Genomic DNA, 62345 nt, shown 5'->3' with positions numbered 1-62345 from the left:
AAAATCCTCCATTTTCTCCCGGCTTTGTAATTCTATCTTCTGTAATATGACTTAATCTTAAGTGCTAAAGACGTTTTGGACTCGAGTTGATTTTCATTATGGCATTACATTCATTTAGATTGCTTGCATTAGATTTATATTTATCATTATTATCCAAATAATAAAGCCCATCATGCATATAACTTGAGCGAACATATATAATTCCAAAATAAATATTATAAACATCATTTGTGGCGGAAATTCATAACCATTTCTAGTCAAACTAGATCTGAAATGATGTTCTTAAAAGCATCAAGTACATACAAAATGTTATCTAAATACAAAACATATCCACACATGTACAAAGATTTAGATCTTATGACTAAAGTTTCAGCGGTTGAGCCATTGCCAATCCGAGTCTAACATCTCGTGCACTAATTTGCTGCGGCTTGTTAGTTCACATATAAAAATAAATGTGAGAACTCACACAGCATCTAAAACCAAATTTGTAGATGAACTAAGAGCATTATCAAAATCTAAATAATAAAATATAGACATACCTTACGGTTTTTCTTTCTTGTCCTTGAGAGCGTAAGATACTCTAGCGGTTCCTTTTTGGTGCCCATCATACAGCGGTGGAAACACTTTCCTTTGCCTTTGTCGGCTTTGGTCTTGCCCATACATTTGGCTATTTTCTTGGAAGGTCAGGAACTTGAGGTTTCTTGTTCTTATTACCTTTCTTCTTCTTGGACTTTTCAACAGAAGAAGAAAGCGCAACCAAAGCTACCTCTTTTCCTTTATTACGACATATTCTTTTGGGCAATAACTAGCATGTTAAGCAAGCGGCCAGAGTGCATTAGTACATAGTCATATGGAAATTTGTCACAAAATTCCCAAAAGACTCTAGTAGGTGAAGGATCAAATCCGTCTGTAGTTGGAAATCCATGTGAAAATCAAGATGTTCAGTGCTCAATGAGCGGGATCATCTTGTGGACATGATCTCCTACATTGTCCTCTCGATATCCTCATTGGAATATTTGTCTAGATACCTCATACCTAGCATTCCTACTATGTTCACCATACAACTCTTGTAGGTGAAGAAGGATCTCATTGCACTCTGCATGTTTTCATCTTTGCTTTTATAACTCATTAGTCATAGAAGCAAGCATATAACATCGCTCTCATATCATACTCCTTCCACTTGTCCAAAGTTTTTAATTCCTCTGGAGGTGGCCCACGGAGGTAAGGGACTAGGAATTTTTAAATCTAGAAAATTTTCTATATGTTCTAGGTTCATGACAAGTTTAAGATTTCTAAGCCAATTAGAAAGATTAGGTCCTATCATTTATTATGATCAAGTATGCCCGCAAGAGATATTGGATGGTGGTGGTTGTTGTGTACTCATCATTATTAGAATATAAACTACAAAAAATAACAAGATCAATTAGTAAATATATCAAGTAATTAACCAAAATGATTATAGTCTTTTAATCAAATTGGTCCTCCCACTAACTTGGCGAATCCTACACTTCCATAGTATGGAAATCCTAGTTGGATGGATTTCTAGTAGGTGATTGAATTCTTATAGTCTTATTGATCATCCTCAGGCACATCCAGTATTGGAATCACAATAAATTATAAGTGAGTAACTCCTTTCCCTTCACATCTCATGTGTGGTTTAATCATTTATTTGGCCCATAATGCTCAAAACCTCATACACATCCACTATTGGTTTTTCTTGCATTAGTTAAGTTGATCCTATTGAGCTAGTAAGCATGCAAATAATTTTAATGACCTCAAGCACATCCATTATTGTACCAAGCATTCACATACTTACAACATCTTATGCTTAACAATTACTCTTAAGAAAATCTCTTAAACAAATGCATCATTCCCATGTATTCATAGCTAATAATGTAAGTGCTTAAAATTTCTTAAAATAATTGCCTCAATGGAGGCCATGATATAATTACCATAATTGTACCATTACCAACTTAATCGTTTGTTTGGAAGATTTTGTGATCGGCTTAATTACTATTATGGTCTCACTTTGCACATTATCTAATTGGCATGCATATATCACATATTTGCATACCTTCATACATATCTCATGCATACATGGATAAACAAACAATATGGCATGATCATGGACTTTCTAAGGGATTCAGTCGAGCCACCAAGAATTGAATTAAGGCATTCCTAGGTGTATTTCATTCATTGTATTACAAGAGATGCTGAAGGTATACATAACCAAAATCTTAATCTTGATCTCCTCCCACTGGTCCCACCAATGCTCTTGACCTCCTTTGTCCTTCTTGCAATTCAATTACATTGTAACCCTTAGCATACCAAGGTGAATTTACAAGAATTTAGACTTTAAAGGCCTTAAATAAATGAAAATATATCCTAAGTAACATAACACTAATGATACATACCACTAAAATAAAATTAATTATTATTACATCCCAAAGAAAAATAAAAGAAATAAATCCAATCACATTGATTTTTTCTTGTCTATGATCATCCATCATGCATATAAACATTTAACAATTAAATATAAATATACATGTTAAATAATATTAAATTTAGGAACCCTTTCCAAATTTAATTTTATGAAAACAATTTTCAAAATTTATTTGTGTGATTAGAAATCCTAATTAAACCATTTAATTAGATCTAGGTATGATTTTGGGTCACAAATTACACAACAATTACATTAAAACTCAAAATTTCAGCAAAAAAAAAGCCCCTCGCACATGATTACATGGCCCTGGCGCGTAATTACACTGGCCATGTAAAGCTTCACGACGTTGCCAAAAGAAAACATGCCCTTGGGCGAGTTTTACATGGAGTGCGTGTTTCATATCATTGTCAGTGAAACAAACAAGGGTCGTGGCGTGAAAAAGCATGGGCCGTGTATCACTGCGCTAAGGTGTGATCACCAACTTCGAACACGGCTCATGGCACAGGACACGCCTAGGCCGTGTTCTTTTAGCAACTAGGTTTTCTTAGGTTTTCCATCTGAATCTCATTCAAATGCACCCAAACCTCATCTAATCACACAATTGAGTCCCAAAATCAATCTTAATGGCAAATATAGTAGCTCTAATACTAGTTGCGAAGGAAGTTTGGATTTTAGGGACATTAAAACATTAGAATTCAAAATTTATCTAAGGTTTCATGCTTGCATATTTGTGCATTATGATCCTAAGCAACTTCTAATGCCCTATAGCATGTCAAAACATCCTTTTAACATGCATAAAGGATTCATTTGCCATTAAACCCTAATTAAAGAGGGATTGAAGTTCTCTAACCTCCAAGGCACTGAATCAATCCTTCTTATTCCCTTTGGTAGTCTCCAAGTGCTCCAAATGTAGTCCCTCTAGATTCTCCACCACAAGCACACCAAGGTTCACCAATGGTAGCCCCAAATCCTCTCTTTGAAGCTTACCAACCACTAATACTTTAGGAGTTTTTCATTGGTGAAGGTTATATGGATGTGTGACATTAGAAACCCTTTTTAGTAGTCTTGATTCAAGAAGAAATCAAGATTTCTCTCACTTATCAATGGAAGAAAATTGAAAGGAGAGAGAGAAAGAGAGATGTCGTCCAATGGGTTGAAGAAAGAAGAAGAATGCTTCTTCATCTTATCTTGTATTTATATATAAGAGATAAAGCAATTAATTGGTGCCACATGTCAAGCCATGATTTAATTTTACTTTATATTTGTCTCAATCTCATCAAGACAAGTGTCAAACCTTAATTAAATCATCAAAAGTTATCTTTCATCATGGGAAGACAAGTGACACACTTACATAGGTGCCACGTGTCACCATGCATGGTGCCACGTGTCACCATGTAAAATTGCCATTTGCCCTTGTATATAATTTTGAGTTCTCAACCCAAAATTGTAACTTCTCTCTCAAATTAATTTATATCACATATATAAATTAATTAATTAATTAATTAATGGTAATTAATTTTACCATTTAATTTATATTATACATCCAACGACCTAGATTTGGTTTCAAGTCATGCCAGGGACTTTGCAATCTTATTGCAAACCAAACCTATTTAATTAATTAATTAAACTCTTTAATTAATCAATTAAATCATAATTCACTTTGTGATTTACTTGTGTAGGTGTGACTTACTAGGCTCATCACTAATTGGCAATAAGAAATGATATTAACTCTTAATATCATTAGAACTCTTTCTTACCGTAAATGATTTTTTTAAATCATTTTAGGCATCTCATAGACCATGGTTGACACCTAGCAAAGCATGCCATGGCTACACAATCAGTAATAAGGAATACCTTAAATGAACCTTTAATCATATGTCACCATGCACTAAAATCTCTCCGTTATAAAATCCCAATTCTATTTGGAATCATGGTTAATGTCAAACTCAATTGCTATGAATATTATGTTCCCTTTTGATTCAGTTCTTGATTAATGATTTTCTCGTCGAAACTCTTTTACAGCTAAATCTATCTGTCCTGGCCAGAAACTTGAATCATCAAGGACAATTAAATGAATATAGGATTTCATCCCTATTTAGTTAGGGTAATGGATCCCATCTTGATCAACACCTATCTCCATACATAACTAGTAGGAGCCAATACATGCCCATATAACCATACACAGTACGAGTGTAACACCCCTCACTCGTCTACAGTGTAGCCAAGCAAGGTGTGCTACATTCGGTGCTAGAGCACCTTATCCTGTCTTATCATTTACAATATTAATTCAATATCCATTATATTTTATTATCTCACTTGTAGAATTTTTTTTTTTATCCCATTTCATTTTTATGGAGACCCAGACAGAGTCCCCTCTGTTCTATTGGTGCATGGTGGGTTTCATGTTACCTATTAAAATAATTTATATCCATTTCATCATATCACTTCTCATGCTCATATCAATTTTAAGAAAATAAATTACATTTCATTCATATAAAGTTTACATATACAATAATTTACAATTTATATACAATCCAAAATTATTTACATCATTTACTTATGTACAGTGATTCAAAATGTAAAATTTAAATACACATGAGCCCTATCCAAAATGAACTAGTGAGATGACACCGACCCTGTAGCAGATCTGATGCTCTCTATCTGTACTCTCCTGCTATTATTGCATTCTTTGGTGCTCTCCAGTACCTACACGTGGTAAGAACCAATGTGCTAAGTATAACGCTTAGTGGTGCATAAATAAGGAAAAATAACAAAAAAATTTAAAATAATTAATTCACGTATAACCTTATAAATAAATATCAATTTTCATGTATTTAAAATCTTTTACATGTTTTCTAGAACTTTGAAAGTAAATAAGCTAATAGGGATCTTTTCTGTGCATATACCTTATATTGATCTAGGGTGAGCAAATTTTGGTTCAAATAGAAAAATCGAATCGAACCGAGTCAATTCGGTTCAATCAGTTTAGTTTTAAAATTTAATCAGTCCAGTTTGGTTTTACATTATACAAATCTCGGTTATTTCGGTTCGATTCGGTTTTGAAGAGAAAAAAATCGATTAAACCAAACTGAACCGAATAGTCATTTATATGCTCAAATCGAACCAAATTGAACCGAATTGATTTTTGAATTGATTTATTTTTATGAGAAATTTATGAACTATATTTAATTATATATATATATATATATATATATATATATATATTAATTGTTTAATTTCATTGATTAATGGTTATTAGGTTCAAACCAAAGTCAAAATTAAACCAAATAACTAGAAAATTAAGTCTAAATTAAAAATCAATCAAAAATCAAAACCGATAGGTTTAAATCAAACCGAACCAAAATAGGCGGTTCGGTTGATTCGATTTTCACCTATTTCGATTCGGTTTGATTTATAAAATACATAATTTGGTTTTTAATTTAATTCGGTTCGGTTTGGTTGAACAGATACTCACCTACTTGATCTTATAAAATTCATATTAATGATTTTCTCATGTATTTATTTATATTTAAGGCATATTGCTTTTATCTATGTCCAAGTAACCTATGATAGACTATAAAGGCTGGATACACGAGTATACTAGTCGGACATGCGTATGTCTACAGTATACAATGGTCAAGTCGGGCACAAGGCGTGAGCGAGCATAAGCGATAATAATGAAAATTGGCACTATGGCCATGAGCAGGGCATAAAACGTTAGAACAATCATCTTAGACAAATGTTGTGCATCAATGATTATCAGTAAGCGATCTTGGAATATGTAGTCCCTAATTAGTATACCAATCGATCCAAGCTATATAAATGAGTATAGGTGTACTTTGGGCAAAATAATGTTATTTCATACCTATAGTTTCATTAGTTCATGTCATTTTTATGTAACAAAGTATTCTATTTTATTTCATATCATATGCTAAGTTATTTTATGAACCTTTCTCAAGGTCCAAAATTGGCAATTTCTAGATTCTTTCTTTGTCTAATTAATTGGTCATGTTATAGTCATTTTTAGGCCTAACCTTCTTCATAGAAGTTGTTACCCTATGTCTTATAGTCACTCAGAAAGTTTTATTACAATTTTTCAAGTTTTGTAGAATTAATTATGGCCAAATCACGGGCACTGGACTCATGTACTGTTCTACGAGAATTCATGTTAGTCGAAACTTTGACTCTCATTTTAGGGTTCTTATGTTCATAATTTGAGGACCAAGTCTAAAAGAAAGTTGGAGCCCTGTTTCTTAAGGTTCCAAATCAGTATGGCTTATCTAATTAGAGCTTCCTAGTGGGAGATATGACTTAAAGTACATTGCAGGGTCAAGTGTAGTTTGGTCAAACTCTAGGTTTTGATGTGCTAACTTTTTCTAACTATTTAACCTCGTTCCTTTGGGTTCTGGGTTTTGTCAAAGACCAATATTGTAGACCTATGTCTTATAAAAATTTTGCCACTGGTTTTATTGGATTTGGGTTTTTGTAGACCAAGTTATGGCCATTTTGCCAAAATTGGTCGGGTGAGCTTTAGTCCAAGATTTTCTGAACATAATAGTGCAGGTCAGTTTGGTATCCTAACTTGAGTCAACAATTTCATTTGATTAGAGATATTTTTGGGCTTGGTGTTCTCAATGAAAGTTGTAGTCAATGTCTAAACTTTCCAATGGTATAAAATTTAGGTCATTTGGACTGTCTAGAGAGAGTTATGGCCAAATGAACATGTAGTATTTGGATATCAGGATTGGGACAATAAATTGACCAAGATATTGTGAATTTGAGCAGGGTTTCTTCATGAAAAATGGGGTATTTTGAGTCTAGTTTCACCTCAATTGACCTCACACCAATTGGAGTCACAAAACATCATTTATAGGTCAAACAAAACACTGGACTCATAGGTCTGAATTTCCTGCATAAGAGAAGCACTCCCAATATTCCATCCTCCTTACTCCCTACTACAATTTATCATTCATAACACTTCAAATGTTCAACAAACAGTCTCAACAAGATAAATCTCAATCGATAACATCAAGGTAACAAATTAATTCAAACCCTCACTCAAGATCTCAATTTATGCACACCACATGTAAATCAACATGTTAATCACATTTACTTGTTAATCAACACTTGTAACCATTAGTATAACCTTCATGTCATCAAAATCCTATCAATTCTCATGGCTACTGAAAATTTAATTTCTCACGAAGTTGTCATTTTCTTTTTATTTCAAGTAATTTCAACTCTTCTTAAGTCTAAATCAAGCATTAAACAAAAGAGATAATGAGATTAGGCACTAACCTCCCTTGTGACTAATCCCAAGCTTCTCAAACTTCAATTTTTCCTCTCCTTTTTGCTCCCAAATGCTTTACCAAGGTGAATAATCAAGGTTTAATGTTGGGACTTAGGAATTTTGGGGTGAGAATTCAAGAGAGATTGAGCTAAAAGGAATTTGTTAATGGTGGAAAGGGATGAGGCAAGAGAATCGGCCAAGAAGAACAAAGGAGAAAGAATACCACTTTTGGTCTTTTAAATAAATTTGTCCCTATATATAATAGGTTGTCTAATTATTATTGGTCATAATTAACTTTTTTTTATTTGATCATCATGACATCATGTTTATATGACAATTAAACTTAATTTCTTATTTCTTCTATTTTTCTTCTTTCCATCACTTATTTCATTTTAAATTTTTAGCAATATTTATTCATATTTTTGGACATGGATCTCACTTACTTAAATGGAAAAGTTGGTAAAAAATCTTCTCAGGAGGTGAAATCACAAAAATGCCCTTCATTTTGATTCACAGAGTTAAAATTATGCATCTTGATTTAGAAAATTAACTAAGAAATTTATTGGCATTCTATTGCTATCTAAAGCTCAATAAATCTCCACTGGATTCACAAAAAATATTTACCTAGAGTTCCACGTGGAGTGCAGGGTCAGTAACTATCTTATGATCGCTTCCTCGTGAGGTCACCCATCGCTATGACTCCGGCTCGTTTAACTCATTTGCAATTCACTTCTTTTATTTTTTCTTAATTTTACTTGATCTTTATTCAGTCAATTTATGCCTCCTCACTCTAGTTGGAGTTTAGTTCCAGTTATTCTGGTTATCTGGATAAACATTAGTCGTCAGAACAGTAGAATGTACAGACTAGCTAAAGTGAGGGAGTTACAATTCTCCCCCTCTAATAAAAATTTCATCCTCGAAATTTACTCGGTATAAATAGTCGAGGCACTACTAGCTCTTTAATCTATTTTACTAGTTCTGGTTTTACATTCTTATTCTCAACTAATTCTGTACTTATCTTTTCTCATCTCATTTACAGGGTCTATTATTACATATACTAAAATATTATAATGAAAAATATACCTCTGACAGCATCTGCCGGCTCTGGCTCCTCCTGTGCCTTCATAGCATATACATGAGGTGCTACCCGAGCCTTGGGTCGCTCAATGGTCTCAGAAGCTGGTCTCTGTGATGTACTCGTCACCTCTAGCCTTGCAGGTCACCTACCCCTCTGAGCTGTGGGGGCAGATCTCTATGTCGGTAGTGGGGCAGTGGGAACACTCGTATGGGGATAATCCCATAGAAAATGGTCAGTAGCTCCTCAACGGAAGCATCCCCTGATCAACAATTGGCACTCTCCTCAGTGCCTCCTCTCACAGTTGGTGCATAATGGTATGGAGGTGAATCCCTTTACTGCTGTGCCTAGAGAACTCCCCACTGATACTCTGGACTGTCCTCCTTTCTGAGTAAACTCAGACCTCTGTCTCTAGCCTTGGCCCTAGGAAAACTTGGGCCTCTTTCCCTTAGAAACTGGTGTACTAGACTGACCTTGTCCAGAACTCCTCTTTCATTATCTATCTCTCCTAGACTGCTCCTCATTTTGTACTCTCTCTATATTAAGTGATGCAGCCACTAGCTGGAAGAAATCTGTATGCCCATGTGCCGTCACTATGATTCTGATATTATCATTCAGTCCATCCTCGAACCTACGGCATCTCTTTGCCTCTGTAGGCATTACCTCCCATGCATATCTACCCAGCCTCACAAACTCCCTCTCATACTCAGAAACCGTTAACTGTCTCTGCCTCAAGGTCAGAAACTCTCTCCTTCTAGCCTCTAAGTATATGTGACTAATATACTTATTCTTAAACTCAGTCAAGAAGAAGTCCCAAGTAAGCTCCGTTGGCTGTACTACTCTCAACACTGTATCCCACCAGCGATAGGCTTCCCTTTGTAATAACGACAGGCGCACTCTAGCTATTGCTTTGGCATGCAATGTAGCTGCTTCAGCACTCTCTCAATCCGCTCTAGCCAATGCTCAGTAGCGGATGGGTTGTCTTCCTTCTTACCCATAAAGTCAACGGCCCCATACTTTCTTAACTTCTCTAGTGGGGACCATTGTGCAGGCTATGAGGTGGCTCCCGTAAACTGACGGAGCATCTGAGTCATTTGCTCCAAAAATGCCTACTGTGTTCTACCCGCTGTACCCCGGATGACTCCTCTCTCCTGTCTCACCCCTGACTATGGATAGGTGCATGACTACCCATCTCCTCCTCCTCCTCCTCCACTGGTCTGAAAGACCCTTCTTCTGAAGGATCGGACTCCATCAATCCTATAAAACAAATAAAGAACAGATCTGCATTAGTGTCACCTCGACTCCTAAATAAGGGCTCATGCATGTTATGCACACTATATCTTTATGTCTACCTATACCTAGGAATGCCTAAACCTTTGTGCTGATACTAATAAATGTAACACCCTTCACTCATCTACAGTGTAGCCAAGCAAGGTCTGCTATATTCGATGCTGGAGTACCCTATCCTGTCTTATCGTTTACAATATTAATTTAATATTCATTTAATTTTATTATCTCACTTGTAGAAAATTTTTTTTATTCCATTTTATTTTTATGGAGACCCAGACAGAGTCTTCTCTGTTCTATTAATGCATGGTGGGTTTCATGTTACCTGTTAAAACAATTTATATCCATTTCATCATATCACTTCTCATTCTCATATAAATTTTAAGAAAATAAATTACATTTCATTCATATAAAATTTACATATACAATAATTTACAATTTATATATAATCCAAAATTATTTACATCATTTACTTATGTACAGCGATCCAAAATGCAAAATTTAAATACACATAAGCCCTACCCAAAATGAATTGGTGAGATGACACCAACCCTGTAGCAGATCTGATCCTCTCTATCTGTACTCTCCTACTACTGTTGCGGCTGCTGGTGCTCTCCAGTACCTACGCGTGGTAAGAACCAATGCACTAAGCATAACGCTTAGTGGTGCATAAATAAGAAAAAATAACTAAATAATTTAAAATAATTAATTCATGTATAACCTTATAAATAAAAATCAATTTTCATGTATTTAAAATTTTTTACATGTTTTCTAGAACTTTGGAAGTAAATAAGCTAATAGGGATCTTTTCTGTGTATATACCTTATATTCAGTCTTATAAAATTCATATTAATGATTTTCTCATTTACTTATTTATATTTAAGGTGTATTGCTTTTATACGTGTCCAAGTAACCTATGATGGACTATAAAGGCTGGATACAGGAGTATACTAGTTAGACATTCGTATGTCTACTCGATATCTAACGATCATGTCGAGCACAAGGCGGTAGCGGTATAAACCACTAAGAATGAAAATTGGCACTATGGCCATTGGGAAGGCATAAAGCCAGTAGAATAATCATCTTAGATATATGTTGTCTGTCAATGATTATCCCTAAGGGCAGTACTGGAATATGTAGTTTCTAATTGGTATACGAATCAATCCAAGCTATATAAATAAGTCTAGGTGTACTTTGAGCAAAATAATATTATTTCATACCTATAGTTTCATTAATTCATGTCATTTTTATGCTTAACAAAGTATTCTATTTTATTTTATATCATATGCTAAGTTATTTTATGAACCTTTTTCAAGGTCCAAAAATTGGCAATTTCTAGAGTCTTTCTTTGTCTAATTAATTGGTCATGTTATAGTCATTTTTAGGCCTAAGGTTCTTCATAGAAGTTGTTACTCTATGTCATATAGTCACTTAAAAATTTTTATTATAATTTTTCAAGTTTTGTAGAATTAATTATGGTCAAATCACTAGCCTAGACTCATGTACCCTGTTCTACCAGAATTCATGTTCAGGTCAGAAACTTTGACTCTCATTTTAGGGTTCTTATGTTCATAATTTGAGGACCAAGTCTAAAAAAAAGTTGGAGCCCTATTTCTTAGGGTTCCATATCAGTATGGCTTATCCAAATTACAGCTTCCTAGTGGGAGAGATGACTTAAAGTCTTTTCTGGGGTCAAGTGTAGTTTGGTCAAACTCTAGGTTTTGATGTGCTAAATCTTTCTAACCATTTGACCTAGTTCCTTTAGGTTCTGGGTTTTGGTCAAAAGACCAATATTGTAGACCTATGTCTTATAAAAATTTTACCACTGGTTTTATTGGATTTGGATTTTTTTAGACCAAGTTATGGCTATTTTGCCAAAGCGATCGGGTGAGCTTTAGTCCAAGATTTTCTAGGCAAAATAGTGTAGGTCGATTTGGTATCTAACTTGAGTCAACAATTTCATTTGGTTAGAGACATTTTTGGGCTTGGTGTTCTCAATGAAAGTTGTAATCCTATGTTGAATCTTTCCAATGGTATAAAATGCAGGTCATTTGGACCTGTCTAGAGAGAGTTATGGCCAAATGAACATATACTATTTATTTGGTCATTTTTGGGTTGATGTTTGGATGCCGGATTGGGATGATAAATTGACAAGATTTTGACAAAATTTGGGCAGGGTTTCTTCATAAAATATGGGGTATTTTGAGTTTAGTTTCACCTCCAATTAGCCTCACACCAATTGGAGTCACACAACATCATTTATAGGTCAAACAAAACCTTTGGACTCATAAGTCCGAATTTCCTGCATAAGAGAAGCACTCCCAATATTCCATCCTCCTTACTCCCTACTATAATTTATCATTCATAACACTTTAAATGTTCAACAAACAGTCTCAACAAGATCAATCTCAAGCCATAACACCAAGGTACCAAAATTAATTCAAACCCTAACTCAAGGTCTCAATTTATGCACACTACATGTAAATCAACATGTTAATCACATTTACTTGTTAATCAACACTTGTAACCATTAGTATAACCTTCATGTCATCAAAATCCTATCAATTCTCATGGCTGTCGAAAATTTAATTCCTCTCAAAGTTGTCATTTTCTTTTTATTTCAAGAAATTTCAACTCTTCTTAAGTCTAAATTAAGCATTAAACAAAAGAGATAATGAGATTAGGCACTAACCTCACTTGTGACTAATCCCATTCTTCTCAAACTTCAATTTTTCCTCTCCTTTTTGCTCCCAAATGCTTTACCAAGGTGAATAATCAAGGTTTAATGTTGGGACTTAGGAATTTTGGGGTGAGAATTCAAGAGAGATTGAGCTAAAAGGAAGTTGTTAATGGTGGAAAGGGATGAGGCAAGAGAATCGGCCAAGAAGAACAAAGGAGAAAGAATACCACTTTTGGTCTTTTAAATAAATTTGTCCCTATATATAATAGGTTGTCTAATTATTATTGTTCATAATTAATTTTTTTTTTATTTGATCATCATGACATCATGTTTATATGATAATTAAACTTAATTTCTTATTTCTTCTATTTTTCTTCTTTCCATCACTTATTTCATTTTAAATTTTTAGTAATATTTATTCATATTTTTGGACATGAAACTCACTTACTTAAATGGACAAGTTGGCAAAAATCATTTCTAGAGGTGAAATGACCCAAATGCCCTTCATTTTGATTCACAGAGTTAAAATTATGCTGCAGGATTTAGAAAATTCTCTAAGAAATTTCTTGGCATTCTATTGCTATCTAAGGCTCAATAACTCTCCACTGGAGTCTCAAAAATTATTTCCCTAGAGTTCCTCGCGGGTTTGGGGTAAGCAAGCTGTCTTGTGATCACTTTCAGTGAGGTCACTCATCGCTATGACTCCGACTCATTTAACTCATTTGCAATTCACTTATTTTATTTTTTTTTAATTTTACTTTGTCTTTATTCAGTCAATTTATGCCTCCTCACTCTAGTTGGAGTGTAGTTCCAATCATTACATTTGTCCAAACAGACATTAGTCGTCGGAATAGTAGAATGTACGGACTACCTAAAGTGAGGGCATTGCAACGAGTATGAAAGCAGTATCAAACTCAAACCATCTATATATAAGATAACTGTGTTATCTTAGGTCAAAAGTGTAACGCCCTCATTTTAGGTTGTCCGTACATTCTACTGTTCTGATGATTAACGTCAGTTCGGACAGTCAAGATGTCTGGAATTACACTTAAACTAGGATAAGGAGACATAAATTGACTAAACAAAGATCAAGTAAAATCAAGGAAAAATAAAAGAAGCAAAGTACAACTCGGTTAAAGGAGCCAGGGTCACAGAGATGGGTAACCCTAACGGGAAGCGACTATGAAGATAGTTGTCAACCCCAGACCCATAGGGAAACCCTGTAAGATAAATAATGGGACTAAATTGAAGGAGTTATGAAGTTTAAATGAAATTAATTTAATCTAATCACTTTTCTTCTTCTTCTTCTTCTTTTAGCTTGGCCAACTTCCATGGGAGAGAGAGAGCTCCCTCTATTATCAAGCTCTCAAGCTTGATTTCTCCTCCTTTTCCACCCCAAAACCCATACATCTCTTCATAAAAAATTATCCCCACACCTTGAGGAAGATAGTGGCAGTCAAGAAGTGAAGGAAACTTGAAGTTTTAGAAGATCACACTTGTCTCCAAAGAGGTTAGTGCACTATACACACCCTTACTCTTCTTTAATTAGTATAAGCATTCTAAATTAGGTTGAAATTTCATGAATTCAAGAGAAAATCATTAACAAGTAGGAACCCTAAAATTTGGCAGCAATGAACTGAGTTGAGGTTTGATGATTTTGATGAAACTAATTGAGTTTATTAGTGTTATTGATGAGTATATATGATGATTAAATTGATTGACATGTGTTTGCAAGAGATTGTGAATTTAAGTTAGGGTTTTTCAACTAACTTTGGGGAAATTTATGTATGACTTGAAATTGATGATGTTGAGACCAATTGTTGACTATTAGAAGTGCTATGAATGTGAATTGAAGTTTGGAAGTTGGGTGGATTTGAAATTGGGAGTGTTGATTTTCATGCAGGATTTTTAGACCCATGAGTCCAGTGTAGTTTTTAAGCTATAAGTAGAGTTGTGTTACTCTAATTGGTGTGAGGCCAATTGGAGGTGAAATTAGGGTCATAATGCCCCATTTTTCATGAGAGACCATGCCCAAAAACTATACCTAACCTGACCTACAAACTGCTTGAATCCAGACAACCCTAATCTAGACATAGGAAAATGACTAAATGAACAGTAAATGTTCAAATAACCATAACTTACTCTAAAAAGGTCATAATGACCTGATTTTTGAACCCATGAAAAGTTTAGACATAGTAGAATAACTTTAATGAAGAATAGAAACCCAAATTCTAATCACAACTAAGTCAAATTGCTAACCAAAATTAGCTTATCAAAGCTACGAACTAAAGCGCGGAATTTACGGACTGAACCTATCCGACCAGTTTTGGAAAAAATGCCCTAACTTAGTCCACAAAACTACAAATGTAGTGAAACTAAAGCCAAAATTTCTATAAGACCTAGAACTACAATTTTGGTATTTTGACCAAAACCCAAAACCTAATGGAACTTGGCCAATTAGCTAGGACATGTCAGCATACCAAAACTTGAAATGAACTAAATAACCACATGACTCTAGAATAGTTTTTATACCATAACTTTTAATAGAAAACTCCAAATGGGATGAGACCAATTGTTCTGGAAACCTAGGAGATAGAGCTCCAACTTTGATTTATGAACCTTCCTCAGATTTTGAGTGTAAGAACCCTAAAATGAGAGACAAAACCATTGACCTGAACTTGGAATCCTGAAGGCACAGGGTACCTGAGTCCAGGCCAGTTAGTTTACTATAATTAATTCTAAAAAACTTGAAAAATTATAAATCTTAAATTTGAGTGATCCTAAGACAAAGGGTAACAACTCTTATGAAGAAAATTAGGCCTAAAAGTGGCTATAACATATCCAAATAATTAGATAAAATTTGACTCCAGAATCTGCCTGGTTCTAGAACTAGAATGAGTTAATGAATCAGTTTTGATTATTTGATCATAACTTGAGTTCTAAAACTCCAAATGACATAATTCGAAAAGGAAAATAAAGAGAAAACGTAGAGGAACAACTTCCATGAAGGAAGTATGGCCAAACAGTAGCCACATCTTGAGCAGTTTGTTAGGTAAACTTAAGACATCAAATCTGGACCTTGAGAAAGGTTCATAAAATGACTTGTTATATGATATGAAGTTAATCAAAATAAATTGTTAAACATAAAAGTAACATATATATGCATGTGGGACTTATATTTCCCATCATATGTAACATGAAAATGTTATTAAATACAACTAGCAAATGATATAAAACTATAAATACTTAATAATATTAATTTGACCAAAGTATACCTAGACTTATATATATAGCATAGATCAATTGGCATACCAATTAGGGACTACAGGTTGCAGTACTGCCCATAGGAATAATCATTGATAGATAATATATGTCTAAGATGGTTATTCTACTAGCTTTTATGCCTGCCTGTTGGCCATTATGCCTAATTTTATTTCTGGCTTTATGCTTGCCCGCTGGCCTTGTGCCTGACATGACAGATGTATACATGTTAGACATACGAATGTTTAACTAGTATACTCTTGTGTATCTGGTCCTTATAGTTTGTTATAGGTTACTTGGGCACAGATATGAGTAAAAGGTTTTAAATTTAAATAATTGCATAAAGAGACCATAGATATGAGCAACAAGATTGAAAATGACATAAATGAACAAAGAAGATCTTAATAACTTGCTTGCTCCTAAGATTTCATAAAATATGTAAATGACTTAGAAATTTATGAAATTATACTTAGAATAATTGTTTTAATTATTTAGTTATTTTTCCTTTTATTTTATGCACCACTAAGCAGAAAATGTTTAGCGCGATAAATTATTTCCTCATGTAGTCGAGGAGACTACGATGCTTGTGATATGATAAAGCACCAATAGAGGATTGATCAGATTTGCTAGAGTGTTTGTGTCACCTCATCAGTTATTTTGGTAGGGCTCATGTATATTAGATGTTGCATTTTGATCATTGCACATAAGTAAATGTTGTAAATCATTTTGAGATATGTAATTAAAATTTTGGATTGTATATAAATTGTACATTATTGTATGTAAATTTTATATGAATGAAATAAAATTTACTTTCTTGAAAATTTTATGAATAATGAGATGATATGACATGAGATATAGAAAGAATGAGATGGATAGTATAATATATGATATGAAATTATTTTAAAAAGGTGAATGGTGAAACCCACCATGCACTAATAAAACAGAGGAGATTCTATCTGGGTCTCCACGAAAATAAAACGTGATAAAAAAAAATTTTTCACACATGAAATAATATAAATAAATGAAATTTAAATTAATACGGTATAATACAAGATAAGACAGGGTGATTCGATACCGAATACAGCACACCTTACTCGACTACACTGTAGACGGGTGATGGGTGTTACAAAAAGATTATATGCACTGATATGATATATGATAATGCATTGACAAGAGTAAACTCCACATGCTTGTCATAAGCGTCATTGGTTCGACCTACTTATCATATATAAGCGCCTATCATGTTTGTTATGTGGCATGAGACTCACCACTTCAACTTATTAATATCTCATATAAATACTTTGAAACAAACATGATTATAATCTTTCTAGATAAGTCATGTCCTTTGTGAAGTATCCTCAATTGTGAATCAATTTATGATACTTTATGCTAAAAATACTGTCACTCATATTCTTAACAACTTAAGAATATAATTTCTAACAAAATATCAATGGACTTTTTCAATTATACATAAAAAGATTATGTAAACAGAAAAGTATAATTGCCTTTTATTAATAAAAATATGTACAATATATATAGAAAATGATATGCTCTAGGCCATACTACTAACAGTACCCAGAATCTTCACATCCCTTTCTGTTTCTTCTTCTTAAACAACAATCCTTTGTTGGTTGAATTACTCTTCTTCCCTTTTTCCCCTTTTTGTGCTTTTGATTGGATTTAAAATTATTTCAAGTACAAAAAATTGCAAATATGCTAAGACTCATCAATACGAGGACAACAATTAGATCCAGGAATGGCATCGATAGACTGAATTAAAACTCATGCAAATAAGGGTAAAAGAAATTACAAAATAATAGAAATAAAAAATCAAACATAAAGTTCAAAAAATCCCCAAATTGATGGCAAGTCAACCATGGAATCACCCATTGCTTATAAATAAAAGAGAACCTAAATGAATCACTAAACAAAATTCCAACATAATATACAATGCCGATTCACTGGCATTTACAGAGAAAGATAGAGAGAAATCCCATACCTGGTCACAATTGGAAACCCAAAATCAATAATCTAATCACCGGAATCTTTTAGTGACTAGAGAGAAGTGACAACAGAAGATTGATTGATGGACAGGATTTAGATGAGTCCAGAGCTGCTTCTACTGCAACACTAAGAAGGTAAATTGAAGGAGAAAGGAGTGGATTTGCCATATACTTTCTTTTTACCCTAATTTTTTTTTATGGATAAGTTAATTCGTCAGAAATTTATGACAAATGAGCTAATTCGTTACAAATTTGTAGTGGAATAATGTACTCCTTCACAAACTTTTTGTGACATAATTATGTTTTTCGTCAAAAATTTGTGACGGATAATTATTTTCCATCACAAATTTATGACAGGAATATATTCTGTGACAAAATTTTTGACGGCAATATTTTTCCTTCACAAATTAGTGATGGATAAATCCGTCTTTCATAAATTTGTAACGGTTTAGAGACAAAATATTATGTTTGTTAATAATTAAAATATTAAAAAAATAACTAAAAAATTTGTGATGGATATTTCATCACATATTTGTTCAATGATGTAATCTGTCAAAAATTTATCTCTAATTTGTGACAGAATTGTTCTGTCATAAAAAATTTGTCACAAAATTATGTTTTTCTTATAGTGATATAATTTATAATTATATTTTTTTATTTAATTTGATTTTAGAATTTATATAAATTTAAAATTTTTAGAACTTATAATTCAATTTTATTTAGAACTATATATATATATATATATAAGAATTTTAGATATATGTAAATAGGAAAATAGGAAATTAAAATAAAAAAATTAAAATTTTGAAGTGGATATTAAAATAATAAGTTCAAATTTGATTAATAGATATTAAGGGATTATTGAAATAATAAATTTGTACCCTTTTTTAATCTTATATAAAAAAAATTGGGAAAAAAAAATTAAATCATCTAAAATATTGTAAAATACAAATAAATTACAAAATTTAAGAAAAAACATTAAAAAAAAGAAAAAAAAAATAAAATAGCAGTCCTTTTGTAATAGAATTCTACCTTAACTTAATAAATAATACTCATATATTCTATAAGAGAAAAAAAAAGTTTTATGACTTCTTAATAAACACATCAAATTATAAAAAATAATTTAGAGATAATTTTTTTTGTGATTTTTCATAATTTTTATTATATTTTACAAGAATTATATATATATATATATATATATATATATATATATATATATATATATATATATTATTTACAATATTATAAAAATACAGATAAAAATAAAAATATTTAAAAAAGTTAAAAGAATAAGAAAAAAAAACAAATTAAATAGAAGTCATTTTCTAAAAGAATTATACTTTGACATAATAAATAATATAAATATATTTTAAAACAGAAAATTATTAATATAAGATACAAATATTATATGACTTTTTAGTGAACACATCAAATTAAAAAAAAAAATTTTTTTTGGAGATAATTTTTTTCTCTTTTGATCTTTCATAATTTCTTAATATATCTTAAACTAAATAGAATTTTATCAATATACATGAAAACATAATAATATAAAATTAATATATTAAAAATATATATAATTATAAAAATTTAAATGAATGACTTCGATGCATTTTTTTTTGTCACTTTTAAATTATAAAAATAAGTTAATAAAATGTTCATATTTCAATTTTTTAATTTATATTGTATTTAGGCAATTTCGATAAAAGGTAGTAAAATTGTATTTGGATTTTCAATTTGCTATATTTTGATGGCATATAATGATAAATTTAATTAATTAATTGGTTTAACATATAGAAGATAGTATATCTTAAAGTTTTGATCAAATATAATTAATATGAAGGTGGACTAAAATAAATATATTGCATAAACTAATTGGAAATAACTTTTTTTTAGATGAAAAAGAGATTATATTATTTTACTTTCACAATTTTATCATAATTTTAAAAATTTATATTAAACATGTTCAATTTCATTCATTTAAACCTAATTTAATAAAACAAAAGTTAAAAATATTTTTTATTTACACTTTTATTATTTTTTAATAAAATAATATTTAAAAGTTAAAAAAATAATTTTAAAATGGAGCTGAAGAGATATGAGAGAGAAAATAATTCATGAAAGGGAAAATAAAAAAAAATTTATAAGAGTAAAAAAAGCACTTTTTTATTGTTTAAATTAATAAAATATTAAAAAAATAATAAGACATTATTATAACTTGATCATTTTGTTAAATGAGTAAAATTGATATAAATTTTAAAAATTACATTAAAAATATTGAAATTAAAAGAATAAAAAATAATTATATGAAATAAATAAATTTTAATGTTATTTAAATTACGAGCATATATAACAAACATTATAACGTGTGAAAGAACTAGTTTAATAAAACATTCTCTCATAAAATTTTATGAAGTTGAGTTAAATTAAATATAACTTTTTGCTCTTGGATGGAGAAATTTGATTCTATGAATTTAGATTTGGATTATATAACATTTTTTTGTGAATATTCTAAATTACAATGTATTTAAACTTAGTTGAAATCCTTTGCTTTTATCATAGGTTAAAAATTAAAGATTTAAAATAACTCTTATTATTTTAAATCTATTTTACTATTTTTATGATGCCTTTTAAATTAAATGTTTAAAATTTAAATTTTAAATCTAAATTTTAGAATCCAAACGCAGCAAAACATAGCTTGTAGAATTTTCAATTCAGACGCGTAGGGATACGAAGGATGAAAATGTGGTGCGCTGGTAGGTGCGATTTAGGTAACGCTGGCCTAAACGAAACCCAACCGCAAACAGGCTGTAACACCAGTTCTTTTTGCCTAGCAGCCGCCCCATCCTCTTTCTGACTGCGTACACATCTCCTTCCTCATCCACCGTCGACGGCTTTGAGCTGCCGGACGATCAGTGCCAATTTCCTAACAAACCTTAGGCACATTGATTTCAGGTCTGCAGATTTTTCCCTCAATTTTTTTGTTACTTACTCTCACTTGTTTCTCGGTCTGACTCGGCTGCTTATAGTTCCCCCACCCTCTCGAACGGACTCTCATTAAAGATCAAGAAGGCGACCGCCGATCTAACTGCACTGGCGCTGTTTTCAAGTTTGTCTTCTCTCAACTCACGACGATCTTTCAACTCGCTCTTTTGTTCTTTGTTCCCATCGATACCCTTCATCTCCCTCGGAGAATCAGCCACTTCCAGGTTCGTCATCGTTCTTCTTTTTTGCTTTTAATTATATATTCGTTTTTCAGTTACAGATTTCAGGTTTTTCAATTTTTTTTGAATTCTTAACTTGACATGTTCAAGAAGAAGGGACTGAAAAATTTTAAATCATTGAAGTTTTCAAGCTGGTTCTGTTATGTGGGAATTGTGATTATTGTCCAAAATTTTGGGTTGCATGTAATTGGTATTCGGCTATCACTTAATATTTCTGTTACGATGTGCTTCATGAACTAATAGCAATAGGATTGAGGATGCGATGGAGAGTTTGGTAGAAATTATTGCTGCAAATAAAGTTTTAATGTGTGGAGATCTCTCTGTTAGGATGTGCTTCATGAACTAAGATTTCTGTTAGGCTTGCTAGAAAATGATATCCATGACAATAATTTGTGGAAATCTTTTTTGGAAATGGAATTTCACTTTTGGAGCTTTAGTGGTATCATTATTTGTGCGTGTGTATATATATAACGTAAGAAGAAAAAATCCCTCTTTTTTCATCTGTTTTAGCATTTTTTTTTTAATGATCAAACATCTCTGTTTAACTCTTTTTTGAAATAATTTTGTTATTGGTTTCAGTGTAATGATGCCTTTTTTTTTTTTTCTGTTCTTTTAGTTTTCTGTTTTATCTCTCATTATTTTGCTATTCAATGTTCTCTTTTCCTGTTTGGTTTTGAGAAAATTAAAAAGTCAGGTTGTGAATTTGAGTTCATTATGTTTGCTTCCTTTTGCATATCAACAAGCTTCACACCTTCAATTAGTGTTCTTGATTCACTATTGTTGCTTGCAGCAATTTTGGAACATTCCTCTTCATGAGAATTGCCAGTACCCATTCTTGGATCCGAGCTCCAAATAATTTCGCTAACCTATGCTTGATTTCATCAAATAACTTTCTTTGATCTTCCTTCATCTTTTGTTGAATTTTTCTTTGATTTTCTAGAATTTGTTGAAATTTCATTTCTTTTTCTTCAAACCCGTGATAGATTGTTTTCTACTAAAGTTTGAATTTCTGCTCCAAACCTTGGAATCAATCCTCAAGAGCCTTGATTCTTGCTTCACCTTCCATTGTTGATAGAATAGAAAGTAAGAGAAGAAAGAACAAAATTGAGAAGAGAAAGAATGAGAAATGGAGAGAGAGGCAGAGAAAGAAGAAGAAAGGAAATGTAAAGAAGAGAGATACAAATGAGGAAGAAAGGGAGAACAAGAAACAGAATTCCTATTGATCCATCCTGCTATGATGCCAACTATTGCCCCAAGATTTTGGTGGCTTAATTATAAAGAAAGGAGTTAAAGAGAAGAAACAGCGGAGAAGGAGAAGGGGAAATAGAGATAAAGAGAGGGGAGAGAAGAGGGTGAAATTCTTTTTTAGTTGATTCCATGATGGCAGTGCAATTCATGTGCTTCATACAATCACCTGTAACTTCTAAATGGATTCAACTAAGGGCAGGTTCATTATCATTGGCATTTTCAGATTTCTATTTTATTTTATTTTATTTTTTAAGGAAAATCAACGTGCAATGTGTTCGGCAAGATGTGCTGTGTTTATTCTTTAACGCATATCTTGCAATGTTTCACAAAACGCAAATTGATAAAGAGGAAACCATGAATTGTGGTTTTCATATTATTGACGCTACTGTCAAAATACAAGCGTCATTCTACTTAATACTCTCTTCTCTCTCAACAATCTCCACCCTCCCTTTTGATTGTTTCTCGTTAATCTCCTCCTTGCTCCTTTCACTTTAGTGTCATCCACATCAATAATCTCTTATCCACTAGATTTAGAACTTGATCCTTTAATTATTCTTTGTTTGCTTAAAACTTGGCTCTGTTGTCATGGCTTTGGGTGATATAAAAATCATGAATTTAGGGCTAGATGATCATGAGAAACATGAAATTGTTGGGTTTCTCTTTAATCTCATAAAACTTGATGGTTATGATGCAAAAATAAGATATTGGTGGTAGAATAGTTTGGGCAATACAACAATAACTAAGCTTTAATCCCAAACTAGTAGAGATCGGCTGTTTTTGCCATTCAACTCTGTTTGAGATCAATTTCGCATCAATATTTAAAAGATGTAATTCCTTTGATACTATTTCCTTAAATGTCATTTTTGGTCTCATCCTTTCTCGTCTCTTTCCTTCCAACACTAATTTATCTCATTCCATACTGGAGCATTTGATTCATGACGTCTGAACATTTTGGGAAATAGTTGGATTAATTTTTATTTTTTAGTTTTGAGTGGCTTTAATTTGTTGTGAAAAGATGAAGTGAAAGAGGTTAAAAAATGAATAAAAAATGATAAGGTGTTGATTTAATGTCAGTAGATAGAAGGCAAGCAGAATAAACAAGAATGGAGGAAAGAGAAGATTTGCAGTGGTTTTCTTAAAAAAAAAAAAAGTAGGAAACAGTTTGTTGTTTTTGTTAAACCAAAAACAAGAAAGCTACAATGTAACCAAATACACCCTAAGCAATTGACAAGCAACTAAATTCTAGCTGAGCAATTGATTCTCCTTTCTTGATGAGTATCTCCTTCTGGGTAGGCTATCCTTAGTCATGACATTTTTCAATATGTTTTTTCTTTTGAATGATAATTTTCAAATTATTTAGAGCTGCTTGAAATTGAGGTTCAAACTTTTTGGAAAAACACCCTCGTAGATGCTGTTTGAAAAAGTTGATTAGCTATTTTGGAGTCTTTGTGCTTAAAATTTGCCAAATTTAACTTAAAAACAAATTTTAATGGCCTCTAAACTAGTGCTTCTCACAGTAGTAGGTAGCACAAATAATAATTGCCGAACAGACACTTTGTTTACTGTTAGTTTTTTGAACCCAACAACATTTATTTTCCACAGAATTGAAAAGATTGTGTTAATTATAATATTTTTTCCTTTTAATCTTAGGAACTTGTGATAGTCCATGTGTACTTGTTATGTGATTAAGTTCACATGCTATAGTCCACTTATTTAATGAGCAAAAGTGTGCTAAAATGGTGAATTTTAGTTGTTAACAAGGTATAAAATAGCTGTGTGATGCTGCCGTAAGAATGAAAATTTATATGTTCATATATATTAAATAAAATTATTATTTATAATTTATTTTAAAAAATTATTTAACTATTTCCATTTTTCACATGAGTAAAATATATCCATAAATATTTTAGCCTAAAAAATTATAATATGATTTTATGAATTAATAAGTTAAAGTATTGTCTTAATTCATATATTCATTATAATTATAGTATGATTGTTATTTAGTATATTTTTTCTTTAGAAATAATCTATAATGATTAGGATAAATATAATTATTTAAAATTTAAAAATAATTAAAATAAAATAAAATAAAATTTTAAAATTAAATATTGAAAAAATATAAAGGTAGAAATTGGTAGGATTTAACCAATTAAAGTAAGAAGAAAAAACACTTAATGAAAATTTTACTATACTGTTGTTTCTTCAAATAATAACATAAAATTGTGTTTTGATATATATAAATAGCTAGGATTGATTGCCTAATACTTTTATATATATATAATTTGCAGTATTTTTTAAATGACATTAGTCTAAATTATTTTTAATTTATTATCATTGTTGTATTTTTATAATTTCATTTTTTAAATTATTTATTTATGAAAAAATAAAAATATCTTTTACATGTAATTATATTTTTTGAATTATTTGAAAAAATTTAAATAATATTTTTTATGTGAATGTTGAATAAATTTAATTATATAAAAAAAGCAAAAGGGAAAAAATTTAAAATTAAAACAAAAAGGCTAAAGACTAAAATAGTACTTTCACTATTCAATTTATAATTTAATTAAATTTTATTTAAATTATATTTTTTATAAATATTAAATAAATTTAAAAAGTGAAAAAAAAAAAAACTGTAAAAGTGCCTTTGATAACAAAACCTAGCTAGCTGCACCAAATTCTTCCTCAAGATTTTTTCATGTAGCAACCAGCAGGTAAAATAAAAGATGAGGGATAAAGATGTCTTTTCTACTGTTCCTTAGGAACAGTGAAAGTGTCATGGATTTTAGTATAACGTAATAATGGTTACCTCAAACTTATAAAATTACATTATTATTAGGGGAAGTGGACCAGGTAATCATCTTTGTTTGTTGTTAATTTGGTGAAAAAGAATATTCATTCAAAGGTTTTGAACTTTTATATGTTTTTTTCGTTAAGTGTCTGCAGTATTATCTTTGTTGATTTTGCTGAGCTTTTGCTAGGCTGTAACGGTTTATGATAGGCAACTATAGGTCATTCAACTTCATATTTAAATTCGATTTGCCTTTCAATATTTCGTGCATCCCATAACTGTTCAGCCACATGACAAAAGGAACCAACAACCTAATTCAACTTTTTTGATAAACATATATAAAAAAGAGAATGCAAATTAAAGAATTTTGAGTATTACCTCTTGTAGCAATTTCACTTTTTTTTTTCTTTAGATAAAATTGTTAGAAATAAAGATTGTCTAGATAGAAACTAATTGGAACCATGTTGACAATTACCTCCTGCAGTTGCATTTCTTCCTTGCCTTTTTTTTTTGTTTGTTGCAAATACAAAGATGAAATTCTGTAGGCAAAAATGCAAAGATAAGAGATTGACATTTTTTTTTTGTAATGTCATTTTACTTCTATAAATCACACAGATTTTAAGAGATCTTACTAAATCTCTTAAAGATCTTTCTTAGATCTCCTGCAGATACAAATCATTGATCAAAATCCTAAATATTTAGATCTTTTTATTTTTGTCTATCAAGCCATTTGTTGAAACAATGTTCTTTCCTGCTTTGATTGTTATATATTGTAATAGATTTTATTCTTAACTTTTTTACCACAGTGAAGTTCATTTGCAAGACTTGAGTTGCTGTCCCACGAGTGACGAGTGATACTGCTCAAATTTTTGACAAAGAAAAAAAAATATTAGGTTGATAGAGAAGAGAAAGGGACAAAGAAACCCTCTATCGTCTTTCCGAAAGAAATCATTGTTCTGTTCGCCAACTCTCCTTGACCTGCTTGAGATTAGATCTCTGTTAAAGTTGAAATCACTAATTCAAAGGAGTTTATCTGATTTTGTTGTTAGAAGAAAAATTCTATGGCTACAGTGAAACCTGGTCGCTCCAGAGGAACGCCGGTGAAGGAGAATGGGACGAAGCTTGAAGAAGGTCTGAATGTATTCAAGTCCGATAAGTTTGATGCCAATGCTTATGTTCAGTCTAAATGCTCTCTCAATGACAAGGTCAATATATTCTGTTTTGTATTTGATTGAATTCTTCATATCAGTTTGCTGAAATTTTGTTGTTGGGGATGAGGAACCTTTAATTTTTATTTTGAACTTTGTATTTGAGTCACTGCAAATTATGATAAACTTTTACTTCTGGTTACAGGAAATAAGACAATTATGCTCATATCTTTTGGATTTGAAGAAAGCTTCAGCTGAAGAAATGCGTAAGAGTGTCTATGCAAATTATGCAGCTTTCATTCGGTAAGTTCTTATTGAATTATTTTGGTGATGGCAGTCATCACTACATCTCATTTTTATTGCAAATGTGCAACATTTGTTTGAAATTAATCTCAAATTTATAAATGAACTTTTGGCTTTGTAGTTTGTATATCTATTAAATACATTTGCTAACTATATTTTTGTTTGTTGCATTTTGTTGTATCTTTGATTTCTAGGATATGGAGCCATATTTTAATGCAATAACACGAAATCCACTGTGCTCATATATTTTTGACTAATCTTTATGAGCAAATAATGTTAAGAAAAGAAATATTTTGAAACATGAATATTGTCATTGCTTAGTAAAATTTGATTCCCAAACTAAAGGAGGGGAACCTCGCATTCCCAAGAATATGAGAAAAACTATATTGACAATCATGCCTCAATTATTATGATGATTAAAATAAAAAAAAATTCTCTTATTATCATTAATAATTAAGACATTTTTTCCTTTACCAATTAAAAATTATTTTCTGGACAAGTGACTGAAAAATCCAAAAATTACATGCTTTTTCAATCTTAGACATCATCTCACTCTACATGGTACTTTCCTTCATGTCAACGTTCCATGTTTCATGCTTGAAGAGCTCACTTTATGAGTGTTGCTTTTTCCCTTTTAAATTCCATACCTTGTCCTTAGTGTAAAGTACTTCGATGATGACTTCTTCATCTTTCAATATTCATATTTCGAGACTACCAGCTTGTGTTGAGTGGCAAGTGCCTCTCTTTTATGACTTTTAGTTCTTATATAAAGCTTGATTAGTTGTTCTTGTGACTTGTGAGCAATGTATTTGACTACTGTTTAGCCACTTTAAAAGGAAATTAGGTTGTACCTTTTTTACGCAACAGTTGTTTCCTAGGACTTGATCATAAGCCAAAGCAACTCTAAAATGTTTTTCTTTGGTCTTTCTGCTCCTAGAACCATAAACTTCATGTGCTCTCTCATATTCTTTCTTATTGCTTCTCACATGCTCATTTAGATCACCTAGAATAAAAGTAATTTTGTAATTACATATCCTCTTTACGAGTTCATCGATATCTTTCTAGAATATTTGCTTACTGCCCTAGTCCAAGCTTCCAAACCAACTTGTGGGTTTAAGTGCTAATAACATTTATCGTCTCTCATCCAAGAAGTAATTTAACCAGGATAATAATTCTCCTATTCTCTCATGCTTGATTCTTCAAGCTCTTATCAGCTATAATGCTTTCTTCTTCCCCATCTATCATTGTTTGTAGCTTGTATTCCTTATCTCCTTATTTTTTTTCTGCTTTGCACTCTCTTGTACGCAGGTAAAGTTTCCTAACCATTCTTCCTATGTCAATGTTTCAAATTATTGAGAAAATTATATGTTTTTTCATTCCCAATCAGCCAGATGTTGTCCCAGTTGGCATTAAAAAATTATTCAATTAAGCTACATTTCAATGCCATATCAATAGGACACACTGTAGTTAGAGAAGTGGGCAAGTTTCCTAACCATTCTTTCTATGTCAATGTTTCAAAATATTGAGAAAATTATATATTTTTTCATTCCCAATCAGCCAGATCTTGTCCCAATTAGCATTAAAAGATTATTAAATTAAGCTACATCGCAATGCCATATCAATAGGACACACTGTAGTTAGAGAAATTGGGAATTGCCTACATCATAAAATCATTACAAACTCTGAAGTTCATAAATCCTGTTGACGATTTTAAAAAAAGGTGGCTATAATTGAAAAAAAATGTAAAATTTTGGATTTGTTTTACTTTGCCCTTAATATTTAAGGATATAAATATAGGCCTTCATTTTATTGTAAAGAATATATTTTTGGTAAAGTAGTCCAGAGTGACATGATAATATTAAATAATAACTGTTAAATATAAGGGTATAATTGTAATATTGTCAAAATATTTTCATGATTACAAAACCAGAAAACACATGAATGTTATAAACCAAACACAATAGCAATGCACTTTTGGTAGTTTGAGATCACTTTATTGGGAATGTTATTTTGACAGGCAAGCAATATTTTGTGAACCAAATAAATTTAGTAATTATATTCCCTTTTAAAATATGGGATTATTTGAAGTGTGATTCCTGTGTAAAACAAATACTGGTATCTGAAACTGCTCCTGCTTGCCCCACTTCACTTGAACCAAATGGTACCTTGATGCCACTGTGAATCAGTCTAGATGTTCAGGCTATAGAACACTTTTTTTCTTTCTTTAAAATACCTTGTTTATTGATTATTTTGGAATTTGAATGATCTTTATTTCTTGCTTAAAGCACTTCAAAAGAGATATCAGATTTAGAGGGGGAGCTTTCATCCATCAGAAATCTGCTATCTACTCAGGCTACTTTAATTCACAGTTTAGCGGAGGGTGTTCATATTGATTCAATATCTACCAAAGCTTCGGAAGCCTCTGCAATAAATGGCTTGTTAAATACTGAACATCGAGAACCTTCTGACTTGGAGAAGTGGTCAGTTGAATTCCCTGATCTCCTTGATGTTTTGTTAGCCGAAAGGAGAGTGGATGAAGCCATAGCAGCCCTTGATGAAGGAGAACATGTAGCATCTGAAGCAAAAGAAACAAAATCATTGAGTCCTGATATACTTGGGTCATTGCAGACGGCTCTTATGGAGCGCCGGCAAAAGTTAGCTGATCAGCTTGCTGAAGCTGCTTGTCAACCTTCTACCCGTGGAAGCGAACTTCGTGCAGCTATATCAGCTCTTAAAAAGCTGGGGGATGGTCCTCGTGCTCATAATTTACTACTCAATGCTCATTTCCAGAGATATCAGTGCAACATGCAAAGCCTTCGCCCATCGAGCACCTCGTATGGAGGGGCATATACTGCTGCACTTTCACAGTTAGTGTTCTCTGCTATAGCTCAAGCTGCTAGTGATTCTTTGTCTATTTTTGGCAAGGAACCAGCTTATACTTCTGAGCTTGTAATGTGGGCTACAAAGCAAATAGAGGCCTTTGCTGTTCTAGTTAAAAGACATGCATTAACATCCTCAGCCGCTGCTGGAGGTTTAAGAGCTGCTGCAGAGTGTGTTCAAATAGCCTTAGGTCATTGTTCTTTGTTGGAAGCTCGTGGCTTGGCACTTTGTCCTGTGCTCTTAAAACTATTTAGACCTAGTGTTGAGCAAGCATTAGATGCAAATCTTAAACGAATTGAAGAGAGCACTGCTGCTTTGGCTGCTGCTGATGATTGGATACTTACTTACCCTCCAAAACAGTCTGGTAGGTCTTCTGTTGCATCTCTTGGTAACACGGCTGCATTTCAGCATAAACTTACAAGCAGTGCCCATCGGTTCAATTTGATGGTCCAGGTGAACAATCTTTCCCACATTATTTCTAATGAATTGAACTTTGTTTCTCTCCCTTCTTTTCCCCCTTATTGTCATTTTTGCTTTAATTGCTTGGTATATCATTCTTGCTTGAAGACATACTGAATGTGTTTCAATTTGTGGAAAATATCACCGCAAGATTGTTTTATCCCTTACTTTCTGATCACTGATACTTCTGCAATTTATTAAGTCATATTTTGAAACTTTAAACCTGACTTTTTTTTCCCTCTCATGGGTTGAAAATTGGTTCGGATGATATTTATTTTGCATATTGCTTTTTTAAATGGACAACAAAAAGTGAGATATTTACTGTAAACTAATGGCTATAACTTTAGTTTTTGACTGGCAATTTAGTCTTTTAATTGTTTGGTTGCTGCTTGATGGTTCAATGGTCTTTTGACCTTGAAAATTTTGTTCCTTTTACAGCATATTTGTTGACTTGGATTTTATCTGTGGGTCTAACTCTAAGTGAAAATATCATTTGAAATTATGTGAAATTTATCATGGGATAACCATCATGAAAATAATACTTGAGCATAAATAATAGTATAGTGTTTATAGTTTGGGAATGAATATGGCGTAGTCAAACATATGGTTAGAACACTATAAAATTATGAATGGATGGCATACTTTTGTATTTGTTGAAAACATAATGGATGTTATAAATATTCATAGTGAGATATATTTAACTAAAATAAATGTAGAATAATAGAGAACCCATGGAACAGATTTAAAATAGGTATCTAATTAACCTTTTATTGAGTAACTTAGTAATGGACACTTGTGCATTCACTACAATCAACAATGTTCCCGCTTCAGCAATTTTATGGTAATACAATATCTAATTGCAATTGAATGCTCTTGCTTTATTATATAATAATAGATTATGTATTATTATTATTATTATTATTATTATTATTATTATTATTATTATTATTATTATTATTTTCCCCCTATATGCTTACTGCTGGATTATTCACTTTAATTTGATCTTTCAATTGAGTGGAGCTGCTTCATCAACTTGTTGCATCTCTAAAGTGCTTTTGAATTATTAATGCTTTCCTTAACCATTGGTGCATATGTTCCTTGTGTTAGCTGTGATTACTGATTATTTTTTATATTTCTTCTTTGATTGTTCCTTCATTTGTGACATTGTTTCACTTGCTCTTTAGGACTTCTTTGAGGATGTTGGACCACTTTTAAGCATGCAGCTGGGAAGTCAATCACTGGAAGGCTTGTTTCAAGTATTTAATTCATATGTGAACATGCTGATAAAAGCATTACCAGGTTCAATAGAAGAAGAAGCAAACTTTGAGGGTTCAGGTAATAAAATTGTACGGATGGCTGAAACTGAAGCCCAGCAGATTGCATTGCTAGCCAATGCATCATTATTGGCTGATGAACTGCTCCCACGGGCTGCCATGAAGCTCTCTCCTCTGCACCAAGCGAATTACAAGGATGATCCCCGTAGGAGGACTTCGGATAGGCAAAATCGCCATCCTGAGCAGCGAGAATGGAGGAAACGGCTTGTGAGTTCAGTTGATAGATTAAAAGATACTTTTTGTCGCCAACATGCACTTGATCTCATTTTTTCAGAAGATGGTGATAGTCACCTTAGTGCAGAAATGTACATAAACATGGATGGAAGTGCAGATGAGGTGGAATGGTTTCCATCTCCAATATTCCAGGTACTTATTATTTTTTTGGGAGTGTGAGAGGGGTGTTAAAGAAGGGTTTGCATGTTGCATTTATTGCTATGCTAGTCAGGATGATTTTTGTATTTTTTTTTGGTTGCAGTTTGATTGATATATGCCAATTTAAAATATACTATGCTCAAGTTTCATATGATGTTATCAATACAAAGATAACTAAAAATTTATTGGAGCAAGAGAAACTAGAACAATTTTCTGTTGCTTTTTCATGTTGGTTACCTTGACTTCAATTGTGAGCTTATCATATTGGCACTTGGTTTACTACATTTTATGTGTGCGTCTCACATGTCTCTCACACGTCTGGGCATGTGACACTGTCATTTATACTTTTCATTAAAAGTTTGAGGACTCTTTGGGACCTGCAATTTGGTGGAAGAATTGAATTTAACAGTTATGGCATAACTATTTTTGGTAGATTAGTTTAGGTGACTTTATAGTTAGAGATGATAACTTGACTCCTCCACAATGGGAAAACAGTATCCCACTTCAAACACAATGGGGAATGCCTACCCTGCCCCAATTTTTCCCTAATTTCAAAAATAAAAAAAGTATCTTAATAATTTTTAACTTATATAAATATGTAAAAATTATTTTCTGAAAGTAAATTTATTTCTTATATTTTCCTGAAAATGTATAATTTATTACTTGATATTATTCTTCTTTACTCTATTAATTAATAGTATGCAAAAGTTAACGTATATGCTACAGTATTTGATTTAATATATTAAAAAATAAGTTCTTTAGTCATTTATAAATTATAAAAACGAATACAAGGATAACTGCCCCTGTTCTGATGCTTAATTGGAAGGAAATGGGAATGCCAAAACCTCCTCTGCCACATTGCCATTCCTACATCATATCATTGACCAGTTAAAATGTTTGGTTGAGAAAATTTTATGTGATTCATATTAATTGGAGGCTGTTTTGGGGACTTATCTGGATTGAAAGAAATTGTAAATTGGTTAAATTCTCTATCGACTTGCATTTGGCGTGTGGAAATATGAGACTGAAACTTGTGCTGCCGAGGAAAAGCTCTGTGATTTGTGAGTGCTTTTGAATGGTTAATTATTTCTGAATATAAGGACAATGAACTATTTTTAATATCTAGTCTCACTGTATTGCATCATATATATTATCTAATCTATTGATATGAGTTCTTATGGGTTCCTGTTATCATGATACAATGTAGGAACTTTTTCTAAAACTGAACCGAATGGCTAGCATAGCAGCAGATATGTTTGTAGGAAGGGAAAGATTTGCTACATTGCTATTGATGAGGCTTACAGAAACAGTTATATTATGGCTTTCAGAAGATCAAAGCTTTTGGGATGATATTGAAGAAGGCCCAAGGCCTTTGGGTCCTCTTGGTCTTCAACAGGTATGTAAAGCTGGCTTCTTTTCGCCTGTTTTATATTGTTGTAATGGGTTGTTAACATGCAGCGTTGCTTGTTGATGTGCAGTTTTATTTGGATATGAAGTTTGTGATGTGCTTTGCTTCCCAAGGACGATACTTGTCAAGGAATTTGCATCGAGTTGTCAATGAGATCATTTCTAAGGCTGTGGCAGCATTTTCTGCTACAGGAATGGATCCAGACAGGTAAACAAGTAGTTTCTTTTTTGGGTTTCAATTTTGATGAACTTTATCTAATGTCACCGATGTCATTATAAAAGGATGAAGATATGCTACTGAAAATTCAGTAAAAATCCTGAAATATTCTATTTTCTAAAAAGGCTGCCAAAAAAGAGCATCACAGCCATTATCGTATTGGTAATGGCATGATAATGGCCGTTACCAATGCAACTTTTTTATAAGACAAAATGCTGTTTAAGGTAAAAGTATGAATGCAAAATACACTACAATGCTGTATTATACAAAATACCACACAACCGTATTGGTAATGGCATGATAATGGCCGTTACCAATGCAACTTTTTTATAAGACAAAATGCTGTTTAAGGTAAAAGTATGAATGCAAAATACACTACAATGCTGTATTATACAAAATACCACACAACAAATTATATGGATATTTTTAGCTTACTCATCATAATACAAAATATTATTTAATAAAGTTCACAAAATTAATAATTAAAATTAATACTGGCAAAATTTTAATTAATTTCCTACTGTTTAATTAAGTTTCCTATACTTTTAGCTTACATATCATGGTTTTAAAGCACGTAAGGGAAATAGGCTGTAATGGTACGCAAATTTTTTTGAAAAATTTGCAAAGTTTATGAAATGAGTAGATATTGATAGATACAAGTAAAATTAAGATACACAACTATATAATAAGCATAAATATATCAAACTAGATGTTATTTTGTAATTAATAATGTATTTTGGTAAAATTAATTCTAAAAAATAGTTCAAATTAGAAAGTATTATTGGGGTAACAGCCATTACTGTTGCTTAACGGTAAATAACTGCTGTTGCCATTACGTAACAGTGGTAACGGCTGTTACCCTTGCAAATCAAGATATGCCTTTAAATAACAGCCTAACGGGTAATGGTCCTCTAAAACTTGTAAATAACGGCTATTACGTTATGTAATGGCTGTTATTTAAAATCATGTTACATATATGGATTCTTTAACTTAAATTTTAATTAATAGTTCATTGAAGTTTGAATTGACTTCATGATTGAAAGATATGAAAAAGTAGCAGCATCCTCCAAATATCTATATGAGAGGTAGAAATCGACTAACACTTTTAAGTGTAAATCTACAAGTTCATGTTGAAGAATTTTCCTCTCTCACTACAAAGCTGCATAATTAGCCATTATACATGACAAAGATCTTCATAATCTTTCTCATATTATACTTGCAGCTCCTTTATGGGATCATATTTGCAATTAATAATATGATAGTTTCTTCTATTTTCTTCATGGAAAGAAAACAGAGTTGAAAATAAATAGATGATAATCACAAATTGTGCAAAGTAAATAACCAAAAAAAGAGGTTCCTACTAGAAATACTTTAATTCACATAAGATAGGCCTTCCATGATCCAAGCATTCATCTGAATATGTTTCAACTTTCAAGTTAAGACATCAACATGTGATTAAAATTAATTAATGATTTCAAGAAAATTATTTTCAGATGTTTCATGATATAAAATCAAGCATATATGAAGCATATACGTAGATTAAACTATGGTCCTAGAAAATTCTCCACATTTATAACTACCATTGTTTAACCTGTTTATAGGGGAATTATTATTTTTTTTTTTTTAACCTGTAAATAAAAAATCAACCTATGCTTTTTTCCTTGAACTCAAAAGAATAATCATCATTGATCACAAACCAATGATTGGTGACTGGGTGCCTGTGATGGGATTAGCATGGAAATGGTTAATGATTTTTAAATAACATGACTGCAAATATTGAGGGATGCAATTATGGTCATGAAAGGGATATACCTGTTAACTGATAAGGGATGTTAAAATAAATAGGTTTAAAAGAAAAATGGGTTAAGTCAGGATTCAAAACCCCTGCTCTTGACATCCTTATTATTAAAATAAATAGAGCTCCATGCTTTCCACTTAGAAAAACACTCTAATTCTTATTGAAAAAAATGATAGAAAACATTCGCGGCTTGATTTCCAGACGTCCTCTAAATTTAGAATTATAGGGAAAATTGGTTTCTAATTTCCATTGAAAAAACTTTCTAATTTGAATGTGAAATTCTATTTCTGTACTCCATAAAACTTGTCTGGAAAACATCTCTAATTCTCTACAAATGAACATTATTTTCAGTTCCATGGTATGCAATATGTGAATAGACTTTTTCTTTGTGTTGGTAATCAGTGGGTTTTTCTAGTCATTTAGGAGAATCTTTGTTGATTCACTTTAGGATTGTGATAGGGAGAAAGTGAAATTTCTTTGATGTGGTGCAGTTTTTTTTATTTTGTGTGCTGTTAGCGTGTGTGTGTGTGTGTGTGTGTGTGCACAGATACCAGTCAATACAGTCCACCCAACTGTGGTTGATGTATGTTGCTCTCTTTACAAACAACAAATGCTGTTAGTTTCCTGTCTTCTATCTATTCTCTCCCCTCCCCCCTTTCTCTTTGTTTCCTCTCTCCGTCCTGCCACTCTCAATGCATTACACCCAATCCACCCAACTTTGGTCCTTGTATCTCTCTCTTCTCAACACAACAAATGAGTTTGGTTCATACAGTTTTGAAAAAGAGTTTAATGTTAGATTATGTCAAGACATTGGTCTACTTTTTTTTTTTTTTTTTAAGTCTTAAGAAATTGATGCAAAAATCTTAATTCTTATGTCTGGAGATGAAAAAAAAAATTGAATAGCTACATTTTATGTGTAGACCAATAAAAGAAGATGAAAATAAATGAAATGCAGGTTCTAGGGTAAATTTCAGCAATTGCCCCAAAACTACGAATGTTGTAACAATAGTATTCCTAAAAATCAATTTGCATGACAGCTCCTTAGATTTTGATTATCACTAAAGCCCTTGTTAAAATCTGATTGATTTTCTGGTGAGATGCTGATATGGAACATCATATTTTACACACACACACACACACACACACACACACACACACACACACACGCACTCATGCACATATATATATATATATATATATATATATATATATATATATATTTTTTTTTTTTTTTAATTTTCTTGAATTTATTTTGTCTCTCTTCCTTTTCCTTCTTTTCTCTCTTTCCTCTCTCCTCCCACCTTCGTATCTTTATCTTCCTCCATTAATTATTTCTAGAAAAAAGCACACAGATTCATGCTTTGCTTTTCTCCGAAGGATCACTCACTCTAGCCAACTAGTCCACGCTCCTCTTCTTCTTCGCTCGTGATCTTGTGTTACAGATAAATCAAGTAAACCCTTGTTTTTTTCATTGTCAGTTCTATGCATAATTGCTTCATTCAACATACAAAAATTTTATGTCTTGCAAATATTAAATGATAACCCATTAGGTTAAACAAGTAAATAACTTAGAAATGTTCCAACGTCAAAATTTATGAAAAAAAATGATAGAAAAAAAAAATTAACAATTCTATAATAGATTAATGATTAAAAAAAAGCCAAAATTTTCAAAACCTTTAATTTTGACAATTTTATCCAAATTGCCTAAGGTTGGAAATTTGATTCAATTTTTGCTCTTCAACTACATTTTCGATTTGTCTATGACTACCCACCTTATCACTATTATCGCCACCTTCAAAGTTATGTTCTGATATCTGCGGGGCATTTAATTTAGACAATATTTGGTGGCAGTGAAGAGAGTGGACGAACAAAACCACCTGATTTTGCTAAATGGCCAAGAGTTTTGATGCATGATGTATGTCAAAATGAAGTTTAGAAGGTATTGGTATATGGTAGTTGTGATGGGGTTGGATCATTGTGAGTGGCTGTAACTCGGTTGGAAAATGGAGTTGAAAAATTAGAAAAAGATTAGTTAGAATTGTAATAACCTTTGACAGTGGATGCTACATGTATAAAGAGAAACAACAAAATCTAAAAAGCAAGAACTGAAATTTGAGTATCATTTACGCACGAAATCTCTACTTCCCTAATCACTGAAAAGAAAGTGAAACAAAACTTTTAGGAAAACAATGAAAACTGAGGGGGCAGCATATGATTTTTTAAAATCTCTGTACAGATGATTGTATCACCATGTCTTATTTCATCTAACAAATTGCATATCACAATAGCCATATAACTGAAACAACAAATTAACAAAAAACTTATCTAACAAAACAATTAAAATAAAAATTAAACAACAACCATATAACGGAAAAACAACAATACCCATGTAACAATAATAAAATTAAAAATACCCATATAACAACAAATTAACAAGAAATATATCATATCTAAACGAAACAGTTAAAATAAAAATAAAAATAAATAAAACAATGCAGAATAAAAAGACGAGAGCAGAGTAGAGGTTCAGTTTTGAAGAAAAAGACGAGAAAAGAAAAAAAGAAGGGGGGAAAACAGAGGTTCTGTTTTGAACTACAGCAGAGTATAAGAAGAGAAAAGAGGATGAGACTTGGCTGTGTTGAAACTTGAAAGAAGAAAAACATGAAAGACGAGGAGAAGAAGATGAGAGACATACCTGTTGTGATTTGAGAGAGCCGGCTGCTGTGAGTGAGAGAGCTTTTGTTTTTGGTAGCCTGACAAAATGGGTCTGTCCTCTTAGGTTGTTTTATTTTTTATTTTTTATTTTTTTATTTTTATTTACTTGTGTGTAAAAGCAATTAAAAAAGAAAGAAAAAAAAAAGGTTACTGCTATCTTCTATAAGGTGTCGCCTCATCGCCTCAATGCCCAGTGCCTCGTCTGCTGGGCAGTCGCCTCATTGAAGCAAGACCAGGTGGAGCCAAGTGAGGCGCTAGAGGGTTGCCTTGCCTTGGTGCCTCACTTGCCTTTAACAATGCTGGGGGTGTGGTTGTGAGGGGATGGTTTTTAGAACAAACATGAGGAAAGTATTTTGGGCAAGCTAGGAGGAAAAAGATGTTGGATACCTTGGGGAGATTTGTGAGAGGGAGAAGCAATCATGCAAATGATGAAAGGAGATGGTGAAAAAGAAGATATATTGGTCCAATCAGATGCGAGAGGTGGATTTGTCTGTGGGAATATAACATGTCCAATTAGATGAGATAATGAGAGCGGCTGGTTCCTTCCCCTCCCGTACCTTTGTTCCTTCTCATTTATCCTTTTCATTCAGTGGTGGTGGGTATTTGAATAGCTAGCGTGTGTTCTCCCTTCCATTTGCATAGCCAAGTGATTTTAAAATAGCTTGCATTTCTGGGACTAATTTTATTATATTATTATTTTTATTTCTTTGTTTTGCTTTCGATGCCAGTTTGCTGCCAGAAGATGACTGGTTTAATGACATTTGTCAAGAAGCAGTGGAAAGATTAAGTGGAAAACCAAAAGCTATTGACGGAGATCGGGAACTTAACAGCCCAACTGCCTCTGTCTCTGCTCAATCCATTTCATCTGTCAGATCTCATGGAAGTTCCTAAGGCAGGTCCATTCCCCTTTGTAAATTAGGATGTGAATATGCTCATATGATTTGGTTTATTGATCCCTTGTTCCTTTAATATTCTTTTGTAATTTTAGTGTGTGATCCATCTTTTCTGAGGCTTTAGGACCGTATGAAATCTTTCTTTGAAGCATCTTTTGTTGTTGAGTTTCTGTTCGAGTCTGTAAATGCTGATTATTTTTATTTGATCCTGAACTCGGTTCTGTACTTACTCCTTGATATTGGTTGCTCTTCTTTATCTTCTTTATTTCATCCAAGTGTGAATGCAGGTGTGATATGTTAATCCGTTGATTTTCTGCCTCCTTCCTCTCTCTCTCTCTCTCTCTCTCTCTCTCTCTCTCTCTACACTTTATTCAGTAGTTTTTTTTTTCTTATTTTTACAAAGAATGGGCGGAGAACTTTTTTAAGTGGGTTTCTGCCTCGGTTGAAATATGTACCTACCACTAGATTTAGTTTGTGGACACTAAACTTGGCCGTGGTTTGGTCTGGACTGATTTTGATTCAGTGATTCAAGGGGATCCTATTTAGAGGTGAGTACTATTCGATTTGAACCGAATAATCGAGTTGAACCATCTTAATTTAGTAATTCAGTTTGATTTTTATGATAATTTGATTCAGTTTGATTTTGCATTTTAAGAATTTTGGTTAACTTGGTTTGATTTGATTCTAAAGAAAAAAAATCAGTTAAATCGAATTAATTTATTTTTATAGGAAATATATGAATTATATGTAATTATATATATATAAATTATTTAATTTTATTGATTAATGGTTATTAGGTTTAAATCAAGATAAAAAATAGATCAAATAGTTTGAAAATCAATTCTAAATTAAAAAAAAAATTATCAAAACTCAAAAATCGAACTAAATCAAAATAGTGCGGTTTGGTTTGGTTTTTCATTTATTTTAGTTTGATTCGGTTTCTAACATATGATAATTCGATTTTGATTATTCGGTTTAGTTTGATTTGAGTTAAATGGTCAGTCGTAATCCTATTCTTGTCTTGGTTCAGTCTTGTTTTGATCAAATTTATTGGTTGAAAATCATCTAAAAATCTAGACAATGTCTCCGCAATCCGTGTATTTTCCATGACTTTTAAGGAGGTGTTTGGTTTAACTGTTGAATACAGCTAATAGCTGATAAATAGCTAAATCAAGATATTTGGTAAAATTAAAAAAATGTGGTTGAATATGTATCTTATTAACTGCAGGGCCTATTTGGTTTAACTGTTGAATATAGTTGATAATTAATGGCTGTTATTTATAGCTGGTAACTGAGAACTGATTGTAGTTAATAATTCCAAATGTTTGGTAAAAATGTCTAATGGTTGCTATTGATATGGAAAATAATTAATAAAGGTATTTATTATATAATTTATTTTATTATTAAAATAGATATATAATTATCAATTTATTATGTTATATCATTTATATATTATTGAAAATAATAAATAGAAATTAAAAAATATAAAAACATAATTATAAAATAATAGTGTCTAAATGTATTATTTTTAAATTATAAATAAAATTAATAAATAAAATGAATTTATATAGTATGATAATTTTAAAAAAAAAATTAATGCTATCAACCAACTAAATACAAAACTAATACATTTTAAATAAAATTTTAACTTTAGTAAAATAATTTTATTATATTTTTTAAAGTTAGTTGCTTGAAAATGTATTATCTAAAATAATTTTCAATAAATGTGTAATTCTACTTCAAACAGAAATTATTATTATTATTATTATTTAATTTCTTCTCTATTCCATTTTGTTGGGTAGTAGCAGAAACATGGTTGAATAAACACCGATTTTAGCCAAAATGGTCCACTTGCATGTGTTGAAATGCACTGTTAATGCTTTGGTAGCAGAACACAATAGAGTTGTTTTTGTAAAAAATAAAAAAATAAAACAAATATACACTTGATTTGAAATAACTATTTATTTAGAGTTTATCTAAACAACAGTTAATAGATAGTTTATCAGTTATCCACTGAAATTTATAGTGATTTATTATATATATTAATTCAATTATTAAAATATTTATTAGCTATCAGTTATATCTAACAATTGAATTAAATAATAAGACAGTTTGTATCAGCTCTAATTATCCAGCTGTTCATGGACAACGGCCTAACTTTTTATTTTTTGTAACTTTTACCCATATATTGAATAAACTCACAATTCTCTTTTTATTATTTATTCGTGGACACTTGATTAACATTGCAACACTGCATACACCCCCATAATTTCGCAACATAAATTTAAGAGTTGCAGTGTTGGAAAAATGTTAAAGAGTGCACGCGGAATTTAAAAAAAAAAAATCATGATTATTTTTTAGTAGTTATTTAAGTTAATTTTATTTTTTTAATAGTTATTTAAGTTAATTTTTCATATGCTTTAATTTATTATTTTTTGGAATGAGTTTAATAATACACCCTCCAAACATAATTTATCTATTTTAAAAATAAAATAAATAATATAATATAATAAATCAATAATTATATATTTATATTATGTTAATAATAAAATATATAATATGATACAGTAAATTATTAATTATATATTTATTTTAATAATTAAATAAATTATATGATTATAATAAATTAATAATCATATGTTGATTTCAATAGTAAAATAAATATATTATATATACCCTTATTAATCATTTTACATATTAATAATAACAGTTAAAGATAATTCTGTCAAATACTTAATATAAATTAATTATTATAAACTATTCGCTATCAATAATAATGATCAACTATCAATCATTAGTTACATCTACAGCTAAATCAAATAAACCCTAAATACCCATACCTTTCCCTTTTTTGAGCATGCCTTGGGCATTTAGATACCCATGCCTTTCTCTTTTCCACTTTCCCTCTTCCTCCCCTCGACTATTCACTTCGGCCCTGTTTAGCGGTTTTGGATTAGAAAAATATTTTTAGAAAAAAAAAACTATTTTAAATTTAGTTAAATTTAATTTAAATACTTTTTGAATTAATTAATTCAAATAGTGTTTTTCTTAATAACAAAACCGAGCTTTTATTCCCCGGATGTCACGGGTGGCTGTTAAGTCATTCACACCACTCCACTCTACAGTCTTCATCCATCCCCCTTTCTGCCGCTATGAGCCCGTTGGCTGCTAATGCATGCGCGTGATGTGCCGCCAATTGCTCCCATTGCTACTGTTTTGCGCCTCGCCCTCTTGTGGATACTCCCTTTTGGTACTTTTTTTTATTTTTTTCAATTACGGATTTGTTGGTTCTTTTCTAATTTTTTTTATAAATTATAATTATGTTCATGAAATTTAGCAAAACTCACATGTTAATTCCCAGTAAGTTTAGGTAACGATTTAGTTTTCAAATTTTATTTTTGTTAACAAGATAAAATGACATTATTGCCCTATTTGATGAAAAATTAATTAAAAAAGGGAAATAAAAATTATCCTATAATTTTTGCATTTTTCAAGTAGGGTCGTGAAATTAATTTTTTGATAAAAAGGTACCTTGAGGTTATGTGCCGTTTACAGAAAGGTATAATTGCCTAAACGCCATTAGGGTAATTACAACTTTGTTCTTGCTTGGATATTTAGGGACAAGAAAATATCTAGATTTTTTTTATTAATTATAAAACAATATAATATAATAATAAATTTTCTAATTAAATTCTTTTATTGCCAAATTAATAAAAAAATATCTTTACCCTAATATTAATTGTCATCAATTATTGTAATTATATAGAAGACTAATAACAGTTTTGAAGTAATTGTATCATTACACTGAGAAATTCCTTTTTTTTTTTTTATCAATTTTAATTGCTATAAATCTTTATTATGAGGCTGCATTGAGTGATTATGTGAATGTTACATGAATATCACTGAATATGATAATACTCGTATTTGATACTCATATTGTGTTTGTAATTTATATATTGAGATCTCTGCTTATTTTTGTTCAGTATTTACAAAGTGTTGGCAAAGGAAAGCATGTAAAATAAATAATATGAATTATAAATATAAGATTCAACTATCACCCTAATAATGGATCTTGAACAAATAAATTCTCATTGATCTAGAAAGCGTACCTGATATAGAGTTTAATTGAGCCATGGTAATAATTGAGAGAGACCCTTTAATTTAATAAATTGATTTTTCCCTTTTGATCCTTCTTGATTCATACACAAAATTTTAGTGATTGAAGATTTTTTTGAGATGATCATAACAACTCTGACTTTGTGAAAGAAAATGTGTGACCTTATATGATGCAAGCTCACATCTAGGCTGAAAGCAAGCTGGCATTCTGTTGAAATGATTTTCCCATGGAACGTCCAAAACCAAGCAACAATCACAACTTAAACAACTCTTTTACTAACAAGATGACATAAACACCAACATGTGATTAATAACTACTTTGATTAGTAGAAGAAAGTCAAGGATCTGATATAAATAGGACAACTTGAGCCTGATTATTCCATATATCAAAATGAGCCAATATAAGTGACTAACTTGTATTGAATCTAAGTTCTTAGTGGAACTTAGGAAGAACATGCATAAAACTCTCTCAAAGGAGTTCTTAAGTTTACAAGCTCAACAATGGTATATTCTCAAATTGAACTAACAAAATGAAGAAGAAAGCCTTATAAGGCTACCTGTTGTTCTGCCAACACTTGGAGTCTTTATCCAAGAGTTTCTCCAGTGTTGGATAAAATACATTCGCCCCCATTTTAGGTAAAAATCATATTTACAAGTCTGAACCAAATCTGAATTTTAAAATCTGATCACAAAAGTCTCTTTTGTTTGGCAGCTGAAAATGGCAATGTTGCTTTTTCCTTTATATCTTGGACAAGAGAGTCTCCTACTTTCCATTGCAACTTGGATAAAGCTCACAAGGTGCAAGGCTACTGAATGGACAGAATTGGAATCTCTTTAGGATGGAAGATGTTTGGTTTGGTGCACTTGGTTGGGCCTTGGTTCGGTTCACTTTGAATATCGAATTACATTAACACACCACACTTGTGCTCCTCTTGAATTCCTTGCATGTTGGGCTGCCATACTTGATCAATATGTACTTGAATTAGTCCTTACAATGCCCTGGCCTTAGCACTAGTGATTGCTCCTTTGAACATGGAAAGTGGTTCGGCCATGTTGCCCTCATGATGCTCATCATTATGAATAGATAGAGAACTAACTTTTATATATATATATATATATATATATATATATATATATATATATATATATATATATATATCTCTCTTCAAGACTTAACTGATATGTGCATCAAGTAATTATTTTATAATTAAGATTTATTTTTATTAAAATAAATATCAATTAATATCGGGTTACATTAAAGAAATTGATTTTTGCCCATGTGATAATATTAATTACCAGGCAAAATCTTTCAAAACACACAATTGTATCATGCATAAAATTAAAACGTAATTGATCAATTATTTATTTTATTTAATAAAATAAATAATTCTTAATGATCTCTATCGTAAAATTAACTAAATATTAATTATATTAAATTATAACTTACATAAAAGTTAGCATTTAAACGTTATATTTATTAGTAAATTAAGTTATACTATGGCATTTTTTCCCACAAAATAATTTCAATAGTTAACAAAAGATAATTTAAAAAAAAATTATTTGTTGAAAGAAAAATTGTTTAAATTTTTTCTTTTTCCAAAAAAAATTGAAGAAAAGCTTTTTTGAAAAATATTTTAAAGAAACAATATTTCTAAACAGACATTAAAAAATTATTTTAAAAAATTCTCCTAAAAATCACTTTTTTTTCAATAATTTAAAAAAAATAAGAGGAAATTTTTTGAAGAAAAAGTATTTAAAAAATAATTCTAAAATATCATATTAAGATCAGTTGGTGTGACTCAAATGATATGATCAGTTGGAACAATGTTAAGTTTAAATTATTTTTGTGAATAAAGTAATTTTATTATATTGTAAAGAAAGTAACAATACAAAATATCATTAATTTATATATAAAAAATAATCAAATAAACTATTTTTAATTAATTACACCAAAAATTAATTAAAAAAATATACTACTAAAACAAGTGAAAAATTATTTAAATTAAATTAATTAAGAGAAAATTTGGAATGATAATTAATTTAATAGAAATATAATAATAATGTATCATTATTTAGATGGTCAAATTAATTAAGAAATAAAATTTAGATTATAATTAACTTATTAAATTAAACAAATAAAAATTATATATCATCACCGTGCATAGCATGGATATTCCTCTAGTATATACAACTCAACTCAACTAAGCCTTTATCTCAAAAATTTGGGGTCGGCCATATGGATTCGCTTTCTCCACTCTAAACGATTTTAGGTTAAATCCTCAGAAATGTGTAATGCTTCTAGGTCATGTTGTACTACTCTCCTCTAAGTCAATTTAGGTCTACCTCTTTTTTTCTTTTTATCCTCTAACCTAATATGCTCTACTTGTTTAACTGGAGCCTCCGTATGTCTACACTTCACATAACCAAACCACTTCAATCTCCCTTACCTAAACTTATCTTCAATTGGCACCACTCCTACCTTTTCTCTAATACTCTCATTATGGACTTTATCTAGTCTAGTATGGCCACTCATCCACCTTAACATTCTCATCTCTGTAACTCTCATCTTAGACGCATACGACTCTTTCAGTACCCAACAGTCACTACCATATAACATAGCCGGTCATATGGCTGTACGGTAAAATTTTCCTTTCAACTTATTGGGAATCTTACGATCACATAAAACTCTTGTGACATGTCTCCACTTCAACCATCCAGCTTTAATCCTATGACTAACATCCTCCTCACATCCCCTATCTACTTGAAGGACTAAGCCTAGATATTTAAAGTGATTATTTTGGGACAGTACCACTCCATTCAAACTAACTCCTTCCCTATGATCAGTTTGGCTTTCAATGAACTTGCAATGCATGTATTCTATCTTCGTTCTACTTAACTTAAAACCCTTTGACTCTAGAGTACTTCTCCAAAGCTCTAACTTTCTATTGACTCCTTCTCGTGTCTCATCTATCAGAACAATATCATCCGCAAACATCATGCACTAAGGAATACTCTGTTGTATATGTTTCGTCAATTCATCTAAAACTAATGTAAAAAGGTAAAGGCTTATGGCTGAACCTTGGTGTAATCCAATTGAGATCGGAAAATCTCTTGTGTCCCCTCCCACTGTGCGCACAATAGTAGTTACTCCTTCATACATATCTTTCAACACTTGTATGTACCTAATAGATACCCTCTTTTGTTCTAACACATCCCATAAGACATCTCTTGGAACACTATCATAAGCCTTCTCCAAATCAATAAAAACCATGTGTAGATCTTTCTTCATATCTCTATATTTCTCCATTAAGCTTATAATGAGAAAGATCGCTTCCATAGTTGAACGACCGGGCATGAAATCAAATTGATTGGGAGAGATAGAAGTATCATGACGTAGTCGATGCTCCACAACTCTCTCCCATAACTTCATAGTATGACTCATGAGTTTAATTTCCCTATAGTTTGAGCAACTCTGTATGTCTCCCTTATTTTTAAAAATAGGTACTAAAATACTCCTTCTCCATTCATCAGACATTTTCTTTGAGTTTAGAATCTTATTAAATAATTTAGTTAACCATGCCACTCCCATATCTCCCAAACACTTCCACACTTCAATTGGTATTTCATCGGGTCCACAGGCTTTACCCACTTTCATTCTCTTAAATGCTTCCTTTACTTTTAAAAATATAATCCTTATAGTATAATTCAAATTCTTTTCTATTGTTCTATAGTCTATATTCATGCTATTACCATTTTGACTATTATTAAAGAGATCATTAAAATAATTTCTCCATCTTTCTTTAATGTTCTTATCTTTCACTAACACTTTTCCTTCTTTATCCTTAATGCACCTAACTTGATTAAGATCTTGACATTTCCTGTAATACCCTCGTTTGCATAGCCTGGTAGATTTCACTGTTCCGGTGACCGGTGTCGGTCCGGACAATTAAGGAGATTAGAGCCACACTTAAGACAACTTGAGAAGCCATAAACACAAATAATTAGTAATGTTCAATTAGTTAACTATAAATAAGAAAAACAGAACATAAGAAGTTAAACGAGCCAAGAGTCACAGCGATGGGTGACCTCCTCGAACGCATTGCAAGTCGTTTTAAACTCAAATTTCAACCGTAAAAGTGACGCGCGGTCCTTAGGACCCTTATGAATACTGATGAAAAGAGAAAATCACTAAAAACAACTGTTAAGTTAGTAAAATAATTAGGTCGAGGAGCGGAAGAAATATGGAATTATTTACAAACCGGATGAGCCGAGGGGCAATTTGGTCAATTGACCAGAGTGACTCTGACCTAATCACAAATAAAATCGGAGAAAAGAAAATTTTGGAATCGAGAATTAAATTAAAGAACTAATAGAAAAAAAAAAGAAGAAGATAGAAAAGTCAAAGGTGATGACATCATGAATGATGTCAATAAGAAATTAATTAAGTTATTTATTAAATGGGATTTTGTGGTCTTCCATCAACTAAAATAAATTAAGAAAAGAAAAAAATTAACAACAAAAAGTCATCTTCATCTTCTCAAAAACGTCACTCTCTTCTCTCCCTCACAAAACTACCATGAAAGCTCATTTTTGAGCTTGAAAAACTAAAATCCAACCATACAAAATTGTCCTACCATAACTAGACCTTGTTTGGGCAACTAAGAAAGAAGATTCAAGGAAAAGAAAGAAGAAAAATTTGAAGAAAAGGAGGAAGAAAATTCTGCTCAAGGTATAGTACTATAAACTTCAATTTTTTTTGTTTAATCAGTGTTAGTGTGGCATCAAAAGCTTGTAAATAAACTTGAAATGAAACAAACATGGGAGAAGGACTAAACTGAAATTTCGGCCAGCCTAAAGATAGTATGGATTGTATGAATTTAATGGGTTTGAATGAGTTTAGGAACCCTACTTAGTTGATTGATTATAGTTTAAAGTTTTGAATTTAGTTAATTGCACAATTTAAGTGAATTAGGGTTTGGAGGCTAGGGTTTGTGAACCAAATTTTGGGGAAATGCATAAATGATGACCTTGGTCTATTGTGAAATGAAAAATGGTCAATAATGACCAAAAGAGATGTGTGGGAATTATTGGAATGAAAATCAAATTCGTAGGTCAAATGGTCATACTGCTGGCAGCATGACCAAACCCAATTTGAAGGACCAAAACTCAAATTTTACAAGCCCAATTGATATGCCACCAATTGGAGATGAAAATAGACATAAAATAGCACAATTTTCATTAAGGAACCATGGCCAAAAATTGACTAAAACTTGGTGAACAAATTGACCAAAGTGAAATGAGAGCAGGCTGCCACTGCACCAAACTGACCAAATGAACAGTAACTGTACTGTTCATTTGGTCATAACTCGAGTTAGGAAGGTCAAAATGACCTGAAAGTTTACCAGCAATTAGATATGATATAGACCTAAAACTTTCATGAAGAACACTAACCCAAATTAGGCCATTAACCCATTCAAATTATTGAGCAAAGTTGAGTTTCCAAACCTGCGATTCTGCAGAATTCTATTTGAGCAGTAATGTTTGAAGGGCTATAACTCTCTCTAGGAAACTCAGATTTAGGTGATTCTTGAATCGATGGAAACCTAAGACATAGTAGAACATTTCGTATGAAGAAAGTTAGACCAAATTATGAACTTAACTTGATCAAATTGCTGAACAAAATTGGACCAAAAATCTGCCAGACCCAAAATACCAGTATGAACAGTGCACGTGAATAGTAAAATTATTTTGGCTATAACTTGAGCTACAAAACTCCGATTCAGGTGATCCAAAAATGAGAATACACTTAAGAAAATAAGGAACATTTTCTATGAAGGAAGTTTTGTCAAATTCCAACAGTAGATCGACCAATGGAACAGTGTAATTTCGGAGCACCAAAACCGAAAATTGGCAATTTTGCCAAAATGACCTAAGCTTTGAGAAAATGACCAAAACCAACAAGTTTAATGATCAAAATGTGGTATGTGGGTGAAGTTGGAGTTCCCATACCTATTAAGCCTTAGAAAGTCAACTATTTGACTTGAATAGTGCAGTGAATAGTAACCCGAAACACAAAAATTTCGAGAACGTCGAATTTAACACATTAGAACTAAGTAAATGTGAAGTTAAATTTATTTTGGATTTGTGTTAAGTTCTAGTGCTGAAACATTGTAAAATTGTGTGTTTCAGTTGAAAAGAATATCGGGAAGGAACCCGAGGAACCAAGTCGAGGCTAAGAGGCGACTCGCTTGAGGTTTGTGCACAACATCACCATGTTTTAAAGTTATTGATAAAGTGAATGAAATATGTATTTTACATTTGCTTCGAATTGTTAAAAATTTATTTGTGACATTATTTATGATATTTTGACTTAAATTGTTGAAAGTTATTGTGTATATTTGAAATGAAAATGTTTAGCAAATTGTTAAGATAAGTTTTGAAACCACAGTGTCATGACCATATATTTGAACACCTCACTAGCATGACTAGTGGGGTAATTAGTTTCAATTTTGATTCCTTCTCTGAGAAGTGTTGAGGTGTGCCAAGAAGAGGATGTGAATGGATATCCATATATTTGAGCTAGCTAGCCTTGTGATATGATTTCTCTTTAGCCTCGGCTATTGAGATTCTATTTATTTGAATGGCATGATCTAGCGTGGGTTTTATGAAATGTGTTTTGATACTTTGAAATGAACCTGATTTGCATTAAAATCTCATAATTTATGTTTTTGTGTTTAATGCTCATGTTTAGTCAAATTTTTGAATAAATGTGATTTAAGTTTTGCATAAAGATTATTTTAGTATGTTGTGCACCACTGAGTCCTAGTACTCAGCAATAGCTTCTATCATTGCCGCAGATCTGAGACTAGAAGAAGCGTGAAATTCTTGAGGTGTGAGGAGTATCAACTTAAAGTTTTCGGGTATAATTTATACCCCAATTGTAAATACTTCTTTTGATGTATATATTGCACATAAATGTATGGACATGTAAAAATGGGTCTTGAGCAGCTTGTACAAAAATTTGTATGAAGTTTGTAATAAAGTTTAGTTGTATTTCTTTTGATGTAAATTTTGTAAGAATGTATATAAATTGTGTTGTCACTAATGAAATGTATTGCTAGTATGTTGAGAAATTTATTGAGTTTGATTGTGAAATTTGAAGTAGTGGTTGAAAATTTTTAGAAGTGCTTTTTACAGGTATTTGAAGAACGATTTTCTCAAAATACAGAGGAAACTCTGTCAAAATTTTTATAGAATTTGCGGAAAACTAAAATGGACCAAAATATTAACTAGTTTTAATTTCAACTAAATGTTTTAAGTACTTACTAGAAAATGCTCACCACTTGTCAAAAATAAGAAAATTGTTTTAAAATCCCTTGTAGGGTACTTAATGAGTTATCGGTAGATGAAGTTCGGCAGTTCATTAGGTATTCTACGGGATCATGTTATGCCTTACAGAAGGGTAAGGTGTGACATGTTTTAGTGGTATCAGAGCAAGTTTTTGAAGTATGTTTTAACCTATGAATTTGTGTCTTTTCTTTGTTAAGTATAACTGCTCAATGTCCATAATTGTTACATATAGTGCATTACATCATGAATATGAACTAACGGAGGGAAATCTCCATGTGTTACTTGTTCAGGAGATACCCTACTCCAGACTGTTATGGAAGAAGGGGATCGCTCAGTTGAGCAGTCTGTTGAAGCTGAGGCACAAGGGGAAGCCCCAGCTTTACCGAATGTTAGTGGGTCAAGACTGACCCCACAAATGCCGCGATTCCTGCAGTTCGCCTGACAGATGGCGGCAATGTTTCAACAAATGGCTGGGGGTATGCCTGTTCAAGCTCCACCCCAACCACCTGTGGCACAACCACTGCCTCCAGCCAGACAATATGATAAACTAATGAAGTATGGGGCTGTAGAATTTAAGGGTACAGTGGACCCTTTAGAGGCAGAGAAATGGCTTGAAAGAATGGACAGAGTGTTTAAGAAATTGCACTGCCAAGATGAGCTGAAGTTTGGTATTCCGTGTCTCTACTGCAAGGGGATGCGTATGATTGGTGGAAGACCATCCCCCACAGCTTGGTTGAACCACGGTCTTGACACAGGATGACTTCATCGAGAGTTTAGACAAAAATACATCCCGGATCGTATGTTGACGAAGCGCAAGAATTTTTGAGTCTGAAACAAGGAAACCGATCGGTGGCAGAGTATGAGAGGGAGTTCTCCCGCCTGAGTCACTATGCGGGAAGCCTCCTTACTACCAGCAAGGCAAGATGCAAGAGATTTGAGACGGGTTTGAAGCCCAGCATAAGGATGCAAGTTGTGGGATTTCGACACAGCAACTTCTCAGACCTTATATCGCAAGCACTTGAACTGGAGAGAATTGAATGAGAAGTAACCCCAAGGAAAGAAAAATCAGAAAAAGCTCAGAAATCAGAAAAAGACAAGGGGGAAAAATCGGTTGAGCGAGTTACGTGCTACCTCTGGAAAGAGAAAGAAGTTTAGTGGACCCAGTAGGGGTCGAGGTGGAAGATTCAGTAGGGGCCGATTCTCCAGATAGAGACCCCCTAGGTCTGGTCAGCAGTCAACCAGGGGTTCATATTCTGCCCGCCCCTATGAGACTTGTGGAAAGATTCATGGGGAGTGTTCTTAGGCCACTGAGCACGCTTTAATCATGAGGCAAGGGCCATATAGCTAAAGACTGTACTAGTGCTCCGAAATATAGTCCAGCTCCTACTACAGCCGAGGGATCTATTCAGAGTCCTGCTCCTAGAGGTTCACAGTCTGTTGGCCGAGGAAGAGGCAGAGGTAGAGGCACTGCTTCAGGCAGTCAAGGCACAGTTGGTCAGTCAGGACAAGGAAGTGCTTCAACCAAAATCTACACAATGAGATAGCGAGAAGAGGATGAGACTTCTGACGTGGTAGCTGGTATATTCTCTATCTCTGATCAAGAAGTATTTGTATTGTTTGATCCGGGTTCAACCCATTCATATGTTAGTGCTAGCATAGTTAGTTCACTTGCTGTTCCATGTGTGCAAATGGGTTTTGAAGTGCTAGTAACTAGTCCATTACGACAAAAGGTCCGGGTCAACAGAATTTATAGAGACTGTCCTTTGCTAATCCAAGGACATGTTTTCCTGTCAGACTTGATTGAAATGCCCTTCAGAGAGTATGATATCAATTTGGGCATGGATTGGTTAGCGGGCATCACGCCATGATTGATCAGGCGAAGACTCACTTTTGGTCTACCTGCATGCGGTGATGTGGTAATACACGGGAGAGGCATTTATCGCCATCAAACATCATTTGGCTGCACTAGCGGAAGAATGATCGAGAAAGGGTGTGAAGCATACTTGGCACATGTAATAGACACCCAAGTGGGGAGTCCAGCACTAAGGGACATCCTTACTGTATGTGATTTTCCGGATGTGTTTCCTGATGAATTACCAGGATTACCTCCAGAAAGAGAGGTGCAGTTTGAAATTGAAGTTATGCCTGGTGTGGACCCAATCTCCATAACGCCATATAGAATGGCACCTGCAGAATTAAAAGAGTTGAAAGTACAATTGCAAGATTTTCTTGACAAGGGCTTTATCCGCCCTAGTGTGTCACCTTGGGGAGCGCCAGTATTGTTTGTAAAGAAGAAAGATGGCACTCTCCGGTTATGCATCGATTATCGGCAGTTGAATAAGGTGACAATAAAGAATAGACATCCATTACCTCGTATTGATGACTTGTTTGATCAGTTGAGGGGTGCAGCTGTGTTCTCCAAAATTGACCTGAGATCAGGTTATTATCAGCTGAAAGTACAAGAGCAGAGTATTCCTAAAACTGCCTTCAGAACCCGTTATCGCCATTACGAGTTCTTGGTCATGCCATTTGGGTTAACTAATGCTCCGGCTGCTTTTATGGATCTGATGAACACTATCTTCAGACCATACCTCGACCAGTTTATTGTGGTATTCATAGATGATATATTGGTCTATTCGAGGAATGCAGAAGAGCATGATAGACATCTGCGGATTGTACTACAGACTTTAAGAGAGAAACAACTATATGCTAAATTGTCGAAGTGTGAATTTTGGCTGAAGGAGATATCCTTTTTGGGGCACATAGTATCAGCAGAGGGCATTAAGGTAGATCCAAGTAAGATTGAAGCTGTCCTTAATTGGAGGCCACCCAGAAATGTCACGTAAATTCACGATTTTAGGTTTAGTGGATACTACCTTAGATTTGTGAAGGGATTCTCCATGTTGGCATCTCCATTGACCAAGCTACTTAGAAAGGATGTGAAATTTCAGTGGATGGACAAATGCCAGCAAAGTTTTGATGAATTGAAGAGATGTTTGACTGAGGCTCCAGTCCTGACTTTACCTACTCTAGGTAAAGAATATACAGTATATAGTGATGCTTCTCACAATGGGTTAAGCTGTGTATTGATGCAAGATCGAAATGTCATTGCCTATGCATCACGCCAGCTAAAACCACATGAGAGGAACTATCCAACACATGATTTGGAGCTTGCAGCTATTGTGTTTGCTCTTAAGATCTGGAGGCATTATTTGTATGGGGAGAAGTGCTACATCTATACAAATCATAAGAGTTTGAATTATTTAGGCACTTAGAAAGAGCTGAATTAGAGACAGAGGAGATGGTTAGAGTTGATAAAAGACTATGATTGTCTGATAGACTATCAGCCAGGGAAAGCTAATATTGTGGCTGACGCCCTAAGTCGCAAGACTATGGCAAGTCTACAAGTTACTCCTTTGTCTTTAGTACATGAGTTGAGATCATTACATGCCAGCTTAGAGATTAATGATGACGGGCAGACAGCAGTTGCATGGCATGTACAACCAGTGTTGATTGATCAGATTAGAATGGCTGCTCAGAATGATCAGAAGTATCAGAAGTTGATGGAAGAAGTCAGGCAGGGCAAGAAACCAGAATTCTCAATCAGAGATGACAGTCTACTGCTACACCAGGGCAGAATATGTGTTCCCAATGATGTTGATTTGAGGCAGATCATTTTGAAGGAAGCACATGAGTCTCCTTTTGCCATGCACCCTGGTGGCACAAAAATGTATAGAGGGCTAAAGGAGCATTACTGGTGGATGGGTATGAAAAGAGATGTGGTAGAGTTTGTATCCAAATGCCTAACTTGTCAGCAAGTAAAGGCAGAGCATCAAGTACCTACTGGGTTGTTACATCCATTACCAGTACCAGAGTGGAAATGGGAGAGAATAACGATGGATTTTGTGATGGGACTTCCGAGGACATAGAAGAGTCATGATGCAGTTTGGGTCATTGTTGACAGACTAACCAAGTCTACTCATTTTACGCGATCGGATGGACTCTGATTTAGAAAGATTGGCCAAGTTATACATCGATGAGATTGTGAGACTACATGGAGTGCCAGTATCCATCGTGTCAGACAGAGATCCTAGGCTCACTTCTAGATTCTGGGGTAGTCTTCAGAGAGCCCTAGGAACTAGATTGAACTTCAGTACTGCATTCCACCCACAGACAGATGGCCAGTCTGAGAGGGTAATTCAGATCTTGGAGGACATGCTACGGGCTTGTGTGATTGAGTTTGAGGGTAGTTGGGATACACACTTTCCTTTGATTGAGTTTGCTTACAACAACAGCTACCAATCAAGCATTGGGATGCCTCCATATGAAGCTTTGTATGGAAGAAAGTGTAGAACCCCGTTGTGTTGGGATGACGTGGGTGAAAGAAAGATGATTGGACCCGAAATTGTTCAGCAAACTGAGGAGAAGATCAGGGTGATCAGAGTTCGACTTAAGACTGCATCAGATCGTCAGAAGTCCTACATTGATCTGAAGAGAAGAGATATTCAGTATGTAGTGGGTGACAGAGTTTTCCTCAAGGTTTCTCCTTGGAAGAGAATTATGAGATTCGGCAGAAAGGGGAAACTGAGTCCTAGTTTCATTGGGCCATATGAGGTTCTGGAAAGAGTGGGTCCTTTGGCATATCGGTTGGCACTACCTCCAGAGTTGCAGAAGATACATAATGTTTTCCATGTGTTTATGTTGAGGAGGTATCGATCAGACCCATCTCATGTACTACCAGTAGAGGAAATTGAAGTGAATCTAGACCTCACATATGAAGAAGAACCCATAGAGATTCTGGCTTATGAGGTGAAGCAGCTACGAAACAAGCAGATACCGTTGGTAAAAGTGCTGTGGAACCATCATTCGGGCCAGGAGGCTACTTGGGAACGATAAGAGGACATGAGGAGATAGCACCCACAGCTGTTCAGAGATTGATTCCAGGTAAAATTTCGAGACGGAATTTATTTAAGGGGGGGAGAATTGTAACACCCCCGTTTGCATAGCCTGGTAGATTTCACTGTTCCGGTGACCGGTGTCGGTCCGGACAATTAAGGAGATTAGAGCCACACTTAAGACAACTTGAGAAGCCATAAACACAAATAATTAGTAATGTTCAATTAGTTAACTATAAATAAGAAAAACAGAACATAAGAAGTTAAACGAACCGAGAGTCACAGCGATGGGTGACCTCCTCGGGAACGACTGCGAAGTCGTTTTAAACTCAAATTTCGAACCGTAAAAAGTGACGCCGCGGTCCTTAGGACCCTTATGAACACAGTGAAAGAGAGAAAATCACGAAAAATAACTGTTAAGTCAGTCAAATAATTAGGTCAGGGAGCCGGAAGAAATATGGAATTATTTGCAAACCGGGATGAGCAGCGAGGGCAATTTGGTCAATTGACCCAGAGGCGACTCGATCTAATCACAAATAAAATCGGAGAAAAGAAAATTTTGGAATCGAGAATTAAATTAAAGAACTAATAGAAAAAAAAAAAGAAGAAGAAGATAGAAAAGTCAAAGGTGATGACATCATGAATGATGTCAATAAGAAATTAATTAAGTTATTTATTAAATGGGATTTTGTGGTCTTCCATCAACTAAAATAAATTAAGAAAAGAAAAAAATTAACAACAAAAAGTCATCTTCATCTTCTCAAAAACGTCACTCTCTTCTCTCCCTCACAAAACCACCATGAAAGCTCATTTTTGAGCTTGAAAAACTAAAATCCAACTATACAAAATTGTCCTACCATAACTAGACCTTGTTTGGGCAACTAAGAAAGAAGATTCAAGGAAAAGAAAGAAGAAAAATTTGAAGAAAAGGAGGAAGAAAATTCTGCTCAAGGTATAGTACTATAAACTTCAATTTTTTTTGTTTAATTAGTGTTAGTGTGGCATCAAAAGCTTGTAAATAAACTTGAAATGAAACAAATATGGGAGAAGAACTAAACTGAAATTTCGGCCAGCCTAAAGATAGTATGGATTGCATGAATTTAATGGGTTTGAATGAGTTTAGGAACCCTACTTAGTTGATTGATTATAGTTTAAAGTTTTGAATTTAGTTAATTGCACAATTTAAGTGAATTAGGGTTTGGAGGCTAGGGTTTGTGAACCAAATTTTGGAGAAATGCATAAATGATGACCTTGGTCTATTGTGAGATGAAAAATGGTCAATAATGACCAAAAGAGATGTGTGGGAATTATTGGAATGAAAATCAAATTCGTAGGTCAAATGGTCATCTTCTTGTGGGCATGACCAAACCCACTGAAGGACCAAAACTCAAATTTTACAAGCCCAATTGATATGCCACCAATTGGAGATGAAAATAGACATAAAATAGCACAATTTTCATTAAGGAACCATAGCCAAAAACTGACTAAAACTTGGTGAACAAATTGACCAAAGTGAAATGAGAGCAGGCTGCCACTGCACCAAACTGACCAAATGAACAGTAATTGTACTGTTCATTTGGTCATAACTCGAGTTAGGAAGGTCAAAATGACCTGAAATTTTACCAGCAATTAGATATGATATAGACCTAAAACTTTCATGAAGAACACCAACCCAAATTAGGCCATTAACCCATTCAAATTATTGAGCAAAGTTGAGTTTCCAAACCTGCGATTCTGCAGAATTCTATTTGAGCAGTAATGTTTGAAGGGCTATAACTCTCTCTAGGAAACTCGGATTTAGGTGATTCTTGAATCGATGGAAACCTAAGACATAGTAGAACATTTCGTATGAAGAAAGTTAGACCAAATTATGAACTTAACTTGATCAAATTGCTGAACAAAATTGGACCAAAAATCTGCTAGACCCAAAATACTAGTATGAACAGTGCACGTAAATAGTAAACTTATTTTGGCTATAACTTGAGCTACAAAACTCCGATTGAGGTTATCCAAAAATAAGAATACACTTAAGACAATAAGGAACATTTTCTATGAAGGAAGTTTTGTCAAATTCCAACAGTAGATCGACTAATGGAACAGTGCAATTTCGGAGCACCAAAATCGAAAATTGGCAATTTTGCCAAAATGACCTAAGCTTTGAGAAAATGACCAAAACCAACAAGTTTAATGATCAAAATGTGGTATGTGGGTGAAGTTGGAGTTCCCATACCTATTAAGCCTTAGAAAGTCAACTATTTGACTTGAATAGTGCAGTGAATAGTAACTCGAAACACAAAAATTTCGAGAACGTCGAATTTAACACGTTAGAACTAAGTAAATGTGAAGTTAAATTTATTTTGGATTTGTGTTAAGTTCTAGTGTTGAAACATTGTAAAATTGCGTGTTTCAGTTGAAAAGAATATCGGGAAGGAACCCGAGGAACCGAGTCGAGGCTAAGAGGCGACTCGCTTGAGGTTTGTGCACAACATCACCATGTTTTAAAGTTATTGATAAAGTGAATGAAATATGTATTTTACATTTGCTTCGAATTGTTAAAAATTTATTTGTGACATTATTTATGATGTTTTGACTTAAATTGTTGAAAGTTATTGTGTATATTTGAAATGAAAATGTTTAGCAAATTGTTAAGATAAGTTTTGAAACCACAGTGTCATGACCATATATTTGAACACCTCACTAGCATGACTAGTGGGGGTAATTAGTTTCGAATTTTGATTCCTTCTCTGGAGAAGTGTTGAGGTGTGCCAGTAGAAGAGGATGTGAATGGATATCCATATATTTGAGCTAGCTAGCCTTGTGATATGATTTCTCTTTAGCCTCTGGCTATTGAGATTCTATTTGTTTCGAATGGCATGATCTAACTGTGGGTTTTATGAAATGTGTTTTGATACTTTGAAATGAACCTGATTTGCATTAAAATCTCATAATTTATGTTTTTGTGTTTAATGCTCATGTTTAGTCAAATTTTTGAATAAATGTGATTTAAGTTTTGCATAAAGATTATTTTAGTATGTTGTGCACCACTGAGTACTAGTACTCAGCGATAGCTTCTATTGGTGTCACAGATACAGAGACTAGAAGAGCAGTGAGGCTTTGAGGTGTGAGGAGCATCAGCTTAAAGTTTTCGGGTATAATTTATACCCCACTTGTAAATACTTCTTTTGATGTATATATTGCACATAAATGTATGGACATGTAAAAATGGGTCTTGAGCAGCTTGTACAAAAATTTGTATGAAGTTTGTAATAAAGTTTAGTTGTATTTCTTTTGATGTAAATTTTGTAAGAATGTATATAAATTGTGTTGTCACTAATGAAATGTATTGCTAGTATGTTGAGAAATTTATTGAGTTTGATTGTGAAATTTGAAGTAGTGGTTGAAAATTTTTAGAAGTGCTTTTTACAGGTATTTGAAGAACGGTTTTCTCAAAATACAGAGGAAACTCTATCAAAATTTTTATAGAATTTGCGAAAAACTAAAATGGACCAAAATATTAACTAGTTTTAATTTCAACTAAATGTTTTAAGTACTTACTAGAAAATGCTCGCCACTTGTTAAAAATAAGAAAATTGTTTTAAAATCCCTTGTAGGGTACTTAATGAGTTATCGGTAAGTGAAGTTCGGTAGTTCATTAGGTATTCTACGGGATCATGTTATGCCTTACAGAGGGGTAAGGTGTGACATTTCCTTTCTCTCTTCTTTGCTAATCTATAAATATTTTTCTCCCCTTCTTTAGTTCCAAGTTTCTCATATAACTTTTCAAAGGCCTATGCTCTTGCTTGACTAACTGCCTTTTTTGCCTCTTTCTTTGCTATCTTGTACTGTTCATATGCCTCATTATTATCACATTTAGGTAATTTCTTATACCATTCCCTTTTCCTCTTCACTGCCTTTTGTATTTCCTCCTTCCACTACCATCTCTCTTTTGAGGTTGTCCATATCCTTTAGACTCTCCAAGTACTTTTCTAGCTACTTCTCTAATCTTTGATGTCATCTGTATCCACATATCATTGGCCTCCATACCTAGCTTCCATACTTCGGACTTGAGAAGCTCATTTTGGAACTTCACTTGCTTTACTCCTTTGAACTCCCACCACTTTTTTCGAGCTACACTATTTCTTCTGACCTTACTTGAATTGTTCCTAAACTTGACATCCAAGACCACCAACCGATGTTGACTTGTTAAAGCCTCTCCTGGAATGACCTTGCAATCCTTGCATAGAGCTCTATTTGTCTTCCTGGTTAAGAGGAAGTCGATTTGGCTTCTATGTTGCCCACTTTTGAAAGTCACTAAATGTGACTCTCTTTTTATAAAGTAGGTATTTGCTAGTATTAGGTCGTATGCTATAGCAAAATTCAGGATGCTTTTTCCCTCCTCATTTCGATTGCCAAATCCAAAACCTCTACGAACATTCTCATAACCTTGCCTATCACTTCCTACATGTCCATTCAAATCTCCACCAATGAAAACATTCTCTTCATTTGATATGCTTTGCATTAAATCATCCATATCTTACCAAAACTTTTGTTTACTCTCACTGTCTAGTCCTATTTGTGGGGCATAAGCACTAACTATATTTATTATTTCTACTTCTAGTACTAGCTTTACTAATATAATTCTATCTCCTACTCTTTTCACAGCTATTACTGCGTCTTTCAATGTCCTGTCTATGATTATGTCCACTCCATTCTTGTTTCTCTCCTTTTCGATAAACCACAGTTTGTACCCTGAATTACCCACTTCCTTACTTTTCTCTCCTACCCATTTAGTCTCCTGAATGTAAGCAATATTCACCCTTCTCCTTTCTAAGGTATCCACAAGCTCCATTAATTTTCCTGTAAGTGATCCAACATTCCAAGTACCAACCCTGATCCTCCTCCTTCCTGATTGGTCTCCTTCTATGATATCTTCTATTGTTTTCTATGTCTATCTTGTGTTCTGTTCCACTATCTATTCTACTATCTGTCCTATGGACTAAATTCTTTACCCACACCCGTCCATGATGTGGGAACCCTTGCTCACTTAACACCACACCCAAGGGTTGGCATGGCGCATCGCTTTTGGTGAATGCCCTACACCCTTATATATTTCTCACTACACCCGGGCTCCGATGTAGCGCGTCGTTAGTAGAGAACGCCCCAACGTTTATATCATTTGAATCCATATCATAAGGTGTGATGAAATTTTAACGCTGGTTGTCACCTACCGCAACTCTCCTCCTTTATCCGGGCTTGGGACCGGCTAAGCGCAAACTACTTAGGTGGGTTTTAGCTAGTATATAATATATTAAAAATATTGATAAAATAAAATGATAATATTATAATTAAAATAATAAATATTATAAAATATGGAGACTATTTTATAATAAAATTTATATTATAAATTTATAAATTATTTTAATATTTTAGTATAATTAATAATAAATTGGATGAAAATTGGATGAAGGGACTAAATATGTAGGCTTATTTAAATGTTAAGAACAAAATAGATAGATTTTAAAAATAAATAGATTAATATACAAGCTTCACTAAACTTCTAGAATTAAATTATAATTTATCATAACTATTTTACATGGCACTAAGCAATGTTCCCACTTTGCTAAATCTCAAGTACTTTTTTACCACAAACTTAATTTTCCACCTCACCTTACATGACAAATGTGCCCTTTAAAATCAAAAAAAGTATATATATATAAGAGTAACTTCGTTACTTCCCCGAAAACTTGCACAATGTGGTTTCATCAAGGTTGATCAAGTGCTTTTCTTCTCCAACGTTCACAGGTACCACTACCATTGATAATCTTTCTATTCATATGTCAGAGTGTGATCATCTCTACGCTTTGGAAATTTAAATATCCTCCCTATTTAGCTCATTTATTACTCTATATGTCATTTCATGTTCTTGTACTTAGGGTTCATAAGGTGAGGCTTCAAATATTTCTTCATAAAGTAATTTCCTTCTCTACGTCCCCATCGTAAGTTAAGGAATCTCCGTCAGTAGATGAAGCAGCTCCATCTCCTGTCGTCAGTGGAGGTGAACCAATTTATGAGACCTCCACCTACACGTTAGAAGCTATGGAATTGGCAGGGGTATGCCAAGGCCAATTATTTGTGTAAAATGGTTTTCTAATCTTGATCTGTCAATTGTAGATGGACCAGCTTCATAGGAGTTCATTTATAGTTCTAGCCTTAGGAATTGGACAAGGAGCTGAATTTAGCGACGGACTATTCACCACCTTAGGAAATCTAAAAACAGGTGGTAAAATTTCAAGCTTGCTTGGTTTAATAACCCTTTTATTATTTTCTGATAAAAATGATGAGCTTGACTACTTTTCTTTTGATTGATGGTATGCGTCATCATTTTAATGTTGCTTCCTATCCTTATGCCATGAGTATTCCCTATCCTTTTCCCCCTTATTTCCATCATACTGCGGTCTGCTTCTCAATCCTCTTCGATCAGGTTGGTTTCTAACCTAATTGGAAGATTTTTCTTCTAGTATAGCACAGTGTTTCTCCATTTTGTAGGCATTAACAGTTCATGTGACACTCCTCACCCGTCTACAGTATAGTCGAGTAACGTGTACTATATTCGGTGCCGGAGCACCCTATCTTATCTTGTCTTATACCGTATTAATTTAAATTCCATTTATTTATATTATTCCATGTGTGAGAAATTTTTTTTATCACATTTCATTTTTATGGAGATTTGGACGGAGTCTCCTCTGTTTTTATTAGTGTATGGCAGGTTCTATTATTTACCTGTTAAAATCCCATATCCATATCATTTTCCATAAATCATGTCATGTCATCATAATACTTATAATCATTTCAAGTAAATAAAATACTTCATATAAAATCAAGTATAATATTTACAATGTTATTTACAATCACAAAATGAATTACATCATTTACTTATATACAATGGACAAAATACAAAATCTAAACATGCACATGAGACTTACCTAAAATAACCGTCTGAGATGACAACCACTCTGTAGCAAATCTAATCAAAATCCTATCTAGCACTACTGTTACTGATGCTGCTGCTGCTCTCCAGTATCTACGTGATGGAAAAACCAACGCGCTAAGCATAACGCTTAGTGGTGCATAAAATAAAGAAAAAATAAATAAACAATTA

At 32.8% G+C, this 62345-nt stretch overlaps 1 protein-coding gene across 1 annotated transcript; it reads left to right on the top strand.

Annotated features, from left to right (window-relative positions):
* The first annotated feature begins 20724 nt into the window (after window positions 1-20724).
* On the top strand, window positions 20725-39054 carry LOC110657048 (exocyst complex component EXO84B). Its single transcript, XM_021814106.2, has 9 exons — window positions 20725-20991; window positions 21066-21245; window positions 26106-26504; window positions 26653-26750; window positions 29036-30083; window positions 31274-31789; window positions 33003-33191; window positions 33274-33410; window positions 38661-39054. The coding sequence occupies exons 3-9, from the start codon at window positions 26361-26363 to the stop codon at window positions 38821-38823; spliced, it is 2295 nt and encodes a 764-aa protein (XP_021669798.2). The 5' UTR covers window positions 20725-20991; window positions 21066-21245; window positions 26106-26360; the 3' UTR covers window positions 38824-39054.
* Window positions 39055-62345: the final 23291 nt, after the last annotated feature.

This window comes from Hevea brasiliensis, chromosome 1 (assembly GCF_030052815.1).
Source record: "Hevea brasiliensis isolate MT/VB/25A 57/8 chromosome 1, ASM3005281v1, whole genome shotgun sequence".
Lineage (NCBI taxonomy): Eukaryota > Viridiplantae > Streptophyta > Magnoliopsida > Malpighiales > Euphorbiaceae > Hevea > Hevea brasiliensis.
Note: the sequence above shows the minus strand (reverse complement) of the source record. Positions and strands in the feature narration are given on the sequence as shown.

What these genes read in the sequence shown, in the direction of transcription:
- LOC110657048 (XM_021814106.2), top strand. Translation starts at nt 26,361, where the DNA reads ATGGCTACAGTGAAACCTGGTCGCTCCAGAGGAACGCCGGTGAAGGAG. An exon ending in AATTATGCAGCTTTCATTCG is followed by an intron (nt 26,751 to 29,035) that starts GTAAGTTCTTAT and finishes TCTTGCTTAAAG; the next exon opens with CACTTCAAAAGAGATATCAG. An exon ending in GTCCTCTTGGTCTTCAACAG is followed by an intron (nt 33,192 to 33,273) that starts GTATGTAAAGCT and finishes GTTGATGTGCAG; the next exon opens with TTTTATTTGGATATGAAGTT.